Source organism: Amphiura filiformis, chromosome 8 (genome assembly GCF_039555335.1).
Source record: "Amphiura filiformis chromosome 8, Afil_fr2py, whole genome shotgun sequence".
In the NCBI taxonomy this organism is placed as follows: domain Eukaryota; kingdom Metazoa; phylum Echinodermata; class Ophiuroidea; order Amphilepidida; family Amphiuridae; genus Amphiura; species Amphiura filiformis.
In genome coordinates, this window is record NC_092635.1 from 65,054,634 (window position 1) to 65,126,722 (window position 72,089).

Here is a 72,089-nt window from a genome sequence, read left to right on the forward strand (position 1 = left end):
TTTATTATAAATGAACCAAGTCCATCATGCCCTGGACTTTTGTTAGAGTCCAATCCATTGATAATTTTAAGGATTTCATGCTCAGTGATAGGTGTAAAAAACATACTGTTGTCATGACTGATTTTACTCATTGACAGATAATGCGAGTAATCAATACCTGGAATACATTCAATTGAAGAAGCCAATTTTGGACCTATGTTAACAAAGTAATCATTAAAGCCATTTGCAATGTCATTTGGATCTGTGTATACTTTATTATTATCACGAAATTTGGTGGTGAAGTTTGAACTTTTATTTTTATTCAGAATATTTTTAAGTATTTTCCAGGTGTTCCTCATATTGTTTCTGTATTTATTTAGTTTATTTGTGAAGTAACTTTTTTTGGCTTTCCTGAGGAGTGAATTTAATTTATTTCTGTAAATTTTATACCGATCTTGCTTGGCAGTCGTACGATGTTTCAGAAACGATTTATACAATTTATTTTTATGGTTAATTGATTTTAAGAGTCCTTTTGTTATCCATGGAGAATGTGGTTCTTGATTTTTTTACGATTAATTTTTTTATTTGGTACGCATTCATCATACAAGTCATTGAATTTAGATATGAAATTAGTATACATTACATCCACCTCGTCAGTTAGTACGACATTCCAATTAACTAATGAAAGTCTTTTTAATAACAAATTTATATTATCATCCGTAACTTGTCTTTTATATATAGTTTGAGTTTTATTAGGCGTAGCATTATTTCCATTTATTATTATATTAGTATTAGTAAAAATGGGGAAATGATCACTGATATCAACTACAAAGATTCCAGATTGGTGATTGGCCCAACAATTATTCGTAATAATATTGTCAATAATAGTTGCAGATGTTCTGGTAATACGAGTCGGTTTATCTATTGTTGGGTAAAACCATAAGAATAGATCATACTCAAGTAATCACTAATATGTTTATTGCTCTTTTCTTTAAGCAAATCAATATTGTAATCACCCAAGAGATAGCTGATTTTGTTCTCAGCTGAGCTGAGTTTGTTTAGAACATAATCAAAATCAGAGTTAAAAAGCTCAATACTATTTCCTGATGTTGGTGGTCTATAGATTACTCCCACAATGATGTTCTTACTCTTTTCATCCTCGATTTCAACGAAGAATGATTCAAATGATGATGAATGAATTTCATTTAAATCAGATCTGATCTTATATTTGATATCATTACTCACATACATACCTACACCACCCTTGCGCATACCTTCTCTGTTTTTATAAACAAATTCATAACCAGGAAGCTTATAGTATTCAGGTGGGATACATTTAAAGTATGTTTCAGTCACAGCAATTATTGAAAAACGATGTTTGCATACTTGCAGGAGAGATTTCAATTCATCAAAATTTTTGTTCATGCTATTGATGTTCAACTGGAACATTGATATACCATTGTTAATCAAGTTGTTATTTACATTTGTGTTAAAGCTGTCAGATGTAAAGTACTTACAAACATAATCTATATCACAACTAGCCGCATTAAAATCATCATCTTGTCGAAGTGGATTAAAGCAGAGGTGATCAAAGTTATTAGCGATATCAATATCTATTTGATCATGCTCAACAATTGAATCAAAGCCTTGAATAGCATTATTGAAGTCATCATCATTATTGAAATGGTTGAATGGGAAACTAGTTCGAATAATACATGCCCTACAATTCCAGTAATTTGAAGCTAGGTCTTGTCTATCACTTCTAATGCATTCATCATGAGCAAATGAGTTACATATTGTACAAGAAAAACTTATATCATTTATATTAATACAGTTGGAACAAATAATACAACAATTTTGTGCACTTGACATAATATATATAAGAAAATATAAATATATTAAACACTATTGTTATCACCAAAAATATTACAAAAAAAGAATAACAAAACAAACAAATAATGTAAACCAATTTGGACTAAAGTACTAATATAATCCAAAATAATATAATTTACAAAGATTATGGATGAGCAATCCAAGTGATGAAAAATGAAGGATTGCTCTAAGCTCACACTATCACAAAATCACAAAATAATTTAAATGTGACAAGACTCTGGATACCATAACATACATAAAACAGCAGGACAATCATCAATCAATCCTGAAACCAATGGCAGTATGAGATAATATGACACAAATCAAATAATATAAAATAAAATTTTTCATCAACCATGCCATAGGACCCTGCCATGGATACCATGATTGAAGAGGTCTGACCTACTTAAAACAGCTGGTCAAACTCCCGTCAATCATGCTACCCATGACTGAGTTCATTGTAAACAAAATCAAAGCAATTAATAAACTAATGATAAATTAACACGAATCAACATTTCATGAGTGAATAGAAACATGAAAGCTTAAGAGACCGTGTCAAACAAAGTAGTTATATAAGGATGTTAAATAAACCACAACTTGTCAGGTAAACCAATGGCATTATGAGATAAGAATAACACAAAACAAATAATATAAAATTAAAATTTTTCATAAACCATGCCAGAGGACCCCGCCATGGATACCACGACTGAAGAGGTCTGACCTACTTAAAACAGCTGGTCAAACTCCCCTCAATCGTGATACACATGACTGAGTTCACTTGTAAACGAAATTAAGAAATTCATAAACTAATGATAAATTAACACGAACCAACATTTCATGAGTGAATTGAAACATGAAAGCATAAGAGACCATGTCAAACAAGGTAGTTATATCAGGATGTTAAATAAACCACAACTTGTCAGATAAACCAATGACATTATGAGATAATATAACACAAAACAAATAATATAAAAATATAATTTTTCATAAACCATGCCAGAGGACCCCACCATGGATACCATGATTGAAGAGGTTTGACCTACTTAAAACAGCTGGTCAAACTCTCGTCAATCATGATACACATGACTGAGTTCACTTGTAAACAAAATCAAGAAATTCAATAACTAAAGCATGAAAGCATATGAGACCATGTCAAACAAGGTAGTTATATAAGGATGTAAAATAAACCACAACTTGTCAGGTAAATCAATGGCATTATGAGATAATATAACACAAAATTAAATAATACAAAATTATAATTTTTCAAAACCATGCCAGAGGACCCTGCCATGGATACCAAGATTGAAGAGGTCTGACCTACTTAAAACAGCTGTATGGTCAAACTCCCCTCAATCATGATACACATGACTGAGTTCACTTGTAAACAAAATCAAGAAATTCATAAACTAATAATAAATTAACACGAACCTACATTTCATGAGTGAATAGAAGCATGAAAGCATAAGAGACCATGTCAAACAAGGTAGTTATATAAGGATGTAAAATAAACCACAACTTGTCAGGTAAATCAATGGCATTATGAGATAATATAACACAAAACAAATAATATAAAATTATAATTTTTCATAAACCATGCCAGAGGACCCTGCCATGGATACCATGATTGAAGAGGTCTGACCTACTTAAAACAGCTGGTCAGACTCCCCTCAATCATGATACACATGACTGAGTTCACTTGTAAACAAAATCAAGAAATTCATAAACTAATGATAAATTAACACGAACCAACATTTCATGAGTGGATAGAAGCATGAAAGCATAAGATAAGAGACCATGCATGTCAAACAAGGTAGTTATATAAGGATGTAAAATAAACCACAACTTGTCAGGTAAATCAATGGCATTATGAGATAATATAACACAAAACAAATAATACAAAATTATAATTTTTCATAAACCATGCCAGAGGACCCTGCCATGGATACCATGATTGAAGAGGTCTGACCTACTTAAAACAGCTGGTCAAACTCCCCTCAATCATGATACACATGACTGAGTTCACTTGTAAACAAAATCAAGAAATTCATAAACTAATGATAAATTAACACGAATCAACATTTCATGAGTGGATAGAAGCATGAAAGCATAAGAGACCATGCATGTCAAACAAGGTAGTTATATAAGGATGTAAAATAAACCACAACTTGTCAGGTAAATCAATGGCATTATGAGATAATATAACACAAAACAAATAATACAAAATTATAATTTTTTCAAAAACCATGCCAGAGGACCCTGCCATGGATACCATGATTGAAGAGGTCTGACCTACTTAAAGCAGCTGGTCAAACTCCCCTCAATCATGATACACATGACTGAGTTCACTTGTAAACAAAATCAAGAAATTCATAAACTAATGATAAATTAACACGAGCCAACTTTTCATGAGTGAATAGAAGCATGAAAGCATAAGAGACCATGTCAAACAAGGTAGTTATATAAGGATGTAAAATAAACCACAACTTGTCAGGCAAATCAATGGCATTATGAGATAATATAACACAAAACAAATAATACAAAATTATAATTTTTCATAACCCATGCCAGAGGACCCTGCCATGGATACCATGATTGAAGAGGTCTGACCTACTTAAAACAGCTGGTCAAACTCCCCTCAATCATGATACACATGACTGAGTTCACTTGTAAACAAAATCAAGAAATTCATAAACTAATGATAAATTAACACGAATCAACATTTCATGAGTGGATAGAAGCATGAAAGCATAAGAGACCATGCATGTCAAACAAGGTAGTTATATAAGGATGTAAAATAAACCACAACTTGTCAGGTAAATCAATGGCATTATGAGATAATATAACACAAAACAAATAATACAAAATTATAATTTTTTCAAAAACCATGCCAGAGGACCCTGCCATGGATACCATGATTGAAGAGGTCTGACCTACTTAAAGCAGCTGGTCAAACTCCCCTCAATCATGATACACATGACTGAGTTCACTTGTAAACAAAATCAAGAAATTCATAAACTAATGATAAATTAACACGAACCAACATTTCATGAGTGAATAGAAACATAAAAGCTTCTGTGAAAAATGAATCAAGTGTTCAGGTAAAATGAAACAGTCAGACGATAATATAACCGAGGGTGATATGCTCAAACCGAAAGCAGTATTAAAACCGAGAAAAGTCACAGTTTAACACCGAAAACTCACACGCAGAGGACCGTACCGTATTACAACCGCGGGAGTAACATGCATGGGCGCTAGTAGTAAATTCCAATTTTCTATGCTTTACCTCACTTGTTCGACTCAAAATTAAAAGGGGACATATCTGACAGTAAAAGCTAACATTTTTTGGAAAATAAATACTAATCTATTTTTAAAGAAATGTTATAATATGGCTTTAAGTAACTATTTCATCGGCAATAAAATAATTGAAACTTTATTTGGATTGTATATAAAATGTCCCGTCCTATTTGATACCAACATGAAGGTATATATCTCTCTTATAAATTGAATACCAATATTATTTATAGTACCCTTACGCAACTATGAGGTTATGGGTATTTTCCCCGATATGAGCGCAAAGAATTATGCCAAGTCATTCGGCGGTATATCATAAGGGACGGGAAGGATAGGCCCTTACTGTCCTCTGAATCCTTTTTTTAACATGTTTAAACGATAAGAAACTTCAATTACAAAACACGTATAATTTTGGTAAATAATAATTCTAGCATTTATTAGAATGAGAAAGTTTATTAAAACCATTAGATAGTTTGCATTGATAAATAATTCCTTCGAAGGCGAAAACATGGAATTATAAAGCTTTTTGATCTAAAACATATATAATTTGTTTAATATTGCCAAAAAAAGCTCATTTTGTATGAAATTAAATAATCCGCATTTTATTTTATGTTTTTTGTCTTTTGTTTACAATTTCATCTAATAATTTTGTTCACTACATAAAAGAAACTAACGAATTTTAAGCAATAGTATTTTTCTACAGTCCACTCTGTTTGGGACACACTTGAATAAGAGGAAGTAAATTGGTATAATTCGCGCCACTTTACAGGTTGAAAGATATGAATAAAGTGCAAATCATTCCAATAAACCAATGCAATGGATTTGGTTCGTCATTTCATGATTTTGCTGCTTATTTTAAGTATCTTCATAGCAGAAAGTAAGTATGCAGAACATATTTATATTTCTCATTATTTTTATCCGTTGTTTTTGGCTCCAAATGTATGGTTGGTCCTATGGGCAATGATATGATGCAAATCCATACACATGGTAGGGCTGTATGATGTGTGCGTGTAGGTAGGATGGCCCACAATTCTCTTTACCATTTCCATTTATCAAATCACTAACAAGTACATAATTTCGAAGAATTATTTTGGTTCTACAAAGCCGCTAAAATTGACATAACTTTCCTTTGAAAGTTATTTAATTAAGGATTTTCAAAGTGTAAAATTTGTCATGAAAGATATTATCATGATTATAAACATGATAAACCAGGCAATGATCGATTTATTTTTACATTTTAACGTACGAGAGTTTAGAACATGGGTCAATGGTAAAGTCCCGTATGCCTACCTCTTATTCATTCTTTCATATATTATGTACAAGCATTAATTTAGGTAAAACAATGCTTCAGAAAAGCCCCACCACGGAAAAGCCCAAGCAAATAATATGTGGAATATGCAAAATAACATATGGCACCAGCACTCATCATGATTTCTCACTCTAGCAAGATTCATTTCTATCTAACCGTCTCTGGCGGTAAACACAGTCGATCAAAAGTAAAGGGGTTTTAATTATGCACATTTTCCCATTAACATTCAACATTTATAAATATGCAATTAATGTGACCTGACGTAAAAAATACAGCGCCCAGAATAAGCAAGATATGCAGATTAGCTTACCCACACGGGGTATCTCACAAGAAGTTTCTTTGGGATTTTAAACTGCTGCATCTTCAATGAGATTTCCCGAATAATAATGATTCATTTTATGCAAAGGATATAAAAGACTTCAATGAACTTCGCTGAACAGTGATGTTAAAAGGAAGAATTATTTTGCTACCAAATGTGCAAGCCTCTTCTGCACGGTTGTTTGATGTGATCATTTATTAGTTTTTTAAACAAAACATCATGTACAATCCATTTTTAGGCTTAAACAGCTTAAAGCAGTCGATACTAATGTATACAGATGCTTTTGAGTCATTTTCAACTTTAATTTCCCCTTATTTACGACATTATTCACTTTCATAGCATTTTTAAAGCTTTTTCGGATATAAAATGTATCTATTTATGACAAGATTGGTGGCGCTATTTAGATACTGGAAATTACTCTTTCAGGCTTTTAATAAAAATAATTCCTTTTATTTTTTTGATGAAAAATGTTTACAAAATTTCTTTTTGCTTGTTTCACCTATTCCACCTGTTTAAATGGCAGTATTGATTACCAACCCCTTGCCAATTAAGAAATATGATTTCTGATAAATAGCGCCATCTATAGTTTGCATTTTCTTAATAATGAAGCCAATTCTATATACATCAAACAACCGTGTCTGGACGATCACGCGTGTAATTGTCAAAATGATTAGATAATTTATCTTGACATGGGGACATATTATCTTCGACGTTTCTTGAATGAATGCCGATATGATCAGATAATATATCTCATAATTTCCGCGCTTCCTGGTTTTCTCAAGGTGACATGGCGAGGTACATTATCTGACCAAGTCGACTTCCCAAAAGTGGATGTCGATATGATAAAATAATCTACCTCGCCAAGTTAACTTTCAAAAACGTGGACGTCGTTCTGGGCAAGATAAATTATCGTGACGGAGACTTTGCTAAACCTGTCCCTAATTTGCCATGACTTACTTACAGAGTACATAATTACAAACATTGTGTTTTCAGGCAAGTGTTCCGATGAAAAATATTTTACGGTTATTTTTTTTCTATATTTTTATCATGTTTATAGGCTTAAGTCAGCAAATGGAGCACCAATTTGTGTTCGGGATTCCTGACCCGGGATATACTGGCACAGGTATTCCTATACCACATGTATTCATTACAACGTCTTCGACCGAACCTATTGAAACAACTCTATCTATACCTAGCATCGGCTTCGAGTCAGCCAACGTTGTAACCAAATCTACTCCAGTCGATGTACCCTTATCCAGCAGCATTCTCATGATGGCCGGCGATGGAAAACAGAGGAAGACGATTCTTGTTACAGCATCCAATACTGTGTCTGTCTATGCTTTTGACAATGAAGATGGGAATGGGGATGGTTTTCTTGCCATTCCATCTGCACAGCTTGGCACCCAATATTATGCAGCGTCTGCGTCTTATAGATACCATAATACTCACAAGTCATTTATCTGCATATCATCTCTAACTGATGACACATCTGTCTTTATTAAAACAAAATCTGGACGCGAGCACAATCTTAATCTTAATAAATACGAGAGCTATCGATTTGACAGTGTGACAGATGTCTCTGCGACGTTCATCAGGAGTTCTAAACCAGTGGCGGTTATATCCGGTGGACACCCTGCTGGAAGTACCAAGATTGAATCAATGTTTGAACAGCTTCCTCCGGTTCACAATTGGGGCAAACATTTCCTTCTGACACCATTCTTGAGCATACGGACGGGGTATCTTTACAGAGTGTTCACGGCAGAAAACTCCACCAGACTTAACATCAATGGTAACTTGGTGACACTTGAAGCTGGGGAGTATTACGAGGGTGATATTTCAGGTGACATAGTCGTTTCACTGTCGTCCAATCTCCCAGTCATGGTAATTAAAATTATGAGAGACAGAGACAGTAATTTTGGTCGAGGTGATTATGCAGATCTCTTGATACCACCAGTGAAGTATTACACCAACAACGTCACTTTCCCTGTGTTCAGTTACAATTGGCCTTCATCTGCAAGTGTAAGTTACTACATTACTGTAGTTATTGATTGCTACATGGTCAACGGACTCCTATACGACGACATCGAATCAGTGACAGGATGGGATCAACTAACAAGTGAAGACGGATCTATGTGTGTCGTAAGAAGGACCGTAACAACTGGGGTACATAGTGTTTCGCATAGTGACGTGTCAGCCAGATTTACTGTGTCTGTGTATGGAATATGTAATTGTGCGCTTGCGTATGCATTTCCAGCTGGAATTACATACCGCACAGACACGTCTAGAGGTAATGGAGAAATACAAGTTAATGATCAATATTATACCATGAAAACCGTACTATATGATATGATCTATACATTATTTACATTCGCAGACCATTATCATGATTGTTCCTTTAAGTGGTAATGCTGTTACTGCCCCAATCATCCTAAACCATAAAAGTACACTAATGTCATTTCTTTTAGTAGAAAACACTACCAGTTCGGCAGAGTTTCATTTTCTGGAAACATTCTCTCTAAATTCTAAAGAGTGAAAAAGTCAATCCTCCTCGGAGTGACTCTTCGGGTCAATCGAAAAGATTGACATTTCAATCTACCAAGAGTGAAAATCACATATTTTTCTCCATACGAGTAAAATTTTCACTCTGCAAAGAGTGAAATTTCAATCTTTTTAGAGTGAAATTTTCAATCTTTTCACAGAGTGTTCCCTCAGCACAATCTCTCTCGATTGAAGTTTATTTGTGATGCGATCAAGCAAAATCAGTCGGAACTCGGCAATAATAAATTTTCAGTTTCTTACAGGATAGTAAAAAACATTTACAAAGCTGTATTTTGCAGAAAACCCCATTGAAATTGAACAACCAGTTCCAAAGATATGAGCAATTAAAGAGTTTCAAAAACAAGAAGAAACAAAAGGAAATTTTTCCTTTATTTGGCTATATCTCAAAATCAATATTTCCGAGTTCCGACTGATTTTGCTTGATCGCATCACATTTATGTTTATTAAATTTAAACACACTTCAATCGAGAGAGATTGTGCTGAGGGAACACTCTGTGAAAAGATTGAAAATGTTTGGGTGGTAGTTCGAATGGAATAATAAGAGGTCTTTGGGTGACAGAGCATGTGTTTGGGGAAAATGTGGTCTTTGGGTGACAGCAATGCTGAAATACACGTCACCTCCAAAGTGGAAGTGCTCGCGGCCGGATCTATCATATGCTACTACGTATGCAATTTTATGTCATTTCTTTTATTTGTTATTTTTATTAGTTTCAGGTAAGGAAAAAGTAGGAGTGTGGGGTGGGATGTGTGTGGAGGGGGAGGGATCGATGTAGGTAGGGTGTTTGTGTTGCCTGCTTATCGTTGTTCATTGCATTGAATTAAAGTAGGGGACGTTTCCAGCTGTCACAGCAATAAACATGAATATATAGATTTCCGTGTATACGGCTACGTGAACGTGCGACGTGAACTTGACAATGCTTGACGTCAAGTCAACCGCTGTAGCCAATCGGTACTCTTAAATCCCATCACGCACCGCGTCCAATCGCATCACATACCGCGTCCATATGCATAAAATCTAATCTAATTGATTTCCAGCAGGAACTCATTTAAAATCAGACGCGGATACTCAGACGTGGCAAAAACTCGCAAACATCCGTATTTCTGAAACATTGGAAGATCCGTCAATATTATCAGACATATCGAATCGCATTCTGAATACAAAGAATTTCCTTCTGATATCAAATAATTTTGATTTTTTGAAATTCGCAACGTAATACACATTTTATGGCAAATGATTAAAAATTGATATTTTTGATATTTAACAGTACTCGAAGTAAACTTTATGAAATCTAATGATTTATACTTAAAGTGTATGTAGGTGGGATGAAAAGCCGACGATCAATTGAAAATGTTGACCTTTCGTATTGAAGATATGGATTTTCCCCCCAAAACACCAACAAAAATTAGGTCTTTTCCTCCCAGCTACATACATAAATTATAAGAATATGTCATTAGATTTATAAAATTTACTTCGAGGACTGTTATATATCAAAAATGTGAAAACTATCAAATTTTAATAATTTGTCATAAAATTTGTATTATTTCCTGAATTTCAAAAAATAAAAATTATTTGATATCAGAAAGACATTCTTCGTATTCAGAATGCAATTCGATATGTCTGATGTGCTCTCATGTCCCACAAAAATACTGTCGAAACGCTCAAAACGCTTGAATGAATGTATTTAACTCTCGTATTTAACTCTCAAAACGAGAGTGAAGTCTACTTAGCATCAATATCAACAAGCCGTTTGTAAATTTGCATTCTTAAAAATTAGGACCATGCAGCCCGGTGCTTCTTCGCGACTTCCGCGCGTCTTTAGCTATTTATCAATGTTGAAAGAATATAGCATGACACCATCACTCGCTGTCTTAAGGCACCACGTTCAATTTGGTCCTATAGAACTGTCGGTGCCCGGTTAGGTACCGATGACTCTTAACATCGCTCCCTGGAAATTGTATCAAGCATACTAATTAAGAGTTGCATAGTGTTATTGTTTTTCATTTAAATAAAAAACAAATGCACTGTACAAATATTCAGGGTACGATCAAAAGTGTCATCGGTACCACTTCAGGCACCGATAGCGCTATAGGACAAAAAAATGTTGTGCCTAAGTTTATTCTCTCTCATCTAGCAGTGTTTTGTACTTACCTTCCATGATCATAACATATTTACACATTAAGATGTATTTTGTTTTCATTTTAGAATAGATCTCCTTATAGCAATTTGCATGTGCTTCTTTCCTTAATTAACAGTTCACAGTGATCGTTTTCTGTGTTTTGTGCCTATCCTTTTATAGCTTTTCCAGGTACTTATAGACTGAGTGAGCTTGGGCAAATGCCGTTTAAGGTCGGTAAGGGCCTCTACAGACTATTTATTCGACGTAGAATATACGCTGCAACATTTGTCGTTATTTAAACACCTATTCAGTGATTTGCTCATCTGGATGATCGCAAAATTCATCACAATTCAGATTTTGGCACCTTTGTCATTGTCATAGATTGTCTAGTGGTTAAGCCGAATATATTAAAGGCAAAATTAGATATTGTATATGAATCTATAATTTCTGTACTTAAGCATAGAAATTAACTAAATGTTTTTGAATGGGGCTTCAACTTTGTCAATACTGATGTACTCCTTGTGTTTTGCCTAATTTTTCATAGCATAAATAGCTAATGACAGTTTTGATGACTCATCCTTAGGCAACTTATAGACAATTTTATTTGTTACACCTTCGCTAGGATCACTGAACAGGCCTTTAATCTACTTCCATTCTACTTCTTATCATGTTTAACTTCTAACGAATGGTTGTTGACATAAAATCGATAATATATTGATCCAACAGACATTCGACATCAAATATAATTAATTTTCCGTCAACAAACATTCGGTAGACGATAAAAATTAATTAAAATTGAAATAGATTGAATAACGAACACTTGTTGACCGATTATCCTACGTCGAATATTTGGAGTCTGTACGGCCCTCTATATCCCATAGCAGGAATGAAGAGACAGTGGTCATTGTGGCCTGGGAACGTCAATCCAGAAAGATGTGTTCGGGAAACAATTTTGAATATCAAGCAATGACGGATGGAGATCTAGGATCTATGAATATTTATTGTGTCATTTCAATGTATTAATAATCTTGTTACCTTCCATTTTGCTTTAAGGTTATTTACTTAATAATGTGCTACGTGTCAAAAGAGTCCAATAGAATCTAATGACCATTGTAATTTTTATCACAGATAGTACAAACTATAACTTCTTAGTATAAGCATATGTTATCAACAATCTTTATTATTATCTTGACAAATGCATATTACGAACTTTCGCCTGAGCTTCTATGTAAAATTGATTAGATGGTTTTAACATTGTTTTCATTAGTATGGTATTTTACAGAAAGATGTCCTTTCGTGGATTATTCACAACTGGTCTGGGCGAATATACTACAGTTTGCACAGACCAACACGTCGTCAGACAGGAGCAGATGATTGAGTTTGCCGCTGAATGTCTAGCTTGGTTTGATGTCGTTTGATGTGGATGCTGTGATTTGTTTTAACAAGTGATTGGCCTACTTGGTGTGGTGCAGTGAGAAGAAAATAATGATGGATGAATTGGTTCATTTTTTATTTTATGTTTTCGGTAAGTCAACCTCATTAAATATTTTGTCCTGTCTGGGCATCTAAAATTGACGGCATGTTTTCTTGGTAATGTAGAGCTCAAAAGCGTACGCAATTACAGTTTATAAACATAATAATATTATTTTGTCTTCCAGAAATGGTACATCGAGAAGTCAAGACACGAGATCTACTGAGCAGACATGATTAGAGGTTACTCCAAAACCATGGTGAAGCAGGAATGCACATTACGAGTGTCGTGGCTCGATCATTTGCCCCTATTCGCCGTAGAAGTGACGTAATAATCGGATTAACTACCATAACAATCTAGATGGATACAATTTTTGAATAGATCGCCCTGTACTTCAACGTTCGTACATTGAACCATAGATGTCAAAGAAATGCTGATCACTCGCACCAGGGATTCTATTATGCTCGCACCTGTAAGATAAATATCTTTGAAAAGACCAATATTGTATTCAATATATGATTACAGACATAGACAGGTGATGAGTACAACCTGTTTGTAGTGAAGGGCAATCTATTCAAAATTGTATTCATCTATTGCTATTGTAAATAAGCCGATTATTTACGTCACTTCTACGGCGAATAGCACATAGGGCACACGGTAATCTTGAACCATGATGTGGTACCTTCTGACCTGGTACCAATCCAATCATATGTGGTGACATCATATTTTAAGATTACTAAACTATCGACATGGTTAAAATAACAGAACCTTGTCCTTTTAAAACCCATAATAATACAATTTCTCGGTCAATATTTTAATGTTGTTATTCTTTCAATAAAATAATGTTAGCAATAAATTACAGTGGTTGGTTCTTTTTTTTTTTTTTGTTAGTGAAAACATTTGATACAATAATCAAAATATTTCATTAGGGTTACTAATTAATGACAAATACATTACGGTATGATCTCCATCAAGTGATATCAAAATAGGTATCAACATTCTCAATGTGACGTTAAGTGTGTATTTTTACAGTGTGTGTTTTACACTCCGTTTGCTCGACACACCACTTGCTCAACATGGCAAAACCTAACCGAACAAAAACAATACTTAAGATGGTACACCCCTTGCTAAATTTGTGACTATTTTTGCATTTTTCTCAAAAAATAATAACACACTGGTAACAAAAGTTATGTATATTATAGGGGCAAGGAATCCAGTTACTACACTGGAATTTCAGTGACTCGAGATAAGCGGTACGTTATTTATGATAAGAAAAGAGGTACCGCTAGAATGTACCTCATTTCTTATCTTATCACTGGTCTTGAATCACTGAAATATCAGTGAAGTAATTGGATTCCTTGCCCTATAATATACATAACTTTTGTTACCATAAATAGTCACTCGATAGTCGTTTCACAGTGCTCAATACCAATTTTTAACAAGGTAGAGCTAGTTTAATAAAACAATTTTGGCTAAATAATATTCAGCATTTAGTAACTAGTAGTTTCACGCCTCACGGCGATCGTCAGACTATTGCTCTGTTGTTGTTATGATCCTTGATTACGGAACCGAAAAAATATACGCAAAGTAGGCCTACGCGGATAGGTCTACGCATAAAGACGCGTGGATATGAAACATACGCAAAGTCGACCCACGCGGATAGGCCTACGCGAAATAGATGTGAATTTCGCGCGAAAATTTAATGGCACCGCAAATCAAAAATCAAAACAACAACTTAATTACGCCTACTTCTTTTTTTCTTGCGTGGCGACATTTTGAGATAAGTTCGGATTTTTTTGTTTAAGAGGGTTTCTTCTGACATTTTAGAATATAAAGTTTTTCTTCTAGACAAAGATTGCATTGACCGGATTCTCGTCTCATAGTGTTTGATTGCTTAACTATTTCCCAGATGATTTCGTAATTGGAATTAGGCCTACTTCTTTTAAGGTTCCAAACATGTTTTGAAAGTTCAGTTCCCTTTTCATATTTCTCGTGTCTGAAGGACTTCGTATGGTTACGGAATCGATCTTTGAACGGTCCTCCTGAAAGTCCTATGTATACTTTAGATTCCACATCAGATGTTACAGTAGCCTTGTACACTATTGCTTCAGTCAAGCATTCTCCACGGAGGGGACAATTTGCTTTGATTCTACAGTTGCATTTCCTTGCGGTTTCGGTTTGTTTATGAGTCCTTATTTTGATGACCTTATTATTGTGTGACTTGATTATTGACCTCATATTTTTCATGCAACTGTAGCTAACCTTGGTATTATTGCGATTAAATATCTTGTGCAACTTGTGCCCTCGGGGAAAATGCTTGTTTATCAGTTTGATGAATGTTCCGCCGACATTTGTTTTTACGTTCTTGCTGTAAGGCGGGTTAAACCATATTATCTTCCTTGAGCGGTTCTTCTTCTTTCTCGTTTTCCTGTTGTCTTCTTTGTTGCTGCTGAATTTGATGGATCCGTCGTATCCGCTGGATTTCAGTGCTTCGTTGTAACATGGTGCAGCTTTTTCAAATGTTCTTTGGTTCGATGATAGCCTGTTGATTCTCTTTTCTATGGCGGCAGGGATGTGCTTGATGATTTGTGGAGGATGGTTGGACTGTTTGTTAATGTACATTGGCTCATTATTTGGTTTCTTGTACGGTTGATGCACGCCGGTTGCCAAGTTCATGTTTATGTCGAGGTAGTTCGAGGTAGTTCGAGGTAGGGCAACCCATGGGTAAAACGTGACACTGATAACGCATTCGACGTGCCCATGGGGGCATATGACGGGGCCGAAGTATGCGAACTAGTAGGCCTTTATATTCTCACCAAAATCGAGAAGGAGCTCGATGCACATCAGGTAGGATTATACAGAGACGATGGTCTCGCAGTGTTAAAGAACCACTCAGGCCCTCAAGCAGATCGTAAACGTAAAAAAATCATACGTATATTTCAGTCTCTGAACCTCAAAATAACTGTGGAGACAAACCTGAAACAAACCGAAACCGCAAGGAAATGCAACTGTAGAATCAAAGCAAATTGTCCCCTCCGTGGAGAATGCTTGACTGAAGCAATAGTGTACAAGGCTACTGTAACATCTGATGTGGAATCTAAAGTATACATAGGACTTTCAGGAGGACCGTTCAAAGATCGATTCCGTAACCATACGAAGTCCTTCAGACACGAGAAATATGAAAAGGAAACTGAACTTTCAAAACATGTTTGGAACCTTGAAAGAAGTAGGCCTAATTCCAATTACGAAATCATCTGGGAAATAGTTAAGCAATCAAACACTATGAGACGAGAATCCGGTCAATGCAATCTTTGTCTAGAAGAAAAACTTTATATTCTAAAAATGTCAGAAGAAACCCTCTTAAAAAAAAAAAAATCCGAACTTATCTCAAAATGTCGCCACGCAAGAAAAAAGAAGTAGGCGTAATTAAGTTGTTGTTTTGATTTTTGATTTGCGGTGCCATTAAATTTTCGCGCGAAATTCACATCTATTTCGCGTAGGCCTATCCGCGTGGGTCGACTTTGCGTATGTTTCATATCCACGCGTCTTTATGCGTAGACCTATCCGCGTAGGCCTACTTTGCGTATGTTTTTTCGGTTCCGTAATCAAGGATCATAACAACAACAGAGCAATAGTCTGACGATCGCCGTGAGGCGTGAAACTACTAGTTACTAAATGCTGAATATTATTTAGCCAAAATTGTTTTATTAACTTTTGTTACCAGTATGCAGTTATTAGTTTTGAGAAAATGCAAAATTAGTCAAAAATTTACCAACTTAACATAAGTAATCCGGTTTATGTTTTTGATTGGGTGGTGATCAAGCGGGATATCGAGCAAGCGCAGCGAAGAATGTACCCTATGGGAATGCGTAACGATGTCATTACGTGGTAACCCTTGTATATTTCGGGTTGTGCAAGATGGGAAAACCCCAAAAGGGGAGGGACAGTGCACGTAATGAGGCATGGATAATACACGCCCATCCCTTTTCTTCAAACGATAAGAAAATAAATAGTAGAGAACTCTCTAGACGATAACTCTAAAATATCATAAATCAATAGGACTGTATGGATACTGATCTATTTCGTTACGTTAACTAAGCAATAAAATGTCATACATAGTGCAAACTATTCTTTTTGGATTCCTATGGCTGTGGAGCCCAATTGTTAACCTTCGACCTTTTTGCTAATACTCCAAAGTGGTAGATGCGTCATAATTTACATAATAAGGGGTTTAAACAAGAATCACACATTTTAAATGAGATTTTAACAAAATGTGTTGTGGTCGTGATATTTTCTTCAAATTTGGGTTTTGGTATAATTGTCATCCTTTTTTCTGCTCGTTTATCTGTACTCTGTTTTTCAATTTTGACAATTTTACACTAAAAATGAACCAAATTGCTATACTCAAGGGTAAATTGAGATGTAATTCTTATTGCCAATCAAAATGAAGATATTTAGAATATCAATCCATGGTCAAAGACAATAATAAAATTATAGATTCCAGATATTGTCAAAGTGAATTTAAACTCCGTTATTGCCTGTCATTACAATGCAAATGAGATGACATTTTGACCTTGGATTTCCACACCATAATAATCCTAACATTATAAGACCAAGATACAAAATAAAATGACGATTTCCGTTTAAGTGGTAAACATGTTCTTTCCTTGTATTGGTTCATTTAATTGTCGTTGCAACAATTCAATTCAGGTCAATGATTGACCTACATAATAAATCACAAGCACTGTTAAGGGCTGGGGTATGAACGTTTGGACAGTATTTATTGTGGGACATTAGAGCACATCAGACATATCGAATTGCATTCTGAATACGAAGAATGTCATTCTGATATCAAATAATTTTGAATTTTTGAAATTCGCAATTTAATACACATTTTATGGCAAATCATTAAAAATTGATATTTTTGATATTTAACAGTACTTGAAGTAAACTTTTTTTTTCCCAAAACACTAAAAAAAATTAGGTCTTTTTTGGGAAAAAATCCATATCTTCAATATGAAAGTTCAAAATTTTCAATTGACCGTCGGCTTTTCCTCCCTGCTACATACACTTTAAGAATATATCATTAGATTTATATAATTTACTTCGAGGACTGTTATATATCAAAAATTTGAAAAATATCAAATTTTTATAATTTGTCATAAAATTTGTATTATATTGTGATTTTCAAAAATGAAAATTATTTGATATCAGAAAGACATGCTTCGTATTCAGAATGCAATTCGATAGGTCTGAGGTGCTCTCATGTCCCACAAAAAATACTGTCGAAACGCAATAAACGCTCATTTTAGATCCCTTAAGTCATTCTTTTAATAGCTGGAAGAGTCAGTTCCAAAAAAACACGATTTGTTGATGATAAAAATGTACTAGCATATTTATATTCAAGATAATAGTCGCAAAATTTTTTAATGTTTTGATCAAACAACACTATTTTTTATAAACAAAAAATAATAATGATGTTATCAGTTTTTTAGACATAGACTAATTCAATTGCGGCAAGTCATTTATTGGTTTATTTGCTGCTGGGTTGTAACCGCCCCTTCGGCATTAGACGATCAAGGGTGACAGCTTGGATACAGGTGAATCGACTCCCACCATAAAAGGTGTTACTCCTAACCGAATCCTTTTTAGCTCGATAAGAAAATAAGTATTGTTATTCCTGTTACCAAACTTAGCAATTCCAGTATTTCATCAGAAAGAGAAAGGTTTTTTTCGAACCATTAGATATTTAATATTGCATTTTTAATGAGATAATAGGTTTGTCCCCAGTCTGCGAATAAGAAAAGCATCGAGTTTTTGATCTAAAACATGCCTAACTTTGTTCGTTACTGCATCAAGTGCAACTTTTTTGGTATGGAATAAGTAATCACCATTCTATTTTAATTAATATTGCAACTAAGATCAGGCCCGTACGCAGGATTTCATTTGGGGGGGTGCTGATTTTGAAAAAGTGGACCTTTTTCCAAGGGGGGGGCAATTTTGTGAAAAGTGGACCAAATTTGGACCTTTTGGTCCAAAAAAGTGTAAAAAACCCCATTTTTTTGCTCGCTACGCTCGCAAATTCTGCAATTTTGGGACTTTTTGTACACTTTGCCAGATTTGCCCCGCCCCCCCCCGCCCCCCCCCCCCCCCCCTGCGTACGGGCCTGACAAAGATACATGTTACAATTTTCTTCACATACAAGACATAAAAAAAGGGGAAAACTGACCAGCGGGGAATCAAAGGATGAATCCGAAAGGATACAACAGTGTCACACCAGCAATGAATAAAATTAAAAACAGGGAACATATGACACAACATCCAATGGGGGAGTAACACAAAACATTTAAAGCCATATTATAACATTCCAAACAAAATAGATTAGCATTTCTTTGCCATAAAATGTTAGCTTTTACTGTCAGATATATCCCATTTTATTTTTGAGCCGAACAACTACGGCAAAGCAAAGAAAATTGGAATTTATTACCAGCGCACATGTCGCCAATACGTACCACTCCTTCGGTCATGTTATGGTACGACCCTTTGTTGTGTATATCACTGTCCCGCACGCCGTGTACGTACTGTGTGTTATGAACATCGTGTATGCGTTCGACTAATAATCCATAATCTCAGATTTTGACAAAACTACAGCACCCAGAGTCTTGATTTTTGCAGGGTATATTGGTTTAATAACGTACAATTTAATCTTGTAAAAAAAGAATTTGAAAAATTTAGTGAGGGCGTCCTCCTCAGCAAATGTTATAATATGGCTTTAAATAAAGTTAACATACAAGACAGTCAACTATAGTCAAGAAATTCCGGAGCTTAAAAATGTTTAATGGAATTTAATGTAATTATTTATCCATAGTCTACTTATTTTCGGAACACACTTTAATAGGGGGAAGTGACTTGGTCTAATTTGCGTCATAATACTGGTTGAAAGATATGAATTAAGTGTAAATCATTTCGATATACCAATGCCATGGATTTGGTTCGTCATTTCACGATTTTGTCAGTTTTCCTGACTATCTTCATAACAGAAAGTAAGTATGCAAGGAATATTTATATTTCGAATTATGTTTATCCGTTGGTTGTTTTGTAATGTATCATTTCAAAATGTATGGTTGGTTCTATATATTAATGAAAGTACGTATAGGTATGGTAGGCCTGTATAATGCGTGTGGGGAATGTAGGTAGGATGCCATCAAATTCTCTTTAACCATTTCAAATATTCAAAACACTTTTCACGATTATAGCAGGGTAAAATAAACTACATAATTTGGAAAAGAATTATTTTGGTACCAACATTGACATAACTTTCGTGTCACTGAGATTTATTAATTATAGATGGATTTCCAAAGTAAAATTTGTCATAAAAGACATTTAAAATCAGCAGCGACAGGTTTATTTGTACTTAAGGACAGAATTTAAGTAATTTCAAGAGAAAAGCACCGTATGTCTATATTGTCTATCTCTTATTCATTCTTTCATATACGGTATGTACAAGCATAAATTCAGGCAACGGAAATCAAGTCAAAACTGTGCAGAATATGGAAATAACATTGCAAAGAGAATACAGCTTCAGAACTCATCATGCTTTCCTACTCTAAGTAAGATTCATTTCTATCTAAACTTTTGTCTCAGTAACCATGGTAACAGATCAGTTCAATAATTTCGGGTAGACTTAAATCGAGTTAAATTTACCGTAACCTTGTGGTGGACGGTATCGCAAAACTCGACCAACGTATACGACGGACGCTTTAGACTGTGTTATTTGGAGGCACAACATCAAGAACATCCCATTGAAATATATGAAGTAAAAAACGTTTTACTACCCGATTGCAAAGTTGAAAACCTTTTGAATGGATTTTCTCAAAGAATAAACTATGAAACTTGGATTTTTTGATATATGATTGCAACTTGGACGCGTCTAAGATCAGTTACCATAGGGTATTAAATAAAAGGCACTAAATTTAATGCCACGTGACCCATGGGCGCCGCCATACCAAGACCACCAAGTGATCAGTAGATGTGCTATAATGTTAAGAGATAGAAATTTTTCAGACAAATATCATCAAAATGAAAATTTAATAGGCAACTTGATTATACATACGGGGATTCTGTTTTTTAGTATGTTTTCTAGAACTAAATTTTGAAAGTTTTGGTCATGTTATGGTACGACCCTTTGTTGTGTATATCACTGTCCCGCACGCCGTGTACGTACTGTGTGTTATGAACATCGTGTATGCGTTCGACTAATAATTCCATAATCTCAGATTTTGACAAAACTACAGCACCCAGAGTCTTGATTTTTGCAGGGTATATTGGTTTAATAAAGTACAATTTAATCTTGTAAAAAAAGAATTTGAAAAATTTAGTGAGGGCGTCCTCCTCAGCAAATGTTATAATATGGCTTTAAATAAAGTTAACATACAAGACAGTCAACTATAGTCAAGAAATTCCGGAGCTTAAAAATGTTTAATGGAATTTAATGTAATTATTTATCCATAGTCTACTTATTTTCGACGGAAAAAAAGTTATCGACGGAAACTCTCACAATAATACTACAAAGTTGCAAAAAACGACAAATTTGCTAGAAAATTTGGACATGCATCCCGCCTTTCCAACTGAAATACGCAGGAAGACCACCCGCTGTGCCAAAGGTCACTTTTCCAGATATCCTGTCTAGACGCTGTAATGTCAGCGCTCATCTGGTCACGTGGGCATTAAATTAGGTACCTTTATTTAAATGCCCTAAGACGACTGAAGATTGCATCTTAGATTGCATCTTAGACTTCTAAGTTTCAATCTTGGACGTCTAAGGCTAGGGTATAATATTTGTCGTCTTTTGATGCTATCGGCCATCCATACATGACAATGCTATACATGTAAACCTCACGCAAACACATTCACTTCCTTTTCGCATTCAAATGACTCATAGCTTCCTATAACCTTGCACAAAAAATACAACGCCCAAAATCTCGTCTAAATGAAATGATTTGTAAAAGCTTGTACAATTAATTTGCTACTAATGCCTGGAAGAAACGAAGAAGGGACGTTTTGCCCGATAGTCATAATATTCAACTTAGTCAGGACAAGTCTACATGTAACTTGATTCATTCACTTCCTTTCCGCTGATTCCCATAATGTGTCAAGGATTACTCTCCCAACTCAAACATTACATGTGTGGTTCTGCTTTCCCTTGTATATTGATATTACAGTCATGGACAAAAGTTTGGAATATTTTTATTTTTGTATCAAATGCAGTTTTCAATCATATTAGGAACAGGTTTATTGTTCTGAAATAGTGCTTAGTTGAATTTAATCGAAAGATACAAATGTCCGTCGATGTTTATATCACACAGTTGGTCAATTAAACAAAGAATTACCTGATGAAGCGCATTACAATGGAAGGATCACACAATCGCAACACTTTTTGGCGGTGTCTTTGTATCACAAAATGAGATTAAAGACACTAGCAAACTTTATTGTTTAAACAAAAATTTAAACTCTCACTATGACTTGTTCAGATAAGTCTCTTGCTTGAGAAAACACAGCTCAATATTTGGTGTGTCGACCCCTTGCCAGCTCAAGGTCATGTACGCGACGTGACATTCCTTCGATCAGGATTTCCAAGGTTCCTTGTGGAATATCTCGCCAGCAAGCATTGAGGGCGTACCTAAGTTCCTACAGGGTGATTGGTTGGTTGTCCATGTTTCCTAACCTGCGTTCTGCCCATAAGTTCTTTATAGTGTTCATATCCGGGCTCAAAGGTGACCAGTCCAGGCGTCCAACATTCTCATTTTCAAGGAATTCCTTCGCATGGAGGGCTCTGTCCGCCGTGGTGCTGTCATCTTGGATCACGAAATTGTTCCTGAAGTCTCTTCTTGCAAACGGGAGCATAACTGTACCAAGAACATGCAGGTACTGGTCCTGGTTCATGTGTCCTTCTAGCATGTAGAGGTGTGATTTCGAACTACTGTGAAAGGCTCTCCATACTGTGATTCCACCACCAGCTCCCTGGACTCTAGGCAGGATACAATCCTCAAGTAGGGCTGACCAACCTGTCTTCAGACCTTGAATCGGCCACCTTGTCTGTAGAGGAGGAACCGGGCCTCGTCAGTGAAGATCACATTACGCCAGTGGCCTACTGTAAAATTCCTATGTCTCTGTGATCAAAGTAAGCGCGCATGCCGATGTCTTTTCAGAAGTATTGGCTTTCTTATTGGTCGTCTTGCGCGAAAACCTGCACTAACCAGTCTATTTTTCGCAAGTTTCCTGGAAACAGGCGCGTTTATGGACCTCAGCCATTCTGTTTGTAGCCGAGATCCAGGCTTCGTGCGGCCATTGCGAAAAAGTCTCAGGAGAGATCGGTCTTCCTTGGCTGTTGTCTTTCGGGGCCGACCTGACCTTGGTCTAGGTGTAGTAGTTCCGGCCTCTCGACTTCTCTTCAAAATTTTAGAAACTGCACCTTATGTAATTCCTAAGCCGACACCAATATCCTTCTATTTGTAGCCATGATTACGTAAGTCAATGACGCGGGCGTATAAGTCTGCACTCAACTCGCACCTCATGATCAGAAATATCGTATACAACAGACAGATGCAACAAAGTAAAGCTGCTTTCTTCACACGGTAATGCAAAAGCCAATGTAACCTTATGAATCATATTGCTAAAATAACTGCGAAAAGGAAGCCCGATGGTTCATTGGTCAGGCATAAAAAGCCATTGTCCTATATTACGTATTGTGTGATATGGAATGGTACCTAATAGGTCTGTCACACTACGACGGACTGGATTAACGTACATCACCGAATACAAAAATATTTTATTCGGTGGAAAAATCACCAGTCCGGCAGAAGATTCGGTGGGATTTTGGGTCCGATTCCCGTTCGTCTCTCTATGCGTTGTGGCCGCTAATAACCCTGCATGCGTCTTATATCCGATCGTTCAACGTCCGACAAATGACCGGATATGGGGGTCCGATTCCCGTTCGTTTCTCTATGCGTTGTGGCCGCTAATAATCCTGCAGGCGTCTTATATTAGATCGTTCAACGTCCGACAAATGACCGGATTTGGGGGTCAACGTCCGACAAATGTACGGATTTTGGGATCCGATTCCCGTTCGTCTCTCTATGCGTTGTGGCCGCTAATAATCCTGCAGGCGTTTTATATTCAATCGTTCAACGTCCGACAAATAACCGGCGAATCCGTGGCATGTGGCACCAACAGGGACGTCCACACTATCAGAAAAGTGGGGAGGAGAGGGTGTTTGAGAGGGTTTTTGACCCCTTAGAGGCAGTGACGTAGCAAGCACTTTTTCAGAGGGTGAACAAAGTGGGGAAAGACAACTTTAAGGGGAAAACTTTGACGAAAATGGTCAAATATTGGCTAATAAGTACAAAAGGGCTACAAATCTGATATATCAGGGCAACCAGAGTCCGGGGGCAATAGAGGTGAGGAACCTTTGGACAATGAAGGCCCAATTGAAGCCATTTGTCATTTTTTAGAGCCGCAAATTGGTGAAACGAAAGCCTAATTAAAGCCATTGAAAATTTTTCACAATTATTGTATAATATAAACAATTGTTTTAAAAATAACACGTGGATGTCCATAGCAGAAGCAAAAAGGAAGACTTGTCCATTTTTTAAAATGAAGGTCCAATTGAAGCCATTTGCATGGGGACTGTAGGGCCTATTAGGCCTGGGCCTATTGTGTAAAAATTTAGTTTTAAAAATGGAAAATTTGGACACTTGTTTTTGGTGCATCATTTTTACACTATTATTGCCTTAAACAAAAAACAAAGAAGGCCCGAACTGAATTTGAAAAATTTAAAATTTTAAGATATAAGACTTCAGACTCGTAATTTCAGGTAAAGCATGCATGGATTGATATGTTAAAGTCAGTAATAGACCGTCTTAAATACTGATTTTGGTGACAAAATGGGAGTACAAAATGTCACGGGCCCTACATATCGACGGGCCGGCAGTAATTTTCACAGGCTTTTGGGCCAAGGAACGACATTTAAAGCACTGCCTATAATAATCACAGGCCTATACTTAGGCTTACTATATACTATCCTGGGCCTACTCAATAACGTATACAATTTAACCTGTTCCATGTTTTCTCTTCTTTTTCTTTCTTGTCAATCACTAAAACTGGTAGGAATTTGATATTGCGTCCTCTACCCTTCAGAAAGTGCCCCTCCCTCAATATGCTCAATACTACTTACATGCATAGGCCTACTAAATTACGTGCAATTTAACTTTTTCTCTTCTCTTCTCTCTTCAATTTTTCTCACTTTCTTTTCTTTTTTCTCTCCTTTCCCCCTTGTATTGTCGACGGACTAAACAATCATCACCTAACACGAAACGCATTTGGCGGATAATAGCAGGACATATGAAGAACATAAAACGAACATTGACGAACACTAACGGATTTGCTAAAATACCATCCGTTTCTTATACGGAAGACCGATCCGGTGTAGTGTGACACTAACACGGTCTGGGTCAACGTACATCACCGAATGCATAAATATGCTATCCGGTGGTGAAGGCCTCACAGGAACGTATTTGCAACGAACACGGGCCGAGTGCAACGAACAAAGAACGAACATGAACGAAAGGAGAGCGAACAAACTCCGGCAATATTCAGCACCATACGAACACACATCGGATAAATACCGAACATGTGTATTCGGTACACTCCGTTTCAAGTTTTGTGCATGCCGATGGACTTAACGAACATCACCTAACACGAAACGCATTTGGCGGATGATAGCAGGACATAAAAAGAACATAAAACGATCATTGACGAACAACAACGGATTTACTAAAATACCATCCGTTTCTTGTACGGAAGACCTATTCGGTGTAGTGTGACAGAAGCATAAGACCTTGCCAGATACCCGTGATCCATTTTGCATGGCTAACGGGTCATTGATGGTAAGAAATCTGCACTTAAAAACAGAACTATGCAAAAAAATAAAAATATTCCAAACTTTTGTCCATGACTGTATATTGATATAAAAAATTCCTCGATATATTGATCATGTTAATTCGTCGGTCGCAACACATAGTGTCGTACGGTAATTTTGGTCATTTTTATGAAATTTGTTTTAAAAATCAAGTTCTTCAAGTACACCAAGTAAGAAAGCTCAACTACCGTAAAACCCCGTCTACAAGCATATATAGTGTTTTTCATAAAAGCTTAATTAATTCGAAGCAAGCGTTAATATACCAATACAATTGATCGGTCTTAAAATAATACTTGTTTGTATATGCTTGGATCAGAAGCACATTATATGCTTGTAGACGGGGTTTTACGGTATACTTAATTAATACTGCATTTGTTCTGCAGGTATGCCACTATGTGTTGCGACCAACAAATTGCATCATTAATTATTAATAATATGTTTTCCCTCCAGACGTGTTTTCTGGTAGTTGCATTGTTTCTGCATTTGTAACGCTACGAAAGCACGCTTGGTGGTTGTGATTGACATTTCGTTTTCTCTAAATGCTGCTATATGTTGTAAATAATCTGGGTTGATAGGATGAACAAATTATATAAATCTATAGGTATTTGGTTTCGAATTGAAATCTTCCGCTCTTCTCCAGTGTGCCTCTGTGGTTCAATTGGCTAGAGCGTCGTGCTAGTAATACGAATGTCGCCGGTTCGAAGTCGCCGGTTCGAATCCGGCCAGATGCACTTCAACGTTTATGTGCGATGGCTGGTCTGGGTAAAGATTAAAATTTGTTTTCTTATAAAAATATGCAGTTCTGATGCCTTCCGCTAGGAATGCGACGAACATAATTCGAACCTAATACTTATAGATCATGAGATTTAAATCTTTCGCTCTTCTCCAGTGTGCCTCTGTGGCTCAACTGGCTAAAGCGTTGTGCTAGTAATACAAATATCGCCGCGCCGGTTTGAATCCGGACAGATGCACTTCAGTGACTTCAACGTTTATGTGCGCTGGCTGCTCTGGTAAAGATTAAAATTTGTTCATCCTATCAACCCAGAGAACTAAGTATATAATTTCTATATTCTTTCTTGTTTGTTTTCGTAGGCTTTGGTCAGCTTTCTAATCAAAAGGAATACCAATTTGTGTTTGGAATTCCGCACGCAAGTAACCCATGGACTGTACCACATGTGTTGATCACAACGTCTTCGACCGATTCTATTGAAACGACCCTTTCTATACCTGGCTTTGGCTTCGAGTCAGTCAACCTTGTAACCAGATCTACTCCAGTCGATGTATCCTTACCAGATAACATTCGCATGGATGCCGACGATGGAAAACAGAGGAAGACAATTATTGTCACAGCATCCAATGCTGTGTCTGTCTATGCTTTCGACAATGAAATAAACAGTGGGGATGGTTTTCTTGTCATTCCATCTTCACAACTTGGCACGCAATATTATGCAGCATCTGCGTCTTATAAATACGAAGATTCACATAATTCATTTATCTGCTTATCATCTCTAACTGATGACACATCTGTCTTTATCAAAATAAAAAATGGACAAGAGCACAATCTTATTCTTCATAAATACGAGAGCTATCGGTTCGACAGTTTGACAGATCTCTCGGCGACGTTCATAGAGAGTTCTAAACCAGTTGCGGTGGTATCCGGTGGACACCCTGCTGGATCAATACCCAATGGAGAAGCAATTTTTGAACAGCTTCCACCGGTCCACAATTGGGGGAACCAGTTCCTTCTGACACCATTCTTGAGCATACAGACGGGGTATCTTTACAGAGTATTTGCTGCCAAAAACTCCACCAGACTCAACATCAATGGTAACTCATCGATGCAACTTGATGCTGGGGAATATTATGAGGGTGATATTTCAGGTGACATAATCGTTTCGCTGACGTCCAATCTCCCAGTTATGGTAATTGAAATTATGAGAGATTACTACGACAATTTTCGTCGAGGTGATTATGCAGATCTCTTGATACCACCAGTGAAGTATTACACCAACAATATAACGTTCCCTGTGTTCAATTACAATTATGGTCGTCATGAAGATTACTACATCAATGTAGTTATTGATTGCAGCATGATAAACGGACTCTTATACGATGGCAATGTATCAATGGTAGGATGGGATCAACTCACAGGTGAAGACGGATCTATGTGTGTTGTAAGAGGGAAAGTAACAACAGGAGTCCACAGTGTTTCGCATAGTGACGAGTCAGCAAGATTTGCTGTATCTGTGTACGGAATATGTGATTGTGGGTCTGCGTATGCGTATCCAGGTGGGATTACATACAGCACAGACACGTCTAGAGGTAATCGAGAGTTAATGAAGTTAACGTTACTATATAATATGATCTGTACATTAATTATATTACCATGTATAACGGTTGGATTTTAAGTGGTAATACAGTTACTGCACCAATCATCTAAAACAAAAAAAGTACACTAATGTCATCTGTATTTCTTATATTCTTTTCAGATAAGGAAAAGTAAATATAAGTGTATGCATTGGCGGCTGAACCGGGCAATGGCGTAATCTAGACCCTGAAAGAAAAGTGTAAAATGATGCACCAAATGGCTTCAATCCCCAACACTATTATGTTTAAAGCAATAATTTATTAGGAAAAACTTGTTCACGAATGGTTTCAATTTTGGCCTTCAGTAACCCATTTGAACCATATTGCTTTAATTGAGCCTTCAGTTTGCAAAAGTTTCTCACTTCTCGGGGGTGGGGGGGGGGGGGGCATTTCCCCCCAGGCATTCCTTATGCATAAACAATTCGACCCTTTTCGTTCCTGTTTTTAACACCCGACACTTAATGTTAAAAGCAATAATTTATACAAATGACAAGAGTGAGAACTATTTTTGGCTTTTTCAAACTAAAATTGTACATAGTACCAAAATGGTCCACCGAATGGCTTCAACGGGGCCTTCATTTTGCTAAACTTTCAACTTTCTCACATCTCAGTGGGCATATCCCCTTCAGAAACCCCCACTGACTGGTCTCAAGTATCAAAATCGCCGCTGCTTCTAAAGTTTGTTCGGCTTATATAAGGCAGAAAAATAAGACTCATAATACAGGGTGTATCAAAATGATTGGTACCGACGACTTCTCATTTTTGCAGATATTTTTTTTACTATTTTATGTACTAGTTTGGGATTAATTGTTTAAATATTTGAAATAATAGTAGTTTTATCTTTTCCAAGAATTTTAGATCACAAAGATAACACATTCTGTTTAGAAGTTAAATGATTCTAAAGGAAAGTAAGTGTTTTTACACTTTTCATCGTAACGCTGGATCAGTAGCGCACCATTTCAATGCTTTATTTTACTACAAATACCTTGTGAGAATGATATGTTGAAAATCTTGGAAATGTTTTATTTTCCTTGTCATATATCTTCATTCATGATGTATATGTTCTAATCAATATTTATTGGTTGAGAGTAATGTCAATGCCGTTATACCTTATAGATTTGAATCGGTTGAATACTTTAGGTGGGGTGAAAGAAGTTTGTGTATTTACACCTTCTACGGTAATTTCAATTGTAGTGTAAGATGCATTGAGATTATTAAGTAGATGGTGTGGCAGAATGGTTATAGACGGTAGACAGTGTCTGTTAGGTTAGACCTGGTAAGGGTTATTGGAATGGCCCCACGGTAGCTCACGGTATTCCACACTTTCCCGAAGCTATGGACAGATGGAGAAGTGCAGACAGTTTCCAAGAGCAAGGAGGATCACATGCAAACATGGTATAACTTACAATATTTCAAAATTTGATATGGGCAGTTACAGAGTGGATCCATCCCAAGTGTGAAGTTCATTCAATATAGGACTTCACCTCACACTAGAGTCGTAAGGTAGCGACTTCAGGCACTATTTTTTATAAAGGTATGTGTAAAACAATTTTATATTATGTAGACTGAAGTAAGATGTTGATTAAGAGCATTGTATGCAATAAATAGTTCAAGCAGTGAGCCTATTCATCGTACGGTGTGTAAGTAAAACCATGGTTACGTCGATCTTTGTTTAAATGACAATAGCTACCAGATGCATCAACCTATTATCTTCAGATTATTAGATCAATAAGTTATCATATGCCCCTTTCTGTTTATTGTACAAAAACTATATTAATTACCAATTTTATATTTTTGATATATTTTTGAAAATGTCACATATCCCGGTACCAATCATTTTGATACACCCTGTACTGTGTATTGATATAGAATGGCGTGCACGCTGTTGGGCGCAGTGCTTACGCTAGTTGTGCGTTGTGTAATGCCTAACTATAATAGCGCACGCTTGTGCGTAAGTTGGGACTGTATTGACTCGCGCAGTGATGAAAGCCGAATAATTCCTGCGTTATATAAGCCGAACAAACTTTAGATGTGTGGATGGGATGTTTGTATGGGGGATGTAATTTAGGTAGGGTATTTGTATGGCCAGGCGGTTGCATATCGTGTCCATTGCATTGTTTAGCTCGATGATGAAAACTCCCCTCGAAGCACTTGGCATTTAAGGGCAGCCCATTGCTTTTTCGCGACTTCTGTGCGTCTTTAGCTTGATATATATAGCATGACACCATCACTCGCTGTCTAAAGTTTTTTCTCTCTCATTTAGCAATGTTTCGCAATACTCACTTTCTTGGATTATAATACGGTATATTTAACTATAGATATTGTGTTCTTTTCTTCTTTTAGAATAGATTGACTTCGGAGCAATTTACATGGCCTTCTTTACAGTTCAGAGTGATCGTCATCTGTGTTTTGTGCCCATCCATTTTTTTTATAACTTTTCCGGGTACTTATAAGACTGAGTGAGCAGGAAGGCCGTCGGTATTGGTCTCCAACAGAGTTGTTATTCAACGTTGAATTTATGATGCCAAATGTTTTCGTTATTTAAAGGTCTATACAGTGATGAGCTAATCCGGAATATTGCAAAATTTATCAAAATTCAGATCTTGGCACCTTTGTTAGTGTCATAGATGTGCTAACATACCTACTAGTGGTTAAAGCCTAAAGCCATGTATGAGTTTATGATCTCAAACATGACTATATTGTTCGATACTGCATGAAGTGCACCTGTTTTGGTATGAAATAAGTAATCACCAGTCTATTTGAATTAATATTGTACCTATTAAAGATATGTTTTACTATTAATAAATTTCTTCACATACTACAGGGTGTAACAATAAAATTTGTACAATTTTGAAAATAGAATGACACAAGTATGCTGCTTATGTTGTGGTTTGATATTTATATGTCTATCAAGGTAATTTCTTTAGCCACCAGCTAAGCTTTGTCTCAATAAAATCGCCGGTATAAAAGTGAAGATATGGCCAATTATGTAACCTAGTCTTAAAACCGCTTGGGCCACTTTTGTCTAAACTGTTACAAAAGTGACTGAATAGAGTTGGGACCATGGACGATGCTCTTATGATAGGTAGTTTTGTACAATGGGGTATTCGAAGTGGTAGAAATGATTCCATAATAGAGTATCTCCTTAAGTTTTTGAAAGTCACAACTAATCACTGACATAACAACCTCATTTACTAGAAATCGTGGCTGCAGCTCAACAACTTCAACCCCAATTCACGTTGGAAGAGCATATTTTTATGGTTGTGACATTCGGTAGCACATGGAGGCAAGCAGAAACCATAAGATTGTTTATAGCTCATTTTCCAAACTCATGTCTTCCATCAAGGCATACAAATACATATAACTATGAGAAGTATGTGGAATTTGTTAACAGAAATGCTGGCAATAGTGGTCGCCCCAGAACAGCTAGAACTAGAAGCCAAACTTAATTTCAAAATCCTATTGCTTTGTACTTATGGATGCAAAAAACTGTTTTTTTTTACCAACGATATCTCATGTGAGAAATTACTTTATTTATAAGATAATTTAAAAGAAATTTCATGACTTCATTTATAGATTTTAAAGAATGATCATATTATCATTAAGTTCATGTTAATTATAATGAAGAAACACGACTTATAATTCTTTTGTGTCAGTTCTTTGATGTTTAATGCACGATAAGCATATCTACGCGGTACAAACTTGATGTGCACAAACATGGCAAAAGTGGCCCAACACGTTTTCTGGATGTTTTAATTAATCGGACATAACTTTTGAACCCAAGCTAGTTAAGAAACCAACTAAACGTATTCTTTTAGCCAAGATATTACTGATTGTATTGCATATAACATTTGTGCCATAACTGTTTTAGTTCTTTTCTGAGAAGTCAAAATGCAATTGTATAAATTTTATTGTTACACCCTGTAGACAGTGAGTCACCTACATACTACAACCAAGGAATTCCGGAACTTGAATTTTTTAATGGAATTTGGCCACAGTCCCCTATTTTCGGGAAACACTTTAATAGGAGGAAGTTACTTTCATGGTCTAACTCGCGCCATGATAATGGTTGAATTGAAAGATACGAATTGATAGATATACCAATGCCATGGATTGGAATCATCATTTCACGATTTTGTCGGTTTTCCTGATTATCTTCAGAACAGAAAGTAAGTATGTGAGGAATATTTATATTTATATTTCGAATTATGTTTATTATTTTTTTTGGCTCCAAATGTATAGTTGGTGCATATGATATATTAGGCTGACGGGAAACAATTTTGAATTTCAAGCAATGCCGGATGGCGATCTAGGATCTAAGAATATGGACAGTAATGCAATAATAGCCTTGTTACTTTATATTTTGTTTCAGGTTATTTTACTGATTAATGTGTTTCGTGACAAAAGAGGTCAAAAGTCACACAGTTCAAAACAATCTAATGACCATAGACATTTCTATTACAGATAGTGCAAACTATTCTTTTTGACCTCGGTGCAATCTGCAAATTGACATCGGACCAATTTAGAAACATAACCTCTTAGTACAGGGTGTCCCCCAAAAAAGAGGCCTCTCATTGCGCCCTCTTTTTCTCCTATTTCTGAAAAGTTGATCAAATATATTTTGGTATGTAAAGAAACCTTGAATCGTTAGCTTTAATAAACCAAAACAATTATATCAATCGGCTCACCAACCTTTTCAGATATGCACTTTTAAAGAAATGTACCCGTTTTTCACTCTGTCCACGGAGACGGTTTGGCTACTTCAAAGATTGAAAAGGAGTACACATCCCATGCATGAATATCAAACATTCCTCAATGATAACTTTACAAAATAACTTTATTTATGGAATGGGCTTTACCGGTTGGTTTATGGGCAATGAATTTGTTAATAGTGTCATTTATTTGTGGGTGTAAAATGGATGCCGAATGGGACTTCTTTTGCTTTACTTGCAATTACTTATTTTTTCTTGGTTATTTATGCCTTTTGTTTTCTTATGTTTCTTACTTTCTTACTTAGTTGTTTCTTGCTTTCTTTTTTATTTACAACTTAAAAGTAATTTCTCTTTTCAGGATAAAAGGTAGCCCTAAAAGGCTGTTTGGTTGTCTTTGGTTCTTCTGAAATGAGTTTACTGTGCTGCTCTGCCCTCTATACCTGGTTGCCTCCTTGGCGAATACAGGTTTCATCCCTGGTCCTCATTGCATCAATTGCGTTGCGTACCATCTTTGTGCACCGGGTACTTGCAAATGCATTCAGTAATACGTTTGCGAAGATCTTGGATTTTGCCGCAAAGGAAAGATCAAGTGGTGTGAGGTCTGGTGATCGTGTAGGCCACTCCACAGCATGAGCCATCCCAACCACTACTGTGTTTGCTATCCGTGGACAGAGTGAAAAACGGGTATTTTTTTTCAAAAGGGCATATCTTCAAAAGTTGTGAGCCGATTGAAATAATTGTTTTGGTTTATTAAAGCTAACGATTTGAGGTTTCTTTACATACCAAAATATATTTAAACCACTTTCCAAAAATAGGAGAACAACAGGGCGCAATGAGGGGCCCCTTTTTTGGGGGGACACCCTGTATAAGCATAGGTTATATCAACAATCTTTATTATTAGCTTTACAATGTATATTACTAACTTTCACCTGAGCTTCTATGTAAAATTTATTAGATGGTTTCTAACACTGTTTTCATTAGTATGATTTTTCACAGAAAGATACCCTTTCATTGATTATTTACAATACACTCTGGTTTTCAACTTGTCTGGGCGAATATGAATATACCACAGAACGCACAGCTCTACACGTGTTCTGCATGTTCAGGCAGGAGCAAGTGAGTTTGCTGTGAATGTTGCTACTTGTTTTGACAAATGATTGTCCTACTTGGATGGATGAATTGGTTAATTATTTTAGTTCTATGTTTTTCGGTAAGTTAACCTCATTAAATATTTTGTACCACCTAAGCATCTAAAATTGATTGGTAATGTAAGATCAATACCATACGCAATTTCAGTATAAATATACATAATAATTTTGTCTTCCAGAAATGGTACATCGAGAAGTCAAAACAAGAGATCTACTGAGCAGACACAATTAGAAGTTACCTCAAATCAGAGTGGGAGTATTGGTCGTACAGACAATAGCGCCCAAAACATTGAAATTGCCACGTAGGGCTACAAAAAAGTAATTAGCGCTCAAACACAATACCGATCAAACTTAAACTATAAATTAGCCCCCGATAGAGGGCAGGATCTGAAGAAGGGAAATTACCGGGTAAATATTAAACGGAATAAAATGCATATATTCATATTACATGTATTTAGATTTTAACCTAAGTGGTACAGCTTCCACCGAGAAGCCCCTTAAACTTTACATAATCACATCAATGAATATCATAATCATCAACTAAGACACATGATCTATGATGTTAAAAACCATAGTAAAATTATTACAAAAAATCAAAGAACCGGTGAATAAACAATCAATAAAATGCAAGACTGTAGTTATCTTCTACATCTCTTTTCCTATAAATAAGAGCTTCATTTATACCAAATATTTCTAAGAACGTGTCATAGGCCAGTAAAACCAGCTGAAAAGGTCAAAATAATTGAATATATGAATACAAAAGTCCATACTTTGGCCAAATTGAGTTAAGCATGGGAAATTGTTGCTATACATAGGCCTGTCATATGTATGAAAGAACAACTCAAATTCATTCTCTGTGTCTATAAGCATGTGAAAAATAGCATGTATGAAAGAATCACCCAATTCCATGATTTGAGTCTTGTAACACATTGATTGAAATCCATTATGTATAAAAGTCCACTTGTAACACATTCATTGCTAGAGTGTGACTTTTGAACAAAAAAATGGGTTTAATAAAGGAAAGTGTGTGGTTTATATTACATGGCAGAATGCTTATCAACATTATACATACCTGTGTGCTTTATTTTGTATTATCTTACAAGTGGTAATCTCATTCTAACATTGTTGTCTTTGTATATGATTCAAAAAACCACCTAAGTCCAAAATTTAAAATGAACCCCACGAAGTCCCTGAAATGCCAATCGTCATACCTAATACAGGTTAATCCACTCATTTGCACGTAAAACTTACCATATTGACCAGGTAAATCTAACTGAAGGAATTGAAATGATACACAGGTTTTTCTCTCAAAATCACTTCCTATGGACTTAGGTGGCTTTTGTATTCATGTATTCAATTGCAACGTGGATTTTTATTGCGAAAAAAATTCTATTAGGTGCCTTTATTAACATACTAAAAGTCTACCAAAATCAACCTCTGCGAAAGATCCAACAAAATGGCCTCCAAAATAGTCAAATGATGGACAAAATATAAAAAACAGACACACTTTGTCACTTAATAGTAATAACAACACGATTCGTATGTCTCAAACCATGGTTAAGGTCTGAAAAACTACTCTTTCTCATTTATAAGTTTTTCAAAATGGCCGCTAAATAGCTAGAATGTTCATTGTAGGGAATCAAGGTAAATAATGGACTTAAATAGAGGATTACCGCTTGTAAACACAAAACGACGATAGTTGAGGACTACAAGAAACCGCCTGTAAAGGCCTTCTTACAGTACAAGGCTCCAGATCCTTGAGATCCCCACCATTCTTTCTCGCTTTGATTATCTTCGCATTATGTTTGCTGTTGGATGTCTGTGGAATAAATACAATATTAGCTGGGCTGACTATATCAAGCTAAATACCCCAGACAAGCAGTCAACATAGATTTCCGGCATTTCCATCGCAGCCGAACTGACGCTTTCCATAATTCCCTCTTTGTTGCATTTCCCAGGTTATGGCCAACCTTACCAAATGATGTCTCCAGTGAAATTGTTTTTAGTTTGTTTTCTTTTTCGCGCAAAACGCGTAGTTGCATGTACCTTTATCAGTAATTTGTTGTGTGTGTGGTGTTTTTTTAATCGCTTTTTTATATTTAATATTTTTCTTTTTCGTCAATGGGGTTATCGGAGACCCACTTCAAAGTTCGCTATTAGGGAATCCGCCAGGGACCCCGTTGACTATTATGTTTGTGTATTTATTGTTTTTTTGGCTTTTTTCTGCTATTGTATGTATGTTTGCCTGGATTATCAATAAATCAAATCAAATCAAATCAAATCAAATCAAATCAAATCATATCTGTACTAAAGAAAACGGTTTTGGCACCCCTGGAGGCATTAGCGCCAATCCGGCTTGAAATGGGGGGGGGCAATCGCCCAAAATGGTTAAAAAGTGGCTGAGAAGAACAAAAAATGGGTCATTTTGCCGAAAGTGGGGATTGATGCACATGCGGGGATGACAACCCTAACGAGATATCGTCTTCACAAACACACGTTTCTTGCGACCCTGTACATATGAACGTATGACAAGTTTGAGGAGTGGAAAGCCTAAAATACTGGTAGGGATGAGATCGCGAAGCGTGAGAAAAAGATTTCAATTTCAGACTATTTTAGCCCAAAGTGAAAGTATTTTTTTTTGCAATTTTTTTTTACCTTTGGAGGTTTCGAGGCCATTTTGTCTCTCATAATCAAGATAGGTATAATTTGTATGGAGCAACTATGAGTATATGAGTTCCAAAGTACAACAAGATATATAATTTGCATATTGCAACTATGAAATTCAGCATATAATTTGAATATTGCAACTATTATAAGTACAGCAAGATTGATATACTGCAACTATCAAAATACAGCAGGATAGATAATAATTCTGATATTACAACTATATTTGTAAATTCAGTTGCACCAAAATTTACCAATTAAATAAAATAGTTCCTTTCAAGAAAATGTCTTTGTGTATGTTCTGTTCATGTTAACAAGCCGTTTTTTTTATACATATATATTGGCCATGTTGGCAGGCCAAATAAATGGCGCATCAATTAAACTGCGGCCAAAACAATATGAGATACGGAAACGAGACTCGGAAAGTAATGCGACACCAGAACACAAGTAGCTTGAACGACCCAATAAAAAGTATCCGAACACTTAAACCAAAAGAAATATCTTACCAAATGAAGTATTATTATTTATTATTATTATTTTTCCTAATTATACCAATTTAAATAAGAAAGAGAGCATTTCAAAAATGACAAAATTCACATTAACTTTTTCCTCGAAACAAGCAAATTATGGGCAAAGCGAGTGTTACTCTGTCATGCCATGTCATAATGAACCAGCCGGTAGAAATCACCCTGAAAGAGGAAGTAACCAAATTTGAAATGATTTTCAATTCAATTCATTCATTCAATTCAGTATAAGGGAAATAAAGTCGCATAGTGCCAAATGAGGTATCAAAATACGCAGAACAAACTTATTCATCAAATGATGGTTCTTCAGGTTAAGGGTAGACAGGGTATTGTTGGTCGAAGCAGCAAAAAAAAAGATTTTTATTGTCTAAATCAATATATTAGTGAAAAATAACACTTTGATGTTTTGCAAAAGTTCATTCTACAAATCATATACTTTGAAAACTTGCTTAATTTATTGTTGTTAATGAGTTATGTACATTTTACAAAAGTGTTGTTGTTTTAGCCCTCTTTACAACATAACTCAAGAACCGCAGGACCTATAAAAGCATTTCTGTGATATTTGAATTCTTCTACACGCTCGCAAGGAAATGAGCAATGAAATTTTTGCCGAAACTCACTACCATTCGCAAGATGTTGTGAACTACCAAATCGCAACACTTTAAAATTGTGTATTACCTTAAGTATCTTCAAGATATTGTTTTTGTTTTAAGTGTTCGGATACTTTTTGTGGGCAGTATATTATATCCAAATGATGGGTCATTCATGGGTGTCAAACTTATCATCAATCGGGAGTGGGAGCAGACAATATTTATTTAGAATATCAATCCATGGTTAAAGAAAATAATAACATTATTTCTAGATATTATAAAATGAATCCAAAATCCAAAATGACATCTCATTACAATGCAAATGAGATGACCTTTGACCTTGGATTTTGACATAATTGATAACATTAAGACCCTAAAAAGAAACCTATTACATCATGTAAATGCATGTTAATTACAAGGTTATTGTATGAGGTTTGGGAAAAAAAACTGTGCCAGGTTTTTTTTAACATGTTAGGAATGTCGTAAGGATCATCCCTTTTGAATTTTAAAATTTGACCTTTGACTCTTGAACTTTGAACTTTGGGGTGACAAATATTTTTTGAATTCAGGATGTCATATAAGGATCATTTCTGTGCAAATGGCATCAACATACTATGTTACATGTAGCAGATATGAATTTTTGAAGAGATTTTAACCGGAAATGACCCCTTAATGACCTTTGACCCCAAATCAGAGATTAACTTTTCAGTGCATCCGTTAAGGTCAATGCATATGTGTAAGTCCCAACTCTGTACTTAATTTGTGCGAGAAGGTATTTCGTAAATGACCGGAAATGACCCCTAAATGACCTTTGATCCCAAATCGGAAATGAACTTTTGTGTACCAGCAAAAGTCAATGCATGTGTGCAAGTCTGAGCCATGCAATATGTGGAAGGAGTAGCGTTTAAAGCTGAAATCACGTTTTTGACCCTGTGACCCGGATCTGGTCAAGTATCATGTCTTGAACAGTGATGCGTGTGACCAAGTTTGGTCAAAATCGGCCTCAGCATGAAGGTGTTGCCAGAAGAAAGAAAGAAACAGTTAGATTTCAAGACCTAGTCGTAGTAAAGCCTAGGTAACAAACAAAATACCCCAACAACAAACAGGTAAACAAAGAAAAGCAGTTAAAGAGTCTTTAGTAGAAAAAAAACCAAGTGTAATAATTGTAAAACTGGATGGCTTTCAAACCCTCTCTTGTTGTTGTTTTCCTAAAGCTCAATGTTATATCTATTTTATGACAAATTATTTCCAAGAGACTAGCATAAAAGTGGTTGCGATGGAAAATAAATATATGAACCATCAAAGAACATTGTTGCCACTTAAAGGGGAGTGAAACAATAAATCAGAGGTCAAACGAATGTAATTTTCGGGTCACTTATTACTTACAAATATAACTCTCAAGCTTGATTAGTTGGGTTATTCATTCTTCACATATAGAATATTTATTCTTCACAGTCTGTTCAGAATAAAAAATCAGAAAAAAAAGGTAAAATAAAATAGTGTGCTATCATTATAAATAATTATTTCATCGGCAACAAAATAGTCGCAACATTCTTTGGATTTTCTATAATACAAAATATCTTGTACTATTATATTAGGTGGCAAGATGTCGGTATGGAACTCTTCTATTTAGCAATAATATATTAAGTACCAACTTTCTTAATACTACCATTACGCAACGTTAAGTGTATTTTCCCAATAAAAGATTGGTCCTACAATTACACCAAGTCATTCGGTGGTATAATAATGTTGTATAATTTAGGCAAGGGAAGGTGAGGATAGATACCAGAGGCGGCGCTACGGGGGTGGGCGGCAAGGGGGCATTCGCCACCCCCTAATATTTTTCTTGTCCCTTGATTGCCCCCCACTTTTGAGGCCAAAACCCCCAAAATAACGTAAATTTCCCCCTTTTGCGGCAATTTTGTGCAAAATTTGTCGATTTTGCCCCTGAAATTCACTTTGTCCCCCATCTCGGTGTCGCCACTGGAGGATACACATCTTATAATTCACATCTGAGAGGTTTTAACGCTAACTGAATTCTTTTTTAACGAAACACACATATAGTGTGGGTAAATAAAGTTTATAAGAAAGAGAAAATTTGATTTGGAATATTATTTTTGTATTTAATTATTTATTATTATTCTCTTCGGGACACACTGGAATAAGAGGAAGTAACTTGGTCTAATTCGCGCCATGATATTTGTTGCAAGATACGAATAAATGCAAATCATTTTCAAATACTAAAGCTATGGATTTGAATCACCATTTCATGATTTTGTCGGTTTTCCTGAGTATCATCATAACTCAAAGTAAGTATGCAAGAAATATTTATAATAATGTATATTTATACGAAACGTAAATAGAACGTAAAATGTTTAAAACGTCCGAGAACAGCAAAAGTACATGGTGCATATGGCTAATGTAACAATGGTAGATTATCAGTTATATTTTAATTACGGTTTCAAATATTTTTAGCGAGACTCCCGTTTAAATGTTAAATTAAATTTCCACGTTTGCTATTGTTGGCAAAAAAGTACTGATATAATGGCGGGATGCTCATCCTACCCAACCATCCCGCCAAAAACTGCTTTTGTTGAAAACCCTCATATAATATCAGTACTTTTTTTGATGATTTATTGATGTTTTCTCAAAATTGCTCAAGTGGATATAAGGGGTTTTGAAACTAAGCTCTTCACATACTGACCGACACTCGTATGTGCGACTATGCGTGCATGTATATAGGTAGGATGTCCCATTTCATTGTCAAAGATTCATGTCACTCGCAGGGCAAAAAAAACCAAACAATAAATTTAGAAGAATTATTTTGTTACTAAAATTAACATAACTAATCTTCTCATCGAGGTAAAATTTGCCATGAAAGGCAATTTAAAACAGTGACCGATTTATTTTAAAGTACTCAGGTTTGAACGTGAACTATAAAGTATCCTGCGATTATATAGTAATGCATTATTACAAAAGGAAGCTGCTAGAATTAATTTGCTACTAAGTGTGCATGTCCACTTTTCTGGAGGAAGTTTCACCAAATATTCATGATAGTCAGAACACATCTGGGCCTAATTATATTGTAAGCTCAACAGATTTACTTCCTTTGTTTCAACATTCCACTACTCTACTTTTTAACAATGATCGCCAAAGTTTGTAATAGAATTACGGGCAGCAAACAAAAGTCAGGAGAAAGTACACTAATTTCTATTCTTCACGTACAATAATTTCTATACTATACTTTTTATGCTAGATATGATATTAATATTACAGAATAACTCGATTTTAATCAATACTTCTCCTCTGGTTTTTTTTCTTGCAAACTTATGAAGTACGTAAATATGTATAAACCTCATGGACTCAAATTCTCTACCTATAAAGTGCTATTAAACCATTTTAGTTCGTCATATTTGTCCTATATATTTTTTGTTTACTGTTACTAAGGAATTATAGTAACTCAGATATGCCAGAACCAATGTGTAAGTCATAACAAAAGATAAGATTTATTCTATTCAAGTTGGAGTGAATAGAATAAATAATCCAACCTCCTTCTTAAAATAAAATTAAATGGACATTTGTGAAAAAAACATTTATAGGCCTATACTTATACATGTACTTCCATGTATACGCAGCGATTTATTATAGAGTACTATAGAAATGTGGAGCTGGCAGCCTTAATACATTCTGATGTGTAATCGATCGGCAGGGGCATTCAATTTATTTAAATGAAGCGCCTAAAGTCAGGTGGGTGATAAAGAAGATTACATCGACAACTCAAGCCTCCTTTATAGACTTCAGACCCGCACAAGCACACATTTGGGATACGTGAGAACAATGGTACCACTTTACACATGAATGCCCTTACACATGACTGTATTGTGGTCACTTGTTGATACTCGCCTATTGTGTAAATGCGTTAATATGATGCCGGATCAGTGACCCATTTAATGGCGGAACCCCTTTGTTCGAAACAATGGTACCACTTTTATGAATAGCCTATCGATAAATCAAATCGGCAACAAAGCATTACGTAATCTATTTGCTTTCCTTTTTATCTCTAACCTCCTTGATATAAACTACAAATAGCATCCATTGTGGAACAGATTATGTTATGGCGTACCAAAAGGGCGGAGGGGTTGGGGAGGGGCAGATTCACCCCTGTTAGAAGTCTTGAGAGGGGATGAGGGAGGAAGAGGGGATATGGAGAATTGGAGGGGCCTACATGAAGGGAGAAAGAGGAAAAATGAAGAGAAAGAAGTAATGAAAAGTATATAGAATAATAGAAAGATAAGAGCATATTATTGGAATGACAGTGAGATTGAGAGAGGACAAAAAGAAAGAAAGAGGTGTGAAGAAGGGAAGAGAGAGAAGGAGAGCGAGGGAGTGATAAAGTTAGTGTAGGCCTAGGAAAGAATAAGTACAGAGAAAGAAAAGAAAGGAAAATATATTAATAATAATTATTATACAAATAGAAACTAAACACATAACAGCACTAAGCAGCCATTCGATGACATCAATGCCGTTATGCGTTACGTAATTAAAACGCCCAGTCAGAAGTATTTCGCACCTGCCAAGCACAAGTCACCCAATTTCGAAAACAGTACTTGACGTTGAATGTACACTCTCATGAATATTGAATGGCAACATTTTCCAATATGTCAGCGCTCTAATCAGACACAATAGAACAATGAACGTTGCAGCCCGCTGGTTTATATCATGTGTTGTCAGACGTTAGCAAAGAGACCTCTAAGGCTGTAGGTCAGGTTATAGGTCAACTGGTTGAGGTCAAATTTAAGAATCTATTTTGAACAACATGTGATATTATGATGAGGCATCAATTTTCAGTCTAGTTTGTGTTTTATTGGAAACATATTCAAATGGCATATGATGGATTTAATAGTGAATAAATTTGCCTAGTTTAAATTACTGGATTTGACAAACCAAAATCACAACAGTGAAGCTTATGAAAAGTTACCTAATAATTATGGTGGTATTGGTGGCGAAAAATGCTATTTTTTTCTGATACAGGGTGAGTCAAAAAAAGTGAAATAGAAAAAAGAATCCATTTTGATTTAAGAACCGAGCTGAACCTTTTGGGATTTAAAACATTTTATAAATAACATAAGTGATTTTGTGTGAAAAATATTAGTGATCTTGTGTGAAAAATTCAAGGAATTAGCATTTACCGTTTTTGTTTTTATGACACATTTTATAGCGATACCCAATTTATATAAAAGAGACATCTAAAATTTGAATGTCAGCCCACTCTGTGTAAGGTAGATTTGGAACAACTGCCGTTTTCGTAACCTCATTGGCATTGAAATAAAATGGAGCACCCTAAATGTTATTGCCCTTGATCTTGTTTAAGGAGACGAAACATTATTTGTTGTTATTTTCATTTCCCCTTTACTTTAAAGATGTTCATTCTCTATCCAAAACATATAAATTTGTAGGCGGGTTTTTCAAATGTCGCAAATTGAAGTAGAGTGAATTACAAAATATCCAGTAAGTTGGACATATTGGGATTTAAAAAAAACGGAGTTGGAGTCGAGTGAGGTATGAAGGAATTAAAGTAATGTTGGAAAGTTTGTTTGAACAGACAAAAAAGAGATTAAAAGAACGCAAAAAATCAACCTTATTTTAGTTAAAGTCAGTTTCAGAGCTGGTGTCGTTATTGTGCAGTGTGCTCTCATTCAAAATACATGGTACCTCGTGGACAAATAATGAAATTGGGTATCGCAGCAAAAAGACTCATACAAATTAAACGGTAGTAGCGAGTCACTTCATTTTTTCACAGAAGGTGACTATTGAGTGTAGCATTTACAAAAACTTTCAATAATGGAAAAGTTTAACTTGGTTCTTACATAAATATCGATTCTTTGCTCTATTGCACTTTTTTGACTCACCCTGTAGTTGTGGAGAGGGTGAAAAGCCCACTCACCCAAGCAACATTATGACCCTCCCGTCCCTTAACAGGGATCTTGCAACCAAGTAAGAGGGACGAATGGGTGTCTGTAAAAGTAAGACCTAAGATCTAAGACACCATTTATCATGTACAAAGTCTTAAGACCTGAAAACTAAGACCTGAAAACTAAGACCTGTTAAACTACGACCTTAGACTAATTTTATTCTGAAAATAAATATTGTAGGACAAAATTTCACTGTGCATTCTAAAATAAAAGGTCTAAGGATTCTTATTTCAGAAATCATTTTCTTCTGAGCCAAAAAGAAACCTTTGTTGCTAGTCGCTAATTTTAATAAACAAAATATCATTTTCTTTCATCTAATCTGTTACCGAAACAGAAGTTTAGATTGAAATTTAACTTATTGGAGCGAGAAAGCATGATGACGACATTTTGTAATGTTATTTGCATATTACCACATACCTTGACTTGAGTTTCCGTCGGGGCTTATTTCCTGATGCTCTGTGTCACATGACCATGGTAATGGAGACCTGACAAAACTTATTTTGGTGTGATTCTAACAAAGTAAGTTTATATTGTACATACATAATAATACAATCACTGTGTTAAGTTTGATGAAAATATTGCTGTAAATTAATTTCTCTCGCTCTCTCTTTCTCTGTTTTCACAGGCTTAAGTCAACTTTCTAGACAAACGGAGTACCAATTTGTGTTCGGAATTCCGGACTCGGGATGGGATGATGTTAATCACACCCCACATGTATTCATTACTACATCGCTGACCTTGCCTATTGAAACGACTCTATCTATACCTGGCATCGGCTTCAAGTCAGTCAACGTTGTAACCAAATCTACTGCAGTCGATGTACCCTTACCAGAAAACATTCTCATGATGGCCGGCGATGGAAAACAGAATAAGACAATTATTGTCACAGCATCCAATACTGTGTCTGTCTATGGTTTTGACAGTCCCCGCGGGAATGGGGATGGTTTCATTGCCGTTCCATCTGCACAGCTTGGCACCCAATACTATGCAGTGTCTGCGTCTTATAGATATCAAAATACACACACTTCATTTATCTGCATATCATCTCTAAATGATGACACGTCTGTCTTTATCAAAACAAAATCGGGACAAGAGCACAATCTTAACCTTAATAAATACGAGAGCTATCGATTTGACAGTGTGACAGATGTCTCTGCCACGTTCATCGGGAGTTCTAAGCCAGTGGCAGTTATATCCGGTGGAAACCCTGCTGGAAGTACCAAGATTGAATCAATGTTTGAACAGCTTCCTCCGGTTCACAATTGGGGGAAACATTTCCTTCTGACACCATTCTTGAGCATACAGACGGGGTATCTTTACAGAGTATTCGCGGCAGAAAACTCCACCAGACTTAATATCAACAGTAACTCGGTGACGCTTGATGCTGGGGAATATTACGAGGGTGGCATTTCAGGTGACATAGTCATTTTACTGTCGTCCAATCTCCCAGTCATGGTAATTGAAATTATGAGAGATAGAGACAGTAATTTAGGTCGAGGTGATTATGCAGCTCTCTTGATATCACCAGTGAAACATTACACTAACAACGTCACTTTCCCTGTGTTCCGTTACATAAATACCTATTATACTATAAATTACTACATCAATGTAGTTATTGATTGCTACATGGTCAACGGACTTTTATACGATGACATATATATTGAATCAATGACAGGATGGGATCATCTGACAAGTGAAGACGGATCTATGTGTGTCGTAAGACGGACCGTAACAACTGGGTCTCATAGTGTTTCGCATAGTGACGTGTCAGCCAGATTTACGGTGTCTGTGTACGGAATATGTAACTGTGCGCTTGCGTATGCATTTCCAGCTGGAATTACATACCGCACAGACACGTCTAGAGGTAATGGAGAAATACAACTTAATGGTCAATATCATATCATAAAAACCGTACTCTGTATGATCTGTACAGGCTGTATCAAAATATACCCATCAGTTTTTGGTGTTTATTGACAAGCCTGTTCTTTAATATACTTTTGTTTGGATCCTCTAATAATGCCCGTCATTTATAGTTTTACGACCTTTCATAACATTATCCATCTATAAATAAGGTAACTCCTATGTTGCATTATTTTGTTGAGGTAGTCTTGTCCATTATCACTGGAAACTGAAGTGTACCAATCATTTTGATACACCCTGTACATATTTGCAGACAATTAATAGTATGTTGTTTTTCAGAGTTAGTGGCAAGCATGCCCTACTCTACTTATTTGCAGCAATCAAAAAAATTAAAAGGTCAAAATTACGTTTGTCCACACGTAAAGCCTACGGGACACAGCGACAACGCCTGGTAAATACTTACATACAGGCAGGGAATCTAAATCAATACACGTGTATCTGCTGTGCACGATTTGATGTTCAGAGGATAGATCTTTTAATACCGGGGTAGAAAATGATGAATATCTCCCGTCATTTTCTAAATAAATGGTAAGGCTTGCACTTGAATATATGTGTTGAAAGAACATGATAGTCGTAAGCGTGCGTATTGACAAACAACCGTGCGTTTTGAAATCAAAAACTGACAAAAATTCAGATTTTATATGTGCAGAACAAAAAAATGAGAGCTACCCTCATTCGTAAGCACTCGGGTCACGGAACATAACACGGTACTATAGCGCAGTGCAGACCACTGGTGGACATGGTGGAGGCAGTCTAAAGCAGATGACGTACCAGGGTCACTGACATCTACAGAGGTCAGTGACCAGGCTATTGTCAATAGCCTTAGTTGGAGGTCCCTCGGCCCATAACTCTACGGTCATGTCTTTAAGAAAGGAGATATGTGATATGAATGATCTCGGTCTTGATATTGTTGAGCATATTTTGTTAGCAATTAGCTATGATTATAAACATCAGCACTCGGTAATGTATGCTTGCATGCTTGCAGAGTATGTCCTTGCGTCCTGGAAAAAGATAGCATAAATTTGCGTTTTGTCACCCCTTGCTGTTGTGAACTTTCAGGATAGTGGCCACGTGTCCTGTATACATGGTAAAATCCTTATTATTGTGGATCGTAAAAGATGCTTAGGTAAAACTGCTCTGCCAACGGCTACAACCTGCCGCGCTTGGTGACGATCACACGGGTAGGAGTCCACCCACTTCACGGTAACTCGACCGACACCATACATTTTCTCTAATCGATCACGTAATGTGCCATGTTCAATGATGTCAAATGATAATTGACATTACATTAATGCCACACATATGGTTCCATTATGGTCACCTTACATTTGATCTAATTTGTTCGAGTTTTTATAACTCCGGATAACCCCAGAAAACCTCATTGTTTTGCTTAAACAGATATCAGTACGGAAAGTGGGCTCACAACGTCACCTACGACCATGACAACCCAAACATCTAGATATGAAGAAGGTAGGCATACGTATATAATCATCATTATGTATATTTCAACTTAAGTATAAGGATAATTCACTAAGCATAAGCGTGGAGTTACTGCATTTAGCCGAGCCTGCCGTCTTGTGCGATTATCTGGACAAATTCACGTTTGCGAAGTAATTCATCATACTGTTTGAGTGCATCAGTTATAATTAGTTTCCATTGACTAACACTTTTCCCATGACGTCATCCAGCACGACTTCAAAGAAGGCTTTCAATTGGTTAATTAAATCGGCTGCTTGAACAATTTTAACGGACATAAGCTTACCTTTATAAATTCATGGCTACATGGATCAGCCAAATTTCCCCAGAACCAGTTTCTCATAAATTCCGCTTGTGCGTTTTAAAAATATTTACATTGTGAAAAATGTCGTGCTGTTCAATAACGCTAATCACTATTGTTTTCTATACTGCTGACACAACTGATTTTTCGGCCGGGACCCCAGACTCGAGTTCCCGGATCCACCAGTTTTTTTTGTTCTGCTTCTATATACTTTACGTAGTCGCCCTCTTAGATGCTTAGCGTAAATTAAAACACTGTCACTCAGTTCGGTGACTTCTAAGGAAAGTCAATCACTGCATTAAGTTAGCAACGCGCAATTGAAAGACATTAGAAAAAAACTAACTAGTACAACAACGAATAATGTTATGTATTTTTGTTAAATTATTTCTCGATTCAGAGATGATTCGACTGATACAAGTAGGGACTTCTGATATATATCTGCAATGGGAAGATTTTATGTTGGAGGGTGACATATCCAGCTTCAGGGTAAGTAGTAACGCTCCGTGCTCAAGGTGATATCAACATCAAAGGAAAAAAAATAGTTCCTCTTTTTCTTACAGCTCCTCGTGATCTTCAACATTACTAACATAATCATTGTAGTTGCTACACTATCAATGTTATCGGTTCATATCATAATGATGATGATGATGATGTCAGATGATGATGATGATGATGATGATGATGATGATGATGATGATGATGATGATGATGATGATGATGATAAGGAGGAAGACGACAACGGCGCCGATGGCGATGCACTGTTCGTTATGTCAAATGATACCTGTTGCCATTTACAATAATATTTATATACAGGTATTCTATAGTGTCGGAGATACCTTTGACAGTACAAATGCTGAGGCAATATTCCTTGACGGCGACGAAAATGGTGTGACAATCACTGGACTTGACTCTGCAACTACCTATACGATCCGAGTGGAAGCTGTAACAGACGATGACCGGTATCGCTTAGGGGAGATTCGGGTCACCACTCAGCCAGGTTTTACTATATATTATATATATATCGTCCCAATCTGTAATATAAAGTTAGCTTTTCTTGGATTTCTAATTTTTCTTATTACCGAGTATTCTTTCCATCTCTTACACCTTACACAAACCAGAAGTTAATGCGGCTCTCGGCTTTCCTTCTCATTTAGTTTACTATTATACGTCGTGAAGTGTAAACGTGCGTTCTATCGATAATATTGAATTGTAAATATTATTTTTTTCAGATATTATAAAAGTACTTGACACCAAAGCAACAGAATTAGAAATAGAATGGAATTCCTATCAGCCTGATGAACCGTTAAATCATTACCGAGTACGTATCATGATATGGCTTCATAAATTGAAAGATTTCTCAAACGTTTCAAGATGTTCACTCAAATAAAGTTGTCTGATAATCCCTACCCCTAGATAGGCCGAGCGACACAGGCTAAGCAAATCACGTACACAATATGAGATACCGCAGCGTTTCCATTCATACACGTTTATACGATCTGCGCATGCTCAGTACCTCATATGGCGTTGCCATTCCAAGAAAATTCGATTTGTTGTCAGGTAAAATGCAGGTTTTGTTTTCAATACACTAACTGGAAATTCAATGCACTCAGCTGCGATTGCTGTTTTCTTTAAACACATATATTTTACTGCATTTTCACCGAAACGTTTTTGAACCGTACGATAATAATGGGATATATTCAACTGTTTGAGAATATCATCCCAGCTAACACACTACGTTTTCACGACGTTCGCTGACGTTGGACTTAGGTTGTCATTTACGTTGTAAACACTTAAATCTGTGAATTCGTATTTGTGTTGTGACAACGTTATTTTCGACGTTGATATTTGGACGTTGATATAACATCATTATGACGTTGCAATGACGTTGTTTCGACGTTGATGCAATGTTTGACCAGACCTGGTGACAACGTTTGAATAATACGTTCAGAAAACGTTACACGTATCTGAAAAATAGTTTAGATGTTGACACCATGGAATGTAAATTCTTCCATTCCAAGGAGATTGTTGTCCAGCCAAAATGTCTCCATCGTGTCGTCTGACGATCGCCTTTAGGCGTGAAACTCAAAGTAACGACTTCTATTCCTGAATTTTTATACGCTCTCCATTGAGCATCGTTGTTGCCGGATGTTAATCACGTTGTCTCGACGTATAAAGCAGGTGATTAAAACGTGGTTTAAAAGTCATGAACTGACCCGGATACAACGTCATCTACGGACGTCGTTAGTACGCAAATTTATGACGTTGTTTCGACGTATAAAGCACGTTATTACAACGCCGTATAAGTGTCATGGTCTGACCCCGATACAACGTAATCTACGGACGTCGTAATTATGTTAATTTGTGAACTCGTATTCGTGTTGTGATTTTCGGACGTTGATATAACGTCATAGTGATGTTGTTTTGATGTTCACAACTTGACGTTTTGTCGCTGAGGCTCATTATTTGCCAAGACTAAGACAGACCCTTATTATCAAAATAGTGTAATAGCATTCAATGAAATATGAAAAGTAGTAATCAAGATGATGAAGTTGGAAAATAATTACCGCGGATATACCCTGGATATACCTGTATTATCATTCACAGGTAATTTACAGCAGTGGTGCATTCCTAGACATTGATACGGCTGAATCATTGATAGTGAATCGACTGGACAAGAGAGTGGTCATAACAGGTCTTGCTCCCAACACTGAGTACACGGTTACGGTGGAAGCTGTCACAGAAGAACAGATTATAATCGAGGTTGGAGAGATACAGGTTATGACGGATTCAGGTAAAGCTAATTCATTGGACACCCACTTTAAAAGGGTGCTATGTAGTACCACATGATAATAACATGCATACTGGTTGTTCTGTCATCAACACTAACCGGAGTACATCATCCCTTATTAACAATGTTGTTTATATTCCGTAAAGAATACGGGAAGAAATTCTCGCATCGTTGATTTTAAACATCTTCTGATATAACTATCCCATGATTCTTTGCATAATTTAATCTTTAGATTAGCACCATTGGATCAATTACCCCACCCACCCCTATCCCGGGAAGTAATGGGCATGTAATCTTTGAACAGATTGATTCTCCGACCCCGCCATTATGATCACCATACTGCAGTTACTGTCCGTTTTCCTATACACAATACACAGTGCTCTCACCATTGACGCGTGACCCCTACAAATGATGTATGTTGGGAGAATGGACACTTGCCTAGTTAACATCACTGTGTGAAAAATAACCAGCCAATATTTTATTTATTCTCCAAAACTTCTAGCAAATATATTTCTCTAACATGACCTAAAATTACAGCTAGGTTAGATGTTCAGAAATGGTCGTACTTTTGTAAAATATGAGTGAGGGCAAGGCATAGCTAGCCAACTCCCCGTGTTATTTGAATGGAGATTTGACCGAAAATATTGGTATCGGACCGCTCACTTCTGAAGGATGCCACAAAAAAACCGGTAAAAGCTACATTTAAATTATTCTAAATAGGTTCTAGAAAATAAAGTTTTGTAACATGTCCTAAATTTTTAGCTAATTTAGGTGTTTGGAGAGGGTCGTACTTTTGTGTTTTAGGAAGGACATGTAAACGACAGATAACACCAAAAATATGAAGAAATTATTTCTAAACCGTGTTAAGTCAAAAATCATTATGTTGCTCATTTTCAAGAATGCTGGTTTACAAAAAGCACGACATTGTCTGATTTCGTGAACAAAGCCACACATAACATTGTTTCCTTTCGTTTCCTTTATAATCGGTTACCCAACTGAAGCTATGAATACCAGCTTTATTGCGATATCGCACATGAAAACAGTCACTTGTGCACAACCAGAGAAGATCCGATTTAATCAGTTGAGCTGTTTCAATGAGTGTTATCTTGGTTTAAAAGCTTTTAATGGGGTTAAGTCCTGCAAAGGTCGAGATGAATTCTACTGTAGACATGACTGCATCATGCACACATTCACCAATATTAAGGATTTGCTACTGGCACTTAAACTATTTTCAATCGTAACAACATTATTTATTTATTTATTTATTTATTTATTTATTTATTTATTTATTTATTTATTTATTTATTTATTTATTTATTTATTTATTTATTTATTTATTGATTGGTTTATTTATTGATTGATTGGTTTATTGATTGATTGATTGATTGATTGATGGATTGATTTATAGCAACTATTTCCAACATGACCAACAGCAGGAACGTTGCGTTAATTGGAGGAGCCGCTGGAGGTGGCGCTTTGGTCATCATCATTATCATCATTGTCATAGTTTTGGTGTGTCGAAGGTATTTATTTCATCTATTTATTATTTATTAGACTAAACGCAATATAAATGATGCGCGATGCTATAAATAATTGGTCGAGAGGTGTACAACAAATAGGCTACACGTAACATTTTGCTTTACATAAACCACACAAATTAGAATCAAAACCGTAGGCAATTTCAGAATAAAGAAACATAATACTTTTGTCTTACAGAAATGGTTCATCGAGAAATCAAGACAAGAGATCTACAAAGCAATCCCAATTAGGTGTTACTCCAAAGCCAGGCGTAGCGGGATCTCTGAATTCAGGTTATGAAGATCATAACTCCTTTGACCCTAATGGACATATGGATGAAGCAGGTTACATGGAAATCGTGAGCCATGAATACCAAACTACAATCACCTAGATATTGTATTTGTATTGACATTTTATTAATCCATTGGTATAATTAAAATGACGTGATCTTCTCCTTAACCAAAAATATAATAATAATAATAATAATAATAATAGCTTTATTTATACACGGTAAAAACATGTTCAATATAGTATTGTTCTTCCACATGTCCGTGTGGATATTAAAAATATTACTAACAAACACAAGTTAATTTAAAATATAATATATTAGGGTACATAGACTAAAAACTAAAATTAATACGATCTTTTACTAAAAGACAAAATATATATAATAAATAAAATAGTAACCCTGCACTCTTCCTCATACAGTCACACTCACACATGCACTCCTCTCTCACCTTCTCAACACACATCCTCCATACATCTTTCACAATAAAACGTTATAATATGATTTATGTACAAGTTATATTTAAATTATCAAAATACATCATCAAGACCACTATTGCACAAAAACATACAAAATGATAAATTATTCAAAAATATTATTAGGAAATAAATTATTAAAACACATCGTGATAATTTGCAGACCCACTATTGCACAAATACAGAAATTTCATATTAATATAAAATACTATAAAAGTAGCACCTACGTTCATCTTCATACAAGCACACATATTCCCACCATGAAACAACATACACTCCACTCACCCCTCACTTACATACACGCACACCCCAACTCACCAAGCATATTGTTAAACCCTTTCATCCCCTCAACACGCATCATCCATACCCAAGATCCATACATCATATACGATTTATATACAAATTAAATTTAACTTATTAAAACACATCATCAAGATCACTATTACATAAATAATACAGATATTAAACAATATAAAATATACAAAATGATAAATTATTCACAAATATTAAGAAATAAGTTGTTTAAAATGTTTCACATTGCACATGCTTCTAGCATTGTCATCAATCGAGTTCCATAGTTGAGCACCTCTATAACTAAAGCTACGCTTCTTATATTCAGTATTTGGCTTATCCATGATAAAAACATCTTTATTTCTGGTGTTATAACAAGTTTCTTTTTTAACAAATCTATTGCACAGATATTTTGGTGCTTGATTGTTTACAATTTTATGCAATTTGTTTCCCTTCAAGATTTTTCCAGTTTAAAACATTTAAAGCTTCTGTACTTGCCTCATATCTACTTACACCTGTAATAATATTTGCTGCTCTGTTTTGTAAGACTTGAAGTTTATTACTAAGGGTTTTGTTACATCTTCCCCAAACAACATTGCAATAGTCAAAGTGAGTGGCAACAATGCTTTTATAAAGTAGACACTGATCATGGTGTTTGGGGATTAAATTAGCGACTCTCCTTAGAAAATACAAACCAGTTAAAACTTTCTTTCTCACTTGGTCAATCTGATTGTTCCATAACAGTTTATCATCAACTTCAATGCCAAGGTGTTTACAATGATTAACCCTTTGAAGACGGGTTCCTTTTATGTTTACATTAAGATCATCATTACATAAATTTGCAAGTTTTTGTGGAGTACCAATTAACATAATATGATTTTGTTATTCTTTCCTTAAGATGATAAAATAATACTAGTAATATATTTGTGAATATTCTGACTCATCCAGGTAGATAGATAAATTAAAGATTAAATATCAAACTGATCATCTGGACTTACTCCAACTGAGTCACGGGTCAACACGTCTATGGCAAGCTAAGCGGCTCAGAACGTGGGACTAGCTACGCGCAGCTTCTTTCTTTTTACGTGCAGCTTATTAACCAATCAGATTCGCGATTTTAAACACGTGGAGCTGATGTAAACATCCTCTCTCACAAATATTACGTTGTTAATTTTTGTAAATGAAAATATCTGTAGTATATCAGCAAAAAATGGTATAGGTGCTATTAAAGTAATATCTGAACAGAATGATGATTGTTCTATATTTAGGGGCTATCATTTTCTTCGGAAGGGATCCCAAATATAGGGGTCATACTTTTTGGAAAGAAAAGTAAGGGGAGGGGGGGTCATAAATTGATAATGACAAAATGTAGGGAGTCACAAGATGACTACAGATAGTGTGTTTATTGTATTCAAAAGACTGATTTCAATACAATTTTAGCCTGTCTAGGGGGTAAGGTGTATCGGTGGTGGGAGTCGGGGGTCATAACATTTTGATGCCGAAATAGTGAGGGCCGCAATTTATTGACGCCGACTTTTGTAAATTTAGGACCCCCCCCCCGTTCCGAAAAAAATGATGACCCATTTTACTCTCTCCATATTTACACAGTGGCATGTGATATCGCTTTCCCTGCAATATCTTTACACAGCGCTTTATATCAGTAGTAGTTGTTGTTTGACCTTCATATCCCCTGCACCGCTAATACAGCCCGAGTATAAAGTTACTTGCTATTAAACACGGTGTAAACTTGGAAACACTAAATAAATATGCTTTGTGTCATTTTAGCCAGGCATTAGCAACATGTTCTCTTGACACGTGCTGTGATTTGGCCTCCTTTACCCGTTCGTTATCTATGCTAATTCCGTAAATTAATTACAAGATAATAATTGTGAAAGAGGGTACCTATAACTATACTACGCGCAGCTAACGACCCAACCACGTGATTAAATTTGACTATTTTGATTGGTCAAACAGCTGCTCGTAACGAGAAAGAAGCTACGCGTAGCTGTCCACGCTTTTGGCCCCCTTGGCTTGCCATACACGTCAATGCCAGCCCATTAGGCATGACGATGCGTCTCGGATGAGACGTGATATTGTAGCCAACTCAAAATAGTAAGTTCAGATGATCAGTTTGATATTTAATCTTTAATACTATAATCAAATTAAGTAATTCTTGGCCAAACTGGAACATGCGAGTTACGTCCGTGTTGTGTACTAAGCGTGTACGCAGTGTAAGGCGCGTCTAAACTTTCTTCTGTACCGCGCTATATTCGCGAGTGTTTATCGCGGAGCCACTAGCGTTCACACATGATGCAGTCATGTCTACAGTAGAATTCATCTCGACCTTTGCAGGACTTAACCCCATTAAAAGCTATTAAACCAAGATAACACTCATTGAAACAGCTCAACTGATTAAATCGGATCTTCTCTGGCTGTGCACATGTGACTGTTTTCATGTGCGATATCGCAATAAAGTTTGCGTATTATAGCTTCAGTTGGGTAACCGATTATAAAGGAAACGAAAGGAAACAATGGTATGTGTACTTTTGTTCACGAAATGAGACAATGGCGTGCTTTTTGTAAACCAGCATTCTTGAAAATGAGCAACATAATGATTGTTGACTTAACACGGTTTGGAAATAATTTCTTCATATTTTTGGTGTTATCTGTCGTTTACATATCCTTCCTAAAACACAAAAGTACGACCCTCTCCAAACACCTAAATTAGCTAAAAATTTAGGACATGTTACAAAACTATATTGTCTAGAATTTTAGAAGAGTACTTTTAATATTGGCCGGTTATTTTTCACACAGCGACGTTAACTAGGCAATGTACTATTACCTATAACATTAACTAAAACACCAAAGTACGAATATTTCCAAACATCTAAATTAGCTAAAAATTTAGGACATGTTAAAAACTATATTTTCTAGAACTTTAGAAGAGTACTTTTAATATTGGCCGGTTATTTTTCACACAGCGACGTTAACTAGTCATATCCCCATACTTTTAACGTAGGGCTATTTGTAGAGGTCACGCGTCAATGGGAAAGAGCACTGTGTATTGTGTATAGGAAAACGGACAGTAACTGCAGTATGAGTGTTCCAGTTTGGCCAAGAATTACTTAATTTGATTATAGTAATAAATTTCAGGGAAGATTTTTGATTCATTAAAAACCGAAATGATGATAAAATAAAAAAGACCACATGACAGTAAACGTAGAATGTTAATCTAAATTGCAGTTCTATCCTTGTGACAAAGAAACTGATTTCGACTGGTTGGAACATTGTGTAAACATTAAATATCTGCGTTAGCGTCTCCATTTTGCGAGCGCTTCAGGTTGGTTACTACTGGCTATTGATGCTTGATTGGTTAGGGTGTTGCCATCATATCAATTCAAATCAAATCACCTTGGCGACGTTTGCGCAGTATTTTGTGGGACCTGAGAGCACACCAGACATATCGAATTGCATGCTGAATACGAGGAATGTCCTTCTGATATCAAATAATTTAGATTTTTGAAATTCGCGATGTAATACAAATTTATGGCAAATTATCCAAATTTGATATTTTTTACATGTTTGATATTTAACAGTCTTCGAAGTAATATTTATAAAGCTAATAATATGTACTTAAAGTGTATGTAGCTGGGTTGAAAAGCCGACCATCAATTGAAAATTTTGACCTTTCATAAATGTTGAAGATGTACAGTTTTCCCCCAAAAGACCTACATTATTTTGGTGTTTGGGGGGAAAATCTATATCTTCAATACGAAAGGTCAAATTTTTCATATGATGGGCGGCTTTTCATCCTAGCTAAAAACACTGAAAGTACGTATCATTAGATTTATACAATTTACTTTGAGGACTGACTGTTAAATTTCAAAAATATAAATTTTTAATCATTTGCCATAAAATGTGTATCAAAATTATTTGATATCAGAAGGATAGTTCTCGTATTTAAAATGCAATTCTATATGTCTGATGTGCTCTCATGTCCCACAAAAAATACGTGAAAACGTCGCTATCCGGGCCCTTAAACGGCATATTAATAGGATAAGGAAATGAGCCTCGATATGTAATTTAATGCAACATTACGAATTAGAAAAACTTAATGAAATTATATTATGAGATAATTTGCATTTTGCAACTATAGCTATCAAGATACAACAAAATAGATATAATTCGTATATTGCAACTTTGGGTATCTAAAGGACAGCAAGATAGATATAATTTGTATATTGCAACTATGTGGATATCTAAAGGACAGCAATATAGATATTAATGGTATATTGTAACTATGGGTAGCTAAGTACAGTAATATAGGTATAATTTGCATAAAATCTGTGTTTATATTTTAAAATAGCTCTACCATTTATTGGTATCGAGCACTGTATAGCTGTCTGTGATGCTCCTACTTTTTAATTTGCATATTCCATATATGGATATCAGCAAGATATACATAATTTGTATATTTCCAAAGGTTTAAACTGACTTTCAGCACAAAAATTCACTAACCTTGAATTTTCTATGCGTGACGCACATCTTCTTTAGAAGAAAGCCTAAGATGTTGTGATGGACTTGCCCTTTTGTTGACCATAGGCAACTTTCGGTTGACTCTTAGGACTTCTTCTGATGAAAATGTGTGTCACACATCGAAAATTCAAGGTTTAGTGAATTTTTGTGCTGAAAGTCAGTTTAAACTTTTAGAAATTGTTTATTACCAGCATGTATGAAGTTACATTCGAGAATTTGAATATTGTCGTATGGGTAGCTAATTACAGCAAGATAGATATAATTTGCATATTGTAATTTTGTGGGTATCTAAAGGACAGCAAGATATAATGCTTTGTATATTGTAACTATGGGTAGCTAAGTATAGTAAGATAGATATAATTTGTATATTGCAACTTTGTGAATATCAAAGTACAGTATAGGTATAATTTGCATACTGTAACTATGGGTAGCTAAGTACAGCAAGATATATTTTAAAATTAAAATTTGTATATTGCAACTATCAGTTAATACCATAGGGTATTAAATAAAAGGCACTAAATTTAATGCCCACGTGACCCATGGGCGCCGCCATACCAAGACCACCAAGTGATCAGTAGATGTGCTACAATGCTAAGAGATAGGAATTTTTTAGACAAATATCATCAAAATTGTTGTTTTAGTATGTTTTCAAGAACTAAATTTTAAAAGTTTTGCTCGACGGAAAAAAAAAGTTATCGACGGAATTTCTTACAATAGTACTACAAAGTTGCAAAAAAATGACAAATTTGCTAGAAAATTTGGACATGCATCCCGCGTTTCCAATTGAAATACACAAGAAGCCCACCTGCTGTGCCAAAGGTCACTTTGCGTTGTAATGTCAGTGCCCATATGGTCACGTGGGCATTAAATTAAGTGCCTTTATTTAAATGCCCTAAGACGACTGACTATGTTTAGCTAAGTACAGCAAGATAGATATCATTTGTATATGACTATGGGTAGCTAAATACAGCAAGATATATATAATTTGCATATTGCAACTATGTTAGCTACGTACAGCAAGATAGATATAATTTCTATATTGTAACTATGTTAGCTAAGTACAACAAGATTGATATAATTTGCATATTGTAACTAGTTTACGAGTTTACTGGTGGAGTCAAATTTGGCGGCAGCAGTACCACAAATCTACGCTATGCTGATGATACCACCCTAATATGCAGCAGTAGAGAGGAAGGCTGGCCCTTTTGAAGTGCATCAAGGAAGCAAGTGAGGAGATATGCCTAATTCTTCTTAATGCTAAGAAGACTAAAGTAATGGCTATTAATAGAAATCGGCTATTAATAGAAATGGACATGGAGAGGACTTTTTGATATATGGTCAAAAGATCGAGTAGGTTAAACAATTTGAATACCTGGGTTCAATGATATACAACAAAGGCGATAGCACATCTGAGATCAAAATAATATTGGCTATGGCAAAGACAACAACTCAGAGTATGTCAAAGATCTGTGGTTTATCAATCAACCTCAATAAGGTACGGTTACTTCGTGCAACAGTCTTCTCAATTGCTACATACGGGTGCGACTCCTGGGTAATGACAAAGAATGAAAGGAAGGAAATAGATGCATTTGAGATGTGGTGCTATACTATCATGGAAAGACAAGAAGACAAACACCCCCACCTGCATCTGAGTCCTGGACTTAAACATAATCATTGAGAGGAAATTGCGCTACTTTGGCCACATTGTGAGAAAGGATGATGAAGCATCTTAGCTCATCTTCAGGGAGCCGTGGAAAGCTGCGGAAGGCCATCGTGGAAGGGGAGGTCCAACAACATCTATGACAAATGATGTGAAGAATGATTTATCACACGGAATGTATGGCACAACACCTTTGGCTTTTGATGTAGATAGCGTGCTCTTGTACAGACCACGCCATCTGACCCCAGCAAGAGATTACAACTATGGATAGCTAAGTACCACAAGATAGATATAATTTGTATATTGCAACTATGTGGATATCAAAGTCCAACAAGAATACAAGATATATTATTTTTTATCGCAACTATTAAGTATTAAAGTACAGACAGATAAATACAAATTGTATATTCAGTTGCACGAAAATTTATCAATAAAATAAAAAAGTTTCTTTCAAGAAAATATCTTGTGTATGTTCTATACAAACCGTGGTTTTATTTTGTGTGTTTCTTTTGGCAGGCTAAGTAAACAGGCCCACATCCATTTTGCAGAAACATGCTAAATAAAGTTTGTTATTTTTATAAAGTTATCATTGAGGAATGTTGGATATTCATGCATGGTATGCGTACTCCTTTCCAATGTTCAAGTGGCAACAATGTGCTTTGACGGGTCATTGATTTTTCATCGCAACCTGTGAAACAATGAACCCAAAGTCAAACGAATGTAATGTCCGGGTCACTAATTATTTACAAATACAAATCTCAAGCTTGATTAGTTGAGTATTTCATTCTTCACCTATATTGAGTCTGTTCCGAAAAAAAAAAACCACTTTAGAAACAAAAAATATGATATACTATCATGTAAAATGATTATTTCTTTGCCAATAAAAGGGTTTGTAACGCTCATTGAATTTTTCTATTAAAATGTCTCGTAATAGTATTATATTTGGTACCAATATGTATGTATGGAACTCCTCTATTCAATAATGCAGATTAAGTACCAACATTCGTAATGAACTTAACTAGCACAGCGGTTCTGGGATGGGGGTCGGAGTGAGCATATAGAGAGGCGGATGTGGAGGCACAGCGGGATGATGTTTCGCTACTGATGGACTAGCTCGGTTTGTAAAATCACATTGCTATAGGAATTTAGAACACATCGACTCTAAAAAGGTGTGCAACTTTAAGAACAAAATCAAATCAAACATTGAATATAAATAACTAAACTACGCTTAAAGTAAGTACAAGTCTACAGTGTACAATCAAAGAACAACTACAAATCAAACATTGAATGTAACCTTATACTACTCTTAAGGGTAGACGCGATATTGCTGGTTGAAACAGCCAAAATATCGATTTTTAATATCTAAATCAATATATTATTGAAACATAATACTTTTTTGTTTTGCAAAAGTTCATTCTACAAATCATGCACTTTGAAAACTTGCTTCATTTATTGTTGTTAATGAGTTATGTACGTTTTACAAAAGTGTTGTTGTTCAAGCTCTCTTTACAACTTAACTCATGAACCACAAGACCTACAAAAGTATATCTGTGATATTTGAATTCTTCTACACACTCACTACGAAATGGTCAATGCAATTTTTGCCAAAGCTCACTACCATTCGCAAGATGATATGAACTACCAAATCGCAACAGTTTAAAATAGTTGCTAGCTTTAATGTAAGTACTAATTTTCATCTACAATTCACATACCTTGCCATCATGTGGCAACTTTAAAATAGCTTAAAATCCCGTTCGACACCATCACCTAAAGATATGAGCTAAGAACATCATGCAGTCATACACCACTCCCTAACGTCACTACCGGACAATATAGTCACTCACACCACTGGCCAAGTAGAGCAAACTCCGACCCAAGCCCAAACATATGAAATATGACTAGTTAATCCCCCAGTCTAACTTAAGAACAAAGGCCTAATCCTAATCCCTCCTAGCCTAAGACCTAAAGGCTGGGTGAGATGCCCCTTAAACTATGACCATATCCCCTCTAACATTCGAGCCGGTTACACCCATCGTGACCAGGCCTTCAAAGTTCCATCGAGTACCCGGTAGCTACAACAAGTAGGTGGCTTAAGTTAGTCAACCTTGCCGTCATCATCTACATGTTGCCGCAATGAACTTATCTAGCACAGCGGTTCTGGGGGGTCTTTGTCGGTACTGACAAACATTCACCGACTCGATCGTAGTGAGCATATAGAGAGGCGGATGTGGAGGCACAGCGGGATGATGTTTCGCTACTGATGCACTAGCTCGGTTTGTAAAATCACATTGCTGTAGGAATTTACAACACATCGACTCTAAAAAGGTGTGCAACTTTAAGAACAACATCAAATCAAACATTGAATATAAATAACTAAACTACGCTTAAAGTAAGTACAAGTCTACAGTGTACAATCAAAGAACAACTACAAATCAAAAATTGAATGTAACCTTATACTACTCTTAATATAAGTACTAGTCTTCAGTCTACAATTCACATACCTCGCCATCATGTGGCAACTTTAACATAGCTTAAAATGTCGTTCGCCAACATCACCTAAAGATATGAGCTAAGAACATCATGCAGTCATACACCACTCCCTAACGTCACTACCGGACAATATAGTCACTCACACCACTGGCCAAGTAGAGCAAACTCCTACCCAAGCCCAAACATATGAAATATGTCTAGTTAATCCCTCCAGTCTAACTTAAGAACAAAGGCCTAATCCTAATCCTAAACCCTCCTAGCCTTAGACCTAAAGGCTGGGTGAGATGCCCCTTAAACTATGACCATATCCCCTCTAACATTCGAGCCGGCTACACCCATCGTGACCAGGCCTTCAAAGTTCCATCGAGTACCCGGTAGCTACAACAAGTAGGTGACTTAAGTTAGTCAACCTTGCCGTCATCATCTACATGTTGCCGCAATGAACTTATCTAGCACAGCGGTTCTGGGGGGTCTTTGTCGGTACTGACAAACGTTCACCGACTCGATCGTAGTGAGCATATAGAGAGGCGGATGTGGAGGCACAGCGGGATGATGTTTCGCTACTGATGCACTAGCTCGGTTTGTAAAATCACATTGCTATAGCAATTTAGAACACATCGACTCTAAAAAGGTGTGCAACTTTAAGAACAATATCAAATCAAACATTGAATTAGAGTCACGCGGTAGCTGTGACCAGCAAGTTTTAAAAAAAAAGACTGATAAAGAAGACTAATAACATATGCTCCCGCGAGACTATATTTACACCTAACATTAAATTCTATTGTTCGATGTTATTTTTCGCTGGGTACAAAATGTATCTAAAACCATGGTAAATGTTATTTACAGTCCCAGGTGTAATATCTTGACAACTCATTAATTCCAAAAGGGCCACCAATCCTACAGTCAATCATTGTTCGTAATAAACAAATATTTTTGCTTCCATTTCACGCGGTATTTCATAGCGAAAATTAGTTGCAAATCAAACTGATCCAGAATTTTTGGACACTGCTACAGGTCTACCTGGTTCTCACCTTCACACTACTTTTTCAGATTCACTTCCAAATATACCCTAGCAGTTTCTGAGATACCCTACATACAAATTCTGAGCCCCATTCGCCAAAAAATCAAATTTTTCACAATTCTTTTGTTCTTATCGGACGACGCATCCATTTATATAATAAATGCTGTATTTCGACACAGCAATTTTCAGCAGAGGCCCATGGCCTAATGGTTAGGGCGTTTGACTCCAGATACGCTATCCCGAGTTCGAAACCCGGTGACCAACTGATTTTTTTTTCAATATTTTATTAAACAATTTATTGTCATTAATCAAGGATAACATAAGTTTAAACATCCAGTGCTATTGTGATATTATTTTTTTATTAAAGCAATTTAAAAACACAGCATAGTGTGATACAACACCATCAAGGATCAAAAGAAATCTGAATAACACAAGAAACTAGATCAGGTATTTATAGGGTATACGACGTTACTCATTGTTATTCTCATTTAAATATATTTTGTCCTACCACGGACAAATTCGCATGATAATAGGACAATAAAACATGATTGTGATATGTATGAATGGTTGTTGAATCGATTTAGAGACCTGACTCTCTGTCATCTTCAGCTATCGTAGAACATGACAATTGTCATACCGTCCCGGTAGGTTGATTACAAACACTCTGTAGGTGTGGAAAATTGTTCCGCTAGTATGGAAGGCCAGCAGGAAAAAAATCCAAATAACATTTATCAAGCATATATAGTACGGAAGCGTCTATGTGACACAACTTGACAAGATAATTATCTTGCCATGTCGACTTATTATCAGCATTATGTCAACATGACGATATAAAATATCTCGCCAAGACAACTGAACAAACAAGTCAACATGGCAAGATATATTATGATGCTAAGTCGACATACCAAAAATGGATGTCGTCTTCGCGAAATAAATTATTATGCCAAGTCAATAGCAACAAATTAATGTCAACATAGCAGGATATTTTGTCACGTCCAGTTGACTTAAAAAACAAACAATAAGTCAATATGGTAAGATAAATCATACCAAATAATAGTAATTTTTGACACCGTATAATTTAAATTATTGAAAAGCATCCTCGGGATGTAGAGGAGGGGCGGCCCGAAATTAAAGGGAAAATTAAAACCACAAATCTCAAAAGACCGCCGACAACCGCCGACAACCGCCGCTTAATATGGATATCCAACAAGATTTGCCCGCAGGGCTACAAAGAACCACAAACTGCGAAATTTGGATATCCAGCTAGATTGCCCCGCAGGACTCAGGAACCACAAATCTTGAAATATGGATATCCTACAAATTAAAACCACAAACCGCGAAAAACCGCCAACAACTGCCGCTCAATAGAAATATCCAACTAGATTGCCCCGCAGGGCTACAAAGAACCACAAACCGCGAAAGTTGGATATCCAACTAGATTGCCCCGCAGGGCTATAAAGAACCACACACCGCGAAATATGGATGTCCAACAAGTTTTAACTATAAATTAGCCCTCGATAGAGGGCAAGGCTTGAAGGATTAGGGAAATTATAACAACGAACCGCGAAAGTTACCTTAACAAACAATATAAGTCAAAATGGTAAGATAAATTATCATACCAAGTAATAGTAATTTTGACACCGTATAATTATTGAAAAGCATCCTCGGGATGTAGAGGAGGGCGGCCCGAAACTTTAAAAAAGGGAAAATTAAAACCACAAATCTCAAAAGACCGCCGACAACCGCCGCTCAATAGGGATATCCAACTAGATTGCCCCGCAGGGCTACAAAGAACCACAAACCGCGAAATTTGGATATCCAGCTAGATTGCCCCGTAGGACTCAGGAACCACAAATCTTGAAATACGGATATCCTACAAATTAAACCCACAAACCGCGAAAAACCGCCAACAACTGCCACTCAATAGAAATATCCAACTAGATTGCCCCGCAGGGCTATAAAGAACCACACACCGCGAAATATGGATGTCCAACAAGTTTTAACTATAAATTATCCCTCGATAGAGGGCAAAGCATGAAGGATAAGGAAAATTATAACCACGAACCGCGAAAGACCTCCAACAACCGCCGCTCAACAGAGATATCCAACTAGATTGCCTTCTATTTTTCGTTTTATTCGTCTTATGTAGTACTTCGTAACCGGATGACTTTTCAAGCTTGGAGCTACTCGGCTTCATTCATAAAAAGAAAGGAAATCTACCAAAAAAACGTTGACAACGTAAAGAAAGCAGCAAGTTTAAAAAGCCCCACCTCGGCTCACTTTTTGAAACTTGGTCCCATTTTGAACATCAAATACAGCGCATCCAACGTTTTAATAATAGCATGACTGGCATTATATGCCTATTTGTTATTTATTTAATTCGATCATTAATCATGAAATTAATATTATAAAACAAAACATATATAGCATTTTGGCTTACCATGCAAGAGCAAGATTATAACCTTTCTGATCTTACAAATTAATATCGCATCGGCACATTAAAGACTCATAACACATATGGAAATGTTTGAAGTTGATAATATTATGATAAAATTTAAATCAGTTCCAGGAAATCAGTACGTTTTACAAATGGGACCAAGTTTCAAAAAGTGAGCCGAGGTGGGGCTTTTTAAACTTGCTGCTTTCTTTACGTTGTCAACGTTTTTTGGTAGATATAATTAACTAAACTACGCTTAAAGTAAGTACAAGTCTACAGTGTACAATCAAAGAACAACTACAAATCAAACATTGAATGTAACCTTATACTACTCTTAATGTTAAGTACTAGTCTTCAGTCTACAATTCACATACCTCGCCATCATGTGGCAACTTTAACATAGCTTAAAATGCCGTTCGCCAACATCACCTAAAGATATGAGCTAAGAACATCATGCAGTCATACACCACTCCCTAACGTCACTACCGGACAATATAGTCACTCACACCACTGGCCAAGTAGAGCAAACTCCGACCCAAGCCCAAACATATGAAATATGACTAGTTAATCCCCCAGTCTAACTTAAGAACAAAGGCCTAATCTTAATCCTAAACCCTCCTAGCCTAAGACCTAAAGGCTGGGTGAGATGCCCCTTAAACTATGACCATATCCCCTCTTTTCATTCGAGCCGGCTACACCCATCGTGACCAGGCCTTCAAAGTTTCATCGAGTACCCGGTAGCTACAACAAGTAGGTGGCTTAAGTTAGTCAACCTTGCCGTCATCATCTACATGTTGCCGCAATGAACTTATCTAGCACAGCGGTTCTGGGGGGTCTTTGTCGGTACTGACAACCGTTCACCGACTCGATCGTAGTGAGCATATAGAGAGGTGGATGTGGAGGCACAGCGGGATGATGTTTCGCTACTGATGCACTAGCTCGGTTTGTAAAATCACATTGCTGTAGGAATTTAGAACACATCGACTCTAAAAAGGTGTGCAACTTTAAGAACAACATCAAATCAAACATTGAATATAATTAACTAAACTACGCTTAAAGTAAGTACAAGTCTACAGTGTACAATCAAAGAACAACTACAAATCAAACATTGAATGTAACCTTATACTACTCTTAATATAAGTACTAGTCTTCAGTCTACAATTCACATACCTCGCCATCATGTGGCAACATTAACATAGCTTAAAATGCCGTTCGCCAACATCACCTAAAGATATGAGCTAAGAACATCATGCAGTCATACACCACTCCCTAACGTCACTACCGGACAATATAGTCACTCACACCACTGGCCAAGTGGAGCAAACTCCGACCCAAGCCCAAACATATGAAATATGACTAGTTAATCCCCGGTCTAACTTAAGAACAAAGGCCTAATCTTAATCCTAAACCCTCCTAGCCTAAGACCTAAAGGCTGGGTGAGATGCCCCTTAAACTATGACCATATCCCCTCTTTACATTCGAGCCGGCTACACCCATCGTGACCAGGCCTTCAAAGTTCCATCGAGTACCCGGTAGCTACAACAAGTAGGTGGCTTAAGTTAGTCAACCTTGCCGTCATCATCTACATGTTGCCGCAATGAACTTATCTAGCACAGTGGTTCTGGGGGGTCTTTGTCGGTACTGACAAACGTTCACCGACTCGATCGTAGTGAGCATATAGAGAGGTGGATGTGGAGGCACAGCGGGATGATGTTTCGCTACTGATGCACTAGCTCGGTTTGTAAAATCACATTGCTATAGGAATTTAGAGCACATCGACTCTAAAAAGGTGTGCAACTTTGTACAATCAAAGAACAACTACAAATCAAACATTGAATGTAACCTTATACTACTCTTAATGTAAGTACTAGTCTTCAGTCTACAATTCACATACCTCGCCATCATGTGGCAACTTTAACATAGCTTAAAATCCCGTTCGGCAACATCACCTAAAGATATGAGCTAAGAACATCATGCAGCCATACACCACTCCCTAACGTCACTACCGGACAATATAGTCACTCACACCACTGGCCAAGTAGAGCAAACTCCGACCCAAGCCCAAACATATGAAATATGACTAGTTAATCCCCCAGTCTAACTTAAGATCAAAGGCCTAATCATAATCCTAAACCCTCCTAGCCTAAGACCTAAAGACTGGGTGAGATGCCCCTTAAACTATGACCATATCCCCTCTAACATTCGAGCCGGTTACACCCATCGTGACCAGGCCTTCAAAGTTCCATCGAGTACCCGGTAGCTACAACAAGTAGGTGGCTTAAGTTAGTCAACCTAGCCGTCATCATGTACATGTTGCCGCAATGAACTTATCTAGCACAGCGGTTCTGGGGGGTCTTTGCCGGTACTGACAAACGTTCACCGACTCGATCGTAGTGAGCATATAGAGAGGCGGATGTGGAGGCACAGCGGAATGATGTTTCGCTACTGATGCACTAGCTCGGTTTGTAAAATCACATTGCTGTAGGAATTTAGAACACATCGACTCTAAAAGTTGTGCAACTTTAAGAACAACATCAAATCAAACATTGAAAATAATTAACTAAACTACGCTTAAAGTAAGTACAAGTCTACAGTGTACAATCAAAGAACAACTACAAATCAAAAATTGAATGTAACCTTATACTACTCTTAATGTAAGTACTAGTCTTCAGTCTACAATTCACATACCTCGCCATCATGTGGCAACTTTAACATAGCTTAAAATCCCGTTCGGCAACATCACCTAAAGATATGAGCTAAGAACATCATGCAGACATACACCACTCCCTAACGTCACTACCGGACAATATAGTCACTCACACCACTGGCCAAGTAGAGCAAACTCCGACCCAAGCCCAAACATATGAAATATGACTAGTTAATCCCCAGTCTAACTTAAGATCAAAGGCCTAATCCTAATCCTAAACCTTCCTAGCCTAAGACCTAAAGACTGGGTGAGATGCCCTTAAACTATGACCATATCCCTCTAACATTCGAGCCGGTTACACCCATCGTGACCAGGCCTTCAAAGTTCCATCGAGTACCCGGTAGCTACAACAAGTAGGTGGCTTAAGTTAGTCAACCTAGCCGTCATCATCTACATGTTGCCGCAATGAACTTATCTAGCACAGCGGTTCTGGGGGGTCTTTGCCGGTACTGACAAACGTTCACCGACTCGATCGTAGTGAGCATATTGAGAGGCGGATGTGGAGGCACAGCGGGATGATGTTTCGCTACTGATGCACTAGCTCGGTTTGTAAAATCACATTGCTGTAGGAATTTAGAACACATCGACTCTAAAAAGGTGTGCAACTTTAAGAACAACATCAAATCAAACATTGAATATAAATAACTAAACTACGCTTAAAGTAAGTACAAGTCTACAGTGTACAATCAAAGAACAACTACAAATCAAACATTGAATGTTACCTTATTCTACTCTTAATGTAAGTACTAGTCTTCAGTCTACAATTCACATACCTCGCCATCATGTGGCAACTTTAACATAGCTTAAAATCCCGTTCGGCAACATCACCTAAAGATATGAGCTAAGAACATCATGCAGTCATACACCACTCCCTAACGTCACTACCGGACAATATAGTCACTCACACCACTGGCCAAGTAGAGCAAACTCCGACCCAAGCCCAAACATATGAAATATGACTAGTTAATCCCCAGTCTAACTTAAGATCAAAGGCCTAATCCTAATCCTAAACCCTCCTAGCCTAAGACCTAAAGGCTGGGTGAGATGCTTATAAACTATGACCATATCCCTCTAACATTCGAGCCGGCTACACCCATCGTGACCAGGCCTTCAAAGTTCCATCGAGTACCCGGTAGCTACAACAAGTAGGTGACTTAAGTTAGTCAACCTTGCCGTCATCATCTACATGTTGCCGCAATGAACTTATCTAGCACAGCGGTTCTGGGGGGTCTTTGTCGGTACTGACAAACGTTCACCGACTCGATCGTAGTGAGCATATAGAGAGGCGGATGTGGAGGCACAGCGGGATGATGTTTCGCTACTGATGCACTAGCTCGGTTTGTAAAATCACATTGCTATAGCAATTTAGAACACATCGACTCTAAAAAGGTGTGCAACTTTAAGAACAATATCAAATCAAACATTGAATTAGAGTCACGCGGTAGCCGTGACCAGCAAGTTTTAAAAAAAAAGACTGATAAAGAAGACTAATAACATATGCTCCCGCGAGACTATATTTACACCTAACATTAAATTCTATTGTTCGATGTTATTTTTCGCTGGGTACAAAATGTATCTAAAACCATGGTAAATGTTATTTACAGTCCCAGGTGTAATATCTTGACAACTCATTAATTCCAAAAGGGCCACCAATCCTACAGTCAATCATTGTTCGTAATAAACAAATATTTTTGCTTCCATTTCACGCGGTATTTCATAGCGAAAATTAGTTGCAAATCAAACTGATCCAGAATTTTGGACACTGCTACAGGTCTACCTGGTTCTCACCTTCACACTACTTTTTCAGATTCACTTCCAAATATACCCTAGCAGTTTCTGAGATACCCTACATACAAATTCTGAGCCCCAAAAAAAAAAAAAATCAAATTTTTCACAATTCTTTTGTTCTTATCGGACGACGCATCCATTTATATAATAAATGCTGTATTTCGACACAGCAATTTTCAGCAGAGGCCCATGGCCTAATGGTTAGGGCGTTTGACTCCAGATACGCTATCCCGAGTTCGAAACCCGGTGACCAACTGATTTTTTTTTTTCAATATTTTATTAAACAATTTATTGTCATTAATCAAGGATAACATAAGTTTAAACATCCAGTGCTATTGTGATATTATTTTTTTTATTAAAGCAATTTAAAAACACAGCATAGTGTGATACAACACCATCAAGGATCAAAAGAAATCTGAATAACACAAGAAACTAGATCAGGTATTTATAGGGTATACGACGTTACTCATTGTTATTCTCATTTAAATATATTTTGTCCTACCACGGACAAATTCGCATGATAATAGGACAATAAAACATGATTGTGATATGTATGAATGGTTGTTGAATCGATTTAGAGACCTGACTCTCTGTCATCTTCAGCTATCGTAGAACATGACAATTGTCATACCGTCCCGGTAGGTTGATTACAAACACTCTGTAGGTGTGGAAAATTGTTCCGCTAGTATGGAAGGCCAGCAGGAAAAAAATCCAAATAACATTTATCAAGCATATATAGTACGGAAGCGTCTATGTGACACAACTTGACAAGATAATTATCTTGCCATGTCGACTTATTATCAGCATTATGTCAACATGACGATATAAAATATCTCGCCAAGACAACTGAACAAACAAGTCAACATGGCAAGATATATTATGATGCTAAGTCGACATAAAAAAATGGATGTCGTCTTCGCGAAATAAATTATTATGCCAAGTCAATAGCAACAAATTAATGTCAACATAGCAGGATATTTTGTCACGTCCAGTTGACTTAAAAAACAAACAATAAGTCAATATGGTAAGATAAATCATACCAAATAATAGTAATTTTTGACACCGTATAATTTAAATTATTGAAAAGCATCCTCGGGATGTAGAGGAGGGCGGCCCGAAATTAAAGGAAAATTAAAACCACAAATCTCAAAAGACCGCCGACAACCGCCGACAACCGCCGCTTAATATGGATATCCAACAAGATTGCCCCGCAGGGCTACAAAGAACCACAAACTGCGAAATTTGGATATCCAGCTAGATTGCCCCGCAGGACTCAGGAACCACAAATCTTGAAATATGGATATCCTACAAATTAAAACCACAAACCGCGAAAAACCGCCAACAACTGCCGCTCAATAGAAATATCCAACTAGATTGCCCCGCAGGGCTACAAAGAACCACAAACCGCGAAAGTTGGATATCCAACTAGATTGCCCCGCAGGCTATAAAGAACCACACACCGCGAAATATGGATGTCCAACAAGTTTTAACTATAAATTAGCCCTCGATAGAGGGCAAGGCTTGAAGGATTAGGGAAATTATAACAACGAACCGCGAAAGTTACCTTAACAAACAATATAAGTCAAAATGGTAAGATAAATTATCATACCAAGTAATAGTAATTTTGACACCGTATAATTATTGAAAAGCATCCTCGGGATGTAGAGGAGGGCGGCCCGAAACTTTAAAAAAGGGAAAATTAAAACCACAAATCTCAAAAAGACCGCCGACAACCGCCGCTCAATAGGGATATCCAACTAGATTGCCCCGCAGGGCTACAAAGAACCACAAACCGCGAAATTTGGATATCCAGCTAGATTGCCCCGTAGGACTCAGGAACCACAAATCTTGAAATACGGATATCCTACAAATTAAACCCACAAACCGCGAAAAACCGCCAACAACTGCCACTCAATAGAAATATCCAACTAGATTGCCCCGCAGGGCTATAAAGAACCACACACCGCGAAATATGGATGTCCAACAAGTTTTAACTATAAATTATCCCTCGATAGAGGGCAAAGCATGAAGGATAAGGAAAATTATAACCACGAACCGCGAAAGACCTCCAACAACCGCCGCTCAACAGAGATATCCAACTAGATTGCCTTCTATTTTTCGTTTTATTCGTCTTATGTAGTACTTCGTAACCGGATGACTTTTCAAGCTTGGAGCTACTCGGCTTCATTCATAAAAAGAAAGAAATCTACCAAAAAACGTTGACAACGTAAAGAAAGCAGCAAGTTTAAAAAGCCCCACCTCGGCTCACTTTTTGAAACTTGGTCCCATTTTGAACATCAAATACAGCGCATCCAACGTTTTAATAATAGCATGACTGGCATTATATGCCTATTTGTTATTTATTTAATTCGATCATTAATCATGAAATTAATATTATAAAACAAAACATATATAGCATTTTGGCTTACCATGCAAGAGCAAGATTATAACCTTTCTGATCTTACAAATTAATATCGCATCGGCACATTAAAGACTCATAACACATATGGAAATGTTTGAAGTT

At 36.4% G+C, this 72,089-nt stretch overlaps 3 protein-coding genes across 3 annotated transcripts; all 3 read left to right on the forward strand.

The window, feature by feature from the left end:
- Window positions 1-5,950: 5,950 nt before the first annotated feature.
- On the forward strand, window positions 5,951-10,044 carry LOC140158328 (uncharacterized). Its single transcript, XM_072181423.1, has 2 exons — window positions 5,951-6,019; window positions 7,828-10,044. Exons 1-2 carry the CDS (start codon window positions 5,959-5,961, stop codon window positions 9,174-9,176), a joined length of 1,410 nt encoding a protein of 469 aa, XP_072037524.1. The 5' UTR covers window positions 5,951-5,958; the 3' UTR covers window positions 9,177-10,044.
- A 9,802-nt stretch (window positions 10,045-19,846) lies between these two features.
- On the forward strand, window positions 19,847-28,622 carry LOC140158330 (IgGFc-binding protein-like). The gene is made up of 2 exons (XM_072181424.1): window positions 19,847-19,960; window positions 26,986-28,622. The coding sequence occupies exons 1-2, from the start codon at window positions 19,900-19,902 to the stop codon at window positions 28,299-28,301; spliced, it is 1,377 nt and encodes a 458-aa protein (XP_072037525.1). The 5' UTR covers window positions 19,847-19,899; the 3' UTR covers window positions 28,302-28,622.
- Window positions 28,623-40,088: 11,466 nt separating this feature from the next.
- Window positions 40,089-52,336, forward strand: LOC140159360 (uncharacterized). Its single transcript, XM_072182807.1, has 9 exons — window positions 40,089-40,207; window positions 44,496-45,734; window positions 47,189-47,260; window positions 47,965-48,053; window positions 48,381-48,564; window positions 48,797-48,885; window positions 50,172-50,358; window positions 51,764-51,878; window positions 52,072-52,336. The coding sequence occupies exons 1-9, from the start codon at window positions 40,147-40,149 to the stop codon at window positions 52,262-52,264; spliced, it is 2,229 nt and encodes a 742-aa protein (XP_072038908.1). The 5' UTR covers window positions 40,089-40,146; the 3' UTR covers window positions 52,265-52,336.
- The last annotated feature ends 19,753 nt before the right edge of the window (window positions 52,337-72,089 follow it).

Excerpts from the sequence above, each read along its gene's own strand:
- LOC140158328 (XM_072181423.1), top strand. The coding sequence starts at position 5,959 with ATGGATTTGGTTCGTCATTTCATGATTTTGCTGCTTATTTTAAGTATC. Across the intron at positions 6,020-7,827 it reads AAGTATCTTCATAGCAGAAA|GCTTAAGTCAGCAAATGGAG; the intron begins GTAAGTATGCAG and ends TCATGTTTATAG.
- LOC140158330 (XM_072181424.1), top strand. The coding sequence starts at position 19,900 with ATGGATTTGGTTCGTCATTTCACGATTTTGTCAGTTTTCCTGACTATC. Across the intron at positions 19,961-26,985 it reads GACTATCTTCATAACAGAAA|GCTTTGGTCAGCTTTCTAAT; the intron begins GTAAGTATGCAA and ends TTGTTTTCGTAG.
- LOC140159360 (XM_072182807.1), top strand. The coding sequence starts at position 40,147 with ATGGATTTGAATCACCATTTCATGATTTTGTCGGTTTTCCTGAGTATC. Across the intron at positions 48,054-48,380 it reads GTGACATATCCAGCTTCAGG|GTATTCTATAGTGTCGGAGA; the intron begins GTAAGTAGTAAC and ends ATTTATATACAG. Across the intron at positions 51,879-52,071 it reads ATAGTTTTGGTGTGTCGAAG|AAATGGTTCATCGAGAAATC; the intron begins GTATTTATTTCA and ends TTTGTCTTACAG.